Here is a 72,089-nt window from a genome sequence, read left to right as displayed (position 1 = left end):
AAAAACAAACTTCCTCAGCGCCAGATGATCATCAAGAAAAGCTCAAATCTTTATCCATGGATTTCAAACAAAAGATGAAAATCAAAGAGCAAGGCATGGGAGAATACTCTTTTGAACCCATGTGTCTGACCAACTTACCAACATTGCCAAAATTTCATGGGTAACCTTCTGCGTCAACACATCAAGCAACACAGCCCATCACCAAGTTTGATGGCAAATTTATCCAATTGGGCACACTAGCACATGAATCAGAAGAAAAGGACACCCTTAGTTGGGTATACAAGGATGAAGAAGAAGTCAGAGCTGCTACTATGGAAGTAGCTATACCAACACAATAGTATGGGAAGGAATACCTGATCATGCAATGAATGAGGTACAATGGCAAAGGACCTATCAACAAGCGTCAAGAAGGCATCACATAGCCATTGGATCCTCCTTCACAGTTTTCTAGAGACAAAATAGGATTGGGCTGTGAACACACTCTACCCCCAGAGAAGAAACCAAATAAATATCAAAAACCTCAGTGGAAAGGAAAGAAGAAATACAAGGAGGAATCATGGCAAGAGGCACTACATGAATCAGCAAAAACAATAAGGAAGGAACGAGAACACCAGGAAAAAGAGAAACAACAAGAGGAGTTGGCCATTCAAAGAGAAGAAGCATCTTATGCATAAGTACTGTATGCGGGAAAAGTGGGCGAATAAAACTAAATACGTGAAAATTACAAGAAATACCAGTCCACACACACACACAGGACTTCTTGATGCAAGCTATGGAGTAACGTAGTGTTACTCAGCTTCCCAAGGAGGGTCCCATGGTTCTCTATCTCACAATGTCCCTCAAACCAATGTTTTGCTCTCAGATTACTGAGCAAAATGGTTTAGGGATGGCAAATATGAGAACGAGAGAGATTTTTAACTGATTTTAGTATGAGATATGTTGTAAGCTATGTATGATGCTAAAATGCAATAAACTAAATGATAAGATGACAAGATTAGTATGAATACTATCCTAACATGATATATTAGTCTATGATTGAGCTAGATGATAAAGAAAGTATTCTAAACATGCATATTTAGACTAATTTCTATTCTAAAAGAGGCTAAATGATGAGCATAAAAATGATATGAAAGCTTGAAAGAATTTGAGCATAAGTGTGATGCTTCAAATTTGAAAGATGATTGTTTAAAATGGAGGAATCAGAGCTCTATTTATAGCACAAACAAGGCAATGGATGGTCAGGATTGAAAGGTTTAATCAAGGGCCAAGTTTGAAAGTTGGGGATCCATGTGCATAATTTGCACCAATGAAATGGTGACAAGTGTCAACATAGGGTTGGGTTGAGAGAAGAGGTTGGAGGCATTAAAGGCCTGAGAAGACCTCATGGTTATCTAAAGGCTAAGGGTCAAGTCTAAATTAGGATTACCCACTAAATTAGGAGTTAATCCAAGAATAAACCTTTGTGCAAATGATTAAGAGATAATCATGGTCAAAGCATTAATGGCCTGATGAGACCTTTGGGTTGGGTAGAGGTTGAGTCAAAACAAATGTTTTAACCATGTGGGAGGGTTTAAAATAACCATTAATGGTTATTAGAGACTTTGGGGATTAAGTGGTTGAAGGTTGGAAGCCTTCAATGGTTTTCAAAGACTTTAAGGGTTTTGGTGGTTGAAAACCTTCAATGGTTATCCAAGACTTTGGGCCATTTTGAGAAGTGACTTCCCTTTGCTTAGGGATGTGACAAAGTTTAGAGGGGGGTTATGTTAATTAGAATCGATTAGAAGATTCTAGAAGGGATTAGGAAGGGGTTTGGGATTTTGCAAGTGGATGGGGGGGATAATAGGTTTTAATTGAATTAAATGATTTAATTCAATTTGGTTGTAATTAAATAAATTTGATTTATTCAATTTAGGATAACTATTTAATTAAATTTGAATTTAATTAAAAGTGGCTAGGGGATTTAATTGAATAAAATGATTTATTCATTAAATGGTATAGTGAATTTTATTTAAATAAATTGAATAATTTATTTAATAAAATAGAAGAATGTGGATAATTTAATTAAATTAGATTTAATTAAATAGAGAAATGAACATAAAATATTCATTTAGGAATATGGTCATTTTTATACGTCTACATTTTGCCCCTCTTTGAAGTGACATGTGTGCACATGTTATTTCAAAGAAAATGATGCTTTATCATGATTTATGATCTAATGCAATTTTTTTGTTGTTTTTTTGATTTGCCAGTTGTGCCCAAGATTTGATGTGATGCCCCAGATTCGATATTTGATGTGATGCCCCAGATTCAATATTTGATGTGATGCCCCAGATTCGATATTTGATGTGATGCCCCCTCGGGAGATGAATCAATATTTTTTTGGAAAATTTTGGATTTAAATTGATGAAGTTCATATGATGTGTAGGATTTCGTGCGTGTAGAAAGTGTGTAAATTGATTCATCTCCCGATAAATTACAAATGTTTTGGTATAGGGAAGACCGCGACCATATTACAGGCCCAGTTAGCTAACCCTAATTTCATTTTCCTCCTATAAAAGGGGAAAAGGGCTTGATTTAAAGTCATTTGTGCTTGTTGACTTTTGAAGAAAGATAATTTGCTCTGGAGAGAAAATGCCTATTCCCTATCACAGACACCATTTTGAGCGCGTTCGGAGGTACCGGAGACCAGTAGCGTGTGGACCACCAGTAAGTCAACATCTTTGACCCCTTTTGGATTTTTGGTTTTGTCATTTTTAGCTATTTTTTGAATTTTAAAGTTCGGACAAATCGTTTTAGCGCGTCTAAGGCGTATATTAGCGCATACGCAGTGCGAAGTAGCGCATCAAGGTCAAATTTAGGGGTTGCGTCCGAAATTATTTTGCTAGCGCATAGGTCATTTAGGTTAGCGCGTGCACGCAGAATAGCGCAAGTGTTGCGTTTAGTAGCGCGTAGGAGGAATAGGGTAGCGCGTAGGACTAACCTAGCGCATAGGGGTCATAGAAGTTCGCATCGAGCAAGGGGTGTAGCGCGTAGGTATAACCTAGCGCATAGGGCTGAAAGGGTAGCGCCTAGGCAAAGGGGTTTAGCGCGTAGGACTAACCTAGCGCATAGGATGAAAAGGGGAGCGCTTAGGTAGGATAGATTAGCGCGTAGACAGAGTCTAGCGCATGGGTTAGATTGGGTAGTGCAATGGAGGAAAATATTAGCGCGTAGATAGAGTCTAGCGCATAGGACAAATTAGATAGTGCATCGGTATAAAAGAGTAGCGCATAGATAGAATCTAGCGCATAAGGCAGATAGGTTAGCGCATAGGACAAGCAGCCTAGCACGTGGGTTTGTTTTAACGCATTGGAGGTCTGTTTTAGCGCATCCATGAAAAATTTGTAGTTTTGGCCGAGTTTGAAAAATTGCGGTTTTTGTGTGTCTGTCATGTTTTTGATGCATTTATCCAAGATGAGTATTTGTATAACTTGTTTTGATGTGCAATTTTCCAAGTTATGTATAGATATCAAGCTGTTTGTGTTGATCTGAATATGATTATTTGCGTTATCTGTTTTAAGTTCAAATGTGTATGAAAGCCTGAGTTGTTTTACAAGCCGATATGGGTTGGAAACTTGAGTTGTTTTACAAGTTTTGATATGGGTGGGAAACTTGAGTTGTTTTACAAGTTTATGTGATTTTGGTACTTGAGTTGTTTTACAAGTTTTGATATGGTTTTTGAAGAACTTGAGTTGTGTTACAAGTCGATATGAAATGATAGGATTTTGAACTTTGATTGTAGATGAGCAAATTTTTTTTTATGTTTTTGATGTAAGTTTGATTTTGATATCTTTGTGTTGATGTGGAAACTGATATTGGATATGTTTTGTTTGTTGACAGGAGCGATTGGGTATTATGCAGTCGAGGGAGAGATTCCCGAGACCATGGACGTTGATACCACGTCTGTCACAGGCAGACTTGGATATTATTGAGAGATGCGGATTGACCTCTCTTCTGGATATGCCTCGGTTTACTGTGAACTAGGGACTGTTGACAGCATTGGCAGAGAGGTGGCATAGTGATACGAACACCTTTCATTTTGCCACTGGAGAGATGACAGTGACACCAGAGGATTGCTACCGGATTTTGCACATTCCTGTGGTAGGGGCACTGCTACCCTACGAGCAGACAGAGGAGGGCGACATAGAGGCACTGCGCCGTATATTTCATGATGAGAGTGTCTGTGGCTATGAGATCCCTTGGCAGGAGTTTTTGGATCTGGATTATGCACCGCTGCCATCGGTATTGGCAGGATTCATCGGAGGATTCCTTTGTCTTGATCGCAGGTCAAAGGGATTTTCAGTAGGATGGGGGCTGGTCTTGGAGCAGATGGTGACACAGGGTCGGAGATTTGCATGGGGGTCAGCGATGTTGGCCCATCTTTACAAGAGCCTGCATGAGGTAGTATACCTCGGTTATGAGAGTTTATTAGTAGGTGTTACTCTATTACAGGTATGGTGTTGGGAGCACATCCCAGTAGCGAGGCCATTGGCAGACAGAGATAAGCCCGTAGGTGCAGCATACGCCTATGGATACAGAGGCCTAGTTGTCCAGCGTAAGCTGGGCAAACTAGAGCACTGGAGGAGAGTTTTTGATGACATAGATACGGTCATTTGGAGACTGTATATAGGTTGTGAGGTGTGGGCAGAGGATGGGATAGAGATGTCTTTCATTTTCATGACGAGGTATCTTATTGGGAAGACTCCGTTTGTTATTGAGCGGTTTTTGGTCACCCGAGTTTTGCGGCAGTTCGGGAGGCAGCAGGGGATTCCACAGGGAGCGTGCTTGTATGCACGGCGGCAGCAGGATGTGGCCGATTGGGGGCTGACTATTGATAGTGTCGTGGCCGTAGAGGAGTTTACAGGATTAGCTGGACAGGTCTGGGACTATGCCCCAGAGATACAGGATGTTGGGATGACAGAGGAGTTCGCTCATTTGTTTACTACGCGGGCAGTGGCGAGGATCTCCGATCTCAAGGAGATGAGGCCAGCATTTGATTCGGATGGAGAGGAGGGGGGAGATGATGGAGATGACAGAGACGATGGAGATGATGGAGGAGGTAGAGGAGCCAGGGGGAGGCAGGGTGTGCAGCGGGCGATACGGCAGGGTAGGATTGAGAGGGGGAGAGGAGGTTTGGCCATTGGAGCTGGGAGAGAGGGGAGAGTGACAGAGGTTTTGGAAGCAGTGGGGGGTGAGGAGGAGATGGTGAGACCAGCTCAGAGGAGGAGGGTAGATATACTCCCACCTCCAGTACCGAGGACAGGGCGAGTGGGAGGGGTTCCTCCAGCACAGGGACCATTGCGGGTTCGAGTGTCGGGTCATGTAGAGGATGCACAGATCCGGACCCTACAGATTACTGTGCAGCAGCTGCAGGCACAGATTTTGACCTATCAGCGGCAGATTTCGCAATTGACCGTTGAGAGAGATACGGAGATAGAGCGGTGGGGTCGAGCGGAGGAGGCCTTGGCGAGTGTACAGAGAGCAGCGGCGGGTGGTCCATTGAGAGACACCCTGAGAGAGCTGACATGGAGAGTACAGGAGGTTGAGTATTATAGGCGGCATTATGAGGATGCAGTACCCAGAGAGCGACGTGTAGCGAGTTTTGCATAGTCGAGATCGAGTCGATCTCAAACTGCTGGGACACGATCTGAGAGCCGAGGAGTGACAGGGCCAGCGAGACAGGACCCTCCTGCAGATCCGGGGGTGAGTGTATCTGGAGCTAGGTAGGATCCTCCTGGAGATCCAGGGGCAGGTGCATCCGGAGCGAGACCATCTCCATCAGGGGATAGTCACACTTGAGAGACATGGCCTCCATTGTATTTTTGGATTTTTGCATACTTTGTACTGGACATATTTTTGAGACACATTTTGTAGATTTTGATCATTTTTTGAGATATATATATATATATATATATATACGGAGCACCATTTTTGATCGATGTGATGTGTTTATGGATGCATTTTATGTGTGCTACTTCCTTTCATATGATGATGTAATGCTTACATATATGATGTAATGTGTGATGCAGGATGTATGTTTTTATATGCTATGAGATGCATCTTGAAAATGAGATGTATGATTTAATATGCTGTTACATGTAATATGAAATGATGTAATAATGATGTAATAATGATATGGGATAATAGTGTAAAATGATGTGCGACTAATTGTAAAATGATATGCAACTAATTGTAAAATGAAATGCAACTAATTGTAAAAATGAAATGCAACTAATTGTAAAAATGAAATGCAACTAATTGTTTTTGGAGCATCTCTCATTCTGTATTTGCCATCCGATATAACCATTTATTTGCTTTCTTTGTAAATATCATCATGGAGCTTTTATCGATTTTTGGATATGTTGAAAATTTATACAAGCATAATGGTATAATTGAACCATAATGACCTGAGTAAAATTTACATGATATTTGATTTTGCAAGATAGCACAAGCGTCAAGGTATAATTGAACCAGGACGACCTAAGTGCGTATTGCGTAAACATACAAGATTAGATCATTTATATGCGTGAAATGGAATCAGGCCTTCAGTGATATGGATCACGTCTCGAGGCAAATATTCACACAATACAAGTGATCGCCTCCCAGATAGAAGACTAAGAAAAATTTTGGAAATTCCTCATGATCTCTGGCTGTGAAGCTTTTTATGAGATAAAGAGAAGATTCCAATCAAATTAAAAAGTTCAAAATGCAAAATAATCAAGACCTTAATGCGATAATGCAACATTTAGTACTTCAGAAAATCATCCATCCTGGAGTTTCTTGTGTATTTGTTTGTGTTTTGGTTGTTGTGATGTAGTGTAGTTGTGTGTGTTGGATGTCATATGTCTGAGTTTTGCAATAGTTGGCATGTCTTGAATGTTTATAAGTTTGAACAGTTTACTGCCTCTAGATGAGTGTTCTTTTGGATATGATTATGTACAGTGATTTCCAAGCCATGGTGAAATGCGATAGATACAGATGGATAACTTAGGATAGTGACTATGCTAAGTATGTCCTGAATGGATATATGCTAAGTGTCGGGCGATGGCCGATAGTGTGTTGATGGATAAAATGGCATGGATATAGATAAAGGAGCCGTTCTTTCACAAGGGCGCTTGTTTACCAGGTTTTCACCATTTGTTTTTATTGTACTTTGGATTTTTGCTTTTTCTGGATTTATTTATTTATTTTTGGTTTGTTTTTGGCTTTTTCCGTGCACTAGGATACCTTAAGTATAGTACTTCTTCAGATGAATGTTGTTAGTTGGATCATCAAGCACATCTCCTTCAGAATTTGTGAGCTGATAGGCACCTGATCCATAAACTGAAATGATGACATAGGGACCTAACCAGTTAGGTTCAAATTTCCCTTTCTTTTCTCGATCTTGCTTATTTCTTGGATTTTCTTTGAGGACTAGATCACCAACTTTGAAGTTACGAGGAATGACCTTATGATTGTAGCTCCTGCACATGCGTTGCTGATATGCTTTGAGATGAGTATAAGCATGTTGGCATCTTTCATCCAATAGTTCCAGTTCTTGCAGTCGGTTAACTCGATACTCTTCATCGGGGATCAAACCTTTCAAAGAGACTCTAAGAGATGGAATTTCTACCTCCAAGGGTAAAATAGCCTCTGATCCATATACCAATGAATATGGTGTTGCCCCTGTAGGTGTGCGAATGCTGGTCCTGTAGGCCCAAAGTGCTGGATTGAGTCGTACGTGCCAATCTTTGCCTGCATCATTCACTGTTTTCTTGAGAATTTTTAGGATTGTTTTGTTAGATGCTTCTGCTTGACCATTTCCCTGTGGATAGTATGGTGTAGAAAACCGATGTTGGATTTTGAATTTTTCACATAGTTCCTGCACATCTTGGTTTTTGAAAGGTCGCCCATTATCTGTGACGATTGAACTTGGAATACCATATCTGCAGATCAGATAATTGAGGATAAAAGAGGCAATTTGTTTCCCGGTCACTGTGGTCATGGGAACTGCTTCGATCCATTTGGTAAAGTATTCTGTTGCAGTTATAATGAACTTGTGTCCATTTGAAGATGAAGGATGTATTTTGCCAACTAGGTCCAGTCCCCACTGACAAAAGGGCCATGATGTTGTAAAGGGCTGCAGTTCCTGTGCTGGTGCATGTATCAGATTGCCATGGATCTGGCATTTAGGACATTTCTTGGCAAAGTGATATGAATCTTTCTCCATTGTAGGCTAGTAGTATCCCATCCGTAGAAGCTTTTTAGCAAGGGTAGTGCCACTTGAATGTGTGCCACAAATACCTTCGTGAAACTCGTGTAAAGCGGAATCGGAATCATTACGATCAAGGCAACGAAGAAGAGTACCATCTAGACCTCGACGATATAAGGTATCAGCGGTAAGGGTGTAACGGGCAGCTTGTCGGATAAAGTTACGTTTTTGGTTACGGGATTGGTCAATGGGTAAGATATTATGCTTGAGGTAGTCGTATATTGGTCCATATAGCGGAGAATCGGAACCAGTCAAGGCATAGATAACATGGGATTCAGAGTGGTCATAGGCGGGGGAGAACAGTTGCTCTACCAGGAACTCATAACGACTCTGTTGCTCAGGAATTTGTAGTAGCGAAGCGATTGTAGCCATTGCATCGGCTGCTTTGTTGTTCAACCTTGGTATTTGCTCAAAGGTGATGTGCACAAAATACTGTTTGAAGTCATCCACCATTCGTTTGTGAGGTAGTAACTTGTCGTCCTTTGTCTGATAGTTGTTATTAATTTGATTAATGACCAGTTGTGAGTCTCCATAGACTTTTAACTCTGTGATTTTCCATTCGACGGCCATTTTGATGCCGATGACCAGTGCTTCATATTCAGCCACATTATTTGTGCATGGAAACATAAGTCTGTATGATTTTGGCATAGTGTGTCCTTCAGGAGTGATGAACAGAATGCCGGCACCGGAACCATGTTGAGTATAGGATCCGTCAAAGTATAGGGTCCATTGTTTAGTAGAAAGAGCGAGTACATCCCTGTCTGGAAATTCAACCTCCATGGTTTGTTTGCCTGGTAGCGGTGCTTCGGCCAATTGATCTGTAATTGCTTGTCCTTTGATGGCTCGTCTTTCTGTGTATTGGATGTCGAATTCACTGAGAATCATGACCCATTTAGCCAATCGGCCTGTAAGAGCGGCTTTGCTGAGTAGATATTTGAGAGGATCAATTTTTGCAAGTAGCTTTATGGTGTGTGCTAGCATGTAATGTCAGAATTTCTGAGATGCAAAGACTACTGTTAGGCAAGCTTTTTCAATAAATGTATAGTTGAGCTCATAGCCATTCAATGTTCTACTGATGTAGTATATGGCACGTTCCTTTCCTTGTTGATCTTCTTGTGCCAATAGTGCCCCCAATGAAATATCTGTTGTTGAGATATATAGAATAAGTGGCTTTCCGGCAACTGGTGGTACTAGAACTGGTGGATTCATCAAGTACTGTTTAATTTGGTAAAAAGATTCTTCACACTTAGCCTCCAATTTGAAGGGTACATTTTTGTGTAGCAAATGGTTAAATGGTAGACTTTTATCTGCTAGCTGAGCGATGAATCGCTGGATTGATTGAAGTCGTCCCTGTAGAGATCTGAGTTGACTGATATTTCGTGGTGGTGGCATTTCCATGATGGCTTGTACCTTTGCTGGATCAACTTCAATACCTTTAGCTGATACTATGTAGCCTAGTAACTTGCCTGATGTAACCCCGAAGACACACTTCTTAGGGTTGAGTCGGACTTGGAATTTTTGCAATCGATCAAAGATCTTTGTTAGGATGCCGAGATGTTCAGCTCTGGTGAAGGATTTTGCTAGTAAATCATCCACATAGTCTTCCATAAATGTGTGCATCATATCATGGAAGATGGTTGTCATTGCTCTTTGATAAGTGGCCCCTGCATTCTTTAAGCCAAAAGGCATGACATTCCAACAGTACGTCCCCCAAGGACAAGTGAATGCTGTTTTATCTTGATCTTCAGGAGCTATCTTAATTTGGTTATAACCTGAGAAACCATCCATTAGTGAGAGCATTGCATGGCCTATTGTGAGATCTACAATTATGTCGATACTTGGCAGAGGAAAGTCATCTTTTGGACAAGCTTTGTTAACGTCTCTGAAGTCAGTGCATATTCTAATACTACCATCTGGTTTTGACACTGGAACGATATTGGATATCCACTCTGCATAGTCAATGGATCGGATGAATCCGATGTCTAATAATTTTTTTAGTTCAGTTTTGACCATGAGTGCCACCTGTGGATTCATCTTTCGTAGCTTTTGCTTGACTGGCTTAACTCCAGTAGAGATGGACAAGTGATGCATGATTAAGTGTGGATCTACTCCGGGCATATCAGCATATGACCAAGCAAAGTTGATTTGTTGTTCTTTAAAGAAGATGATGAATGCCAATCTTTCTTCCTCTGTTAGAGATTTTGCAAGATGTATATTTCTGGCTGCTTCTGTGGTACCAATGTTGATTGATTGAGTGGGCTCAATCAATATGGGCGATCGCTCATGAAAGTGCTCAGGAAGAGTGTCAAGTCTCCCATCGTTAGGTGCCTTAAAAAGGTTTTCACCCTCCGATGCGTCCTTTATTTTTACTTTTTTATGATCTAGAGCTGCCATTGACTGGTTTTCAGCATTAGATTCATCATTTGATGCATTTTTGCGACTGAGAGACTTGGCACTCCCTGATTGACAGATATCATTATGTCGTTCACTGGTAGAGCCTGTTTCCAGATTTATGGTACATAGGTAATGGACAATAGATGCATCATCTGGGAAAATAGGTATATCACTTGTTTCAGGTTCGTCCCAGTCGATTAGGTCAGGAAAGACAAGTGGTAAGGAATCGTTGGGTGGATCAAGTTTGGCTACCGTAAGTGTTAGGATAGAGTTTTCATCGTGCTGGGTTTTTGGTTTAAAGAAATTTAGGATTGCGTCGAGGTCCTCGATGGTATCATCTTCCACATAGATTTGTTCATAATGTTTCTGTTCACTTTCCGGAGCGTCATAGATATGTTGTGGTCCAAATTCAAGAGGTCTATCCTCTGCATTATGTTCTTCCTGAGAAAGGGATATAGAATCAGTATCATCCAGGATATCAGTAGTAGCATTGGAGCAGGTACCCTATTCATATTCATTGGAATCTGTTTCATAGGCATCATCCCAGATTCTATTTGTGCTGTAAACAGGGGTGTTGTATGGTGAAAACAAATCTTTGATGATGGATACTATTTTGATATTTTGTGTTGATTCTGTATCAGATCCATCCTCTACTTGCTGGATTTGTTCATAGACTGTGCTTCTTCGAGGAGTAATAACGGTATTTGAAGATGTCCTGATTTGTTCTTGAGATATTGGTGTTTGAATATGAGCTACTGCTGCAGATAGGGCCTTCTTATGACTTAGAAGTTTTTCCTGATGTAACTTCTGATCTTGACGTTCCCATGCCTTGCGGATTGTTTCTGCTGATTCAAAAAGTGCTTCCTGCCAGGAGTCTTCTTTGTACTTCTTCTTTTCCTTCCATTGAGGTTTGATAGGTAGGTGAAGCGGCCGCTTTAATAGGAACGTGAGTTTAGAGCCCAATCCTGCTTTGTTTCTGCTAGGTTGTGAAGAAAGATTGATAGGTTCAGTAACTCCCTCTTTGCGTTTGCCAATAGGTCCTTTATCGTCATATCCCATTTGCTTCATGATTAAGTAGCCTTTTCCATACATGTGTGTTGGTAGCACAATGTCCAGAGCAGCTGCTCTATGATTTTCTTCTTCATCTTTGTATAACTAGCTAAGAATATCTTTGTCTTCTGATTCATGTGCTAGAGTACCCAATTGGATGAAAGTACCATCAAATTTAGTGATGGGCTGAGTAGCCAGTTGTGTTGATGTAGTAGGCAAACCATGCGATCTAGGTGAGGTGGGCAATTTTGCCAAACATAAAGGTTCCAAAGAGTATTCTCCCATGCCTTGGTCTTTGATTTGTGTTTTCTGCTTGAAGTCTCCCCATAAGAAGTTGGATTTTGCTGTATATGGATCTGATGTTGAAGATTGCTGCTTTTCTCTATTATGAGGAACCAAACTGTCCTGGGCTGCCCCCATTGCATTGCAATGTTGAAATGGATTATGATCAGCAGATATGGAGATTTCTTGTCCATCATAAAGAAACTTGACACACTGGTGATATGTAGAAGGGACTGCTTGCATTTCATGTATCCAAGGTCGTCATAACAAAATATTGTAGGTTAGATCGATATCTAAGACTTGACAAATAGTATCCTTTTATACTGGGCCCACTTGAATAGGTAATATGACTGTGCCTTTAGAGGACCGTTCCTCATCATCATATGCTTTTATGGTAATCTTTTTGCAAGGATCAATAGATTCTTCTGAGAAGCCTAATGCACGGATAAGCTTTAAAGTACAGATATTAAGGCCGGCTCCTCCATCTATTAGGACTCTCTTGACTCGGTGTTTGCAAACAATGACTTCAATATGGAGAGGGGTATTATGCGGATGACTCAATGAGGTATTGTCATGCTCTGAGAAGGTGAGGTTGTGAGATCCTGTCATATGGGTGACCATGGCTTGAAATCTGTCTGTATTCAGATTTTGAGGTACATTTGTTTCCAATAATGCTTGCTCCAATATGTCTTTGTGTTTGGGTGATAGTTTTAATAATTCCAGGAAAGATATCTGAGCTGGAGTCTTGCGTAGTTGGTTAACCAAGTCATATTGGATTTTAGGTGTGGTAGTTGTAGGTGCAGTATGTCCCTTTAAGACATATTTCTGAGTGCAGGTTGTTACATTGACAGATTCATGATCACGCTGATCTCGGATGGTGATGACATTTACTTGATGATCTTCAGCTGATATGTGATTGATAGTGTTATCGTAAATGTGATTAATACGAGCTCCGCGTGTATCATTTGAAGTTGATGCTCCATCTTTGTTGTAATTTGGGAGAGGATTTTTGAAGGCTTCATGATCATTATTTGTTTTGAGACCATCTACCGTTAAGTCACCTCGATCGATCATGTCCTGGATTATGTGTTTCAATCTCATGCACTCGTTTGTTCTATGACCCTTGTTGCGATAGAAATCACAATAGTGTGAATCATTCCACCAAGGTGGTTTGACTGGGGGTTCATAATTGTTGAGTGGTGGTAAAGAAAGAACCTTGTTTGCCAAAAGTTCTCTGAACGCGGATTCTAGTGATTGTCCCAGTGGTGTGAAGATACGCTTTTGGAAATTGTTTGTATTGTTGCGTGGATTGTTGTTAGGTCCTGGATTCATGTTTTTGCCTTGATTATCGTTGGTGTTGTTGGTGTTGATTTGTCCTTGATCAGTGTTTTGCGCATACGTATTAGCACTGGGAGTAGCATTTTTAGCATTTTTCGTGGTCTGAGGATTTCCAGATAATGCAAGGACTGGTTGTTTCGATTTAGGATCATGTGGTTCATTGTTGCTTTCATTTTTGTTTCGAGTCCAAAATCTAGATTTGTCAAAGTTGGTGTTGTTTTGGTTATTGTAGTTTGATGAATTTGTTCCTTCCTTATAGAATTTGAGTGTTCCCTTTTTGACACAAGCTTCCTCTACTTGAATGCCATTTTCAATCAATTTGGCAAAGGATGGTATGCATTGAAGTTTGAGTCTGTAACTCATTTCGCCATTTAAGTTATCAATGAAAATTTCCATTTTCTCCTTTTCAGAAATATCGCGAGGATATCTAGATACCATGCGTCGCCAGCGCTGAAGGAACAACATGAATGTTTCATTGTTCTTTTGTTTATTGTTGCAAACATCTAGCATGGTTATGGCATGTTGGATGTTGTAAGAATAGTGGGTGATGAATTTGTTAACCAATTCGTCAAATGATCTGACAAGTGGTGTAATCTTGGATAACCATTCCATTGTTTGTCCTCCCAGGCTTCTTGGGAACAACCTCATTAGATAGGTGTCATCATGAGCAAATTCAAGACTCATGGTGCAAAATTCTCGAACATGATCTCGAGGATCACCTTTCCCATCATATTTATCAAATTTGGGAACGTCTGATTTTGGAGGAAAAGGTACCATGTTTAAGCTTCTGTCAAATGGATAAGGACAAATTTCGTTTAAAGAGTACCGCACTGTTGTCCCTTGTTGCATATCCTGTATTTGCCTTTGTAACATTTGCATTTTTTGAGTAAGAGCAATCAAGGGTGCATTGTCTTGCCGAGGAAAAAGTTCTTGCCTAGTATTGGCTCTCAGCTGAAAGGGAGTGGTAAATGGTATATGTTGCTCTGGTGTTTCTAGTTCAGGTATATGCATTTCTGATATGCATTGTTCTGGAATGTGTTGTTCAAAGTTATGTTGTTCAGGTATGTGAGTTTCTTCTTCTCGGTTTTGTTCTTGAGATGCATATTGTCGGGATTCGGTTTGAAAAAGATTTGGGTCGAAATCTTCCGGAAGTTTAACGCCCTTGCTTGTGAGCATCAATAAATATTTTTCCTTGTCATTTTCTATGAGTTTTTCAACAAGTTTTTGGAAGGCGGGATTTACTTGACATTCTCTAAGAAGGGTGTCGGTAATTTCAGGTTTTTCTACGGGTGGAACTTCAAAAGGATTTGATAATCTTTGATTCATACTTGATTCTGCGTGTGCCTCGCTTTGTTTGTCTCGTTGAGAGCGAGTAACAGGCATTTTTAGTAGAAGCTTTCAGTGATGAAAGGAACAAAAGCCTCTTCGATGTGTTGTTCGAGCGTTGGTGGTTCTAGTCGAGATGTGTTATATGTGATGCACTCGTCGGGTAAGAATGCCAGATTGATTTTCCCACCTCGGTTTATCTTTTGATTAAAAGCAGACTTTTGACAGTATGCTCTTGTTTTCAAGGGTTCTCTATCAAATTCGCTAGATTTGTTTTGGATATAACGTTTGACGTGATGAAGAAATACCCGATGAGATTTGAAGAGTTGACGATTGATGTATAAAAACTTGTTTCGCTTGATGAATTTGGAAAAGCTAGGTTGTTGTTTCTTCAACGTGATGTTACGATAGAGGTTCTTTCTTCTTAGAATAAGGGGATTAGTCATGCATGAGTGATCAATGATTTCCTTTGATTTGTTTGGATTTAGTTGATTCTTGTTTTGAAAATTTCAAAGTTTACTTTATCAGAATGAAGGTTTAGATATCCCTTCACGATAAAGTGTGTCAAATGATATGGATAAGAAGTTTCCCGATCTGGAAACTGGATTTTGACAATTTGAAAATTTTTAGACAAGTGTTTGTGAGATAAAATCCGTAAGATGTTAAAGGATTTGATTGATACTAATGATGAAAATGTTCCGGATTATGATAGGAAAGACGTCCTCTATTACTCGATTCGTTTTCGGATTCTGACAACTTTGTTTGACACAAATTTGACTTGAGAAATAGTTTTAATGATTTGTTTTTGTCACTATGGTTTGATAAAAGATGTGTTTTGATGAAAAACTATTTTCAAAATATTTTTGAAATTTTCAAAATTTTCGGTTTTTCAACTCTCTGTTTTTCTATCTTTTCTCACGCGCTAAAGCAGAGGTTTGATGCGCTACCTAATTTTCTTGATGCGCTAAAATGTTTTTCACACGCGCTAGTCTGCCCCCGGTTACGCGCTAAAGTATTGATTCTGGAAAAATTTTGTTCTTGACTGTGAAAGATGTACGCGCTAGACTGGGCTTCAGAAGCGCTGACTGTTTCGGCTAATGCGCTAAAGTAGGATTTCCACGCGCTAAGCTGTTTGTTTCACGTGCTAAGACAGGTTGTTTGAAATTTGCTTGTGATGTTTTCTTGGAAACAACGCGCTACACTGTGCCTCCTACGCGCTATTTGTTTTGGTTAATGCGCTAACTTTGGTTACCTACGCGCTAATGTTTTCCTGATACGCGCTAGAATCTGTTTTGCACGCGCTAAATGATTGTTCTTTGTTTTACTTTGCAGTTGAAACGCTACTGTTTTTGTTGTACGCACTATTTTATACGTTAGATGCGCTAGAATAACTGTTACACGCGCTAAGATGTTGCTCTCACGCGCTAGAATGCTCTGATTTTTCCTTTTTGGTGTTTTTGTGAGGATTTTGATTTTTGTTGAGAGAATTTTTAAGTATGATAGATGATTTTCTGAAATACAAAATGCAAGCACGACACACAAAGTACAATCATTTCGCCTAATCTAACAGAAAGTGTATGTTGTATCGATGATGTGTTCAAATCCCCAATGTTTTAACAGGTTGGATACAAAATAAAACACTTCAGAAAGACTCTTTATTCAAGGGTCATAAGTAACATCATAGCCCACTAGTCTCGATACTCCGTCAGCTCAAATAGCCGTGTCACCCCCTAGAGGGCACCCGTTTTTTTGCCTTTTGCCAGAAGTTAACCCAAAGTGAATTGCTTCACAATTGAGTAGTTATCTTGGGAGATATATGATGAGTAATCTTGGGGGCGGATTCTTCTCCACCCTTGCACTATGATGTTACAAATGTTTGGATACTGACTCAGCTCAAAGTTTCTAATGCTAAGGTTCTTAATAAGGCTTCTCGTTCGGCTGTCAGTGATAAACTCCCTCAGGAGGCTTCCCAACCTTTAGAACAAAGGCTTTACGTATCTCGAGGATACTGGGAGAAGGCTAATCATTGCGCGCAACCGTTGAAAAGGACTTTCATCACTTTCCACATTTGATTATAGTGGGTTGGAATTTTTGGCATCAAAGTCGTTCCCCACTTAGGTCGTTCCCTTCACATCGGCCATAAACGACTTTAAGAGTTGATTGCAACTCCTCGGGAAGGCAGGTCTGCTAAAGGTTTTAACTGCTTGAAATACTGAAAGCGTAAGAGTGGTTTGGCTTTTTGATCACCCAGTTAAGGGGAGAGCATATACCTTCCACTTTCGAGACAAGGCAAATAAGTTTGTTCTTTTTAAACTCCAAGACAATAATTTGCTAACTTCTATTTGGAGATGTTGCTCCAAAAAGCATGGTGTTCTTTTTAATTCTTCATAGCAATAATTGTCTAATCTATGGAAAATAAATCGTCAACAAAGCAAATTCGATTTTGGAGGTCGACAAAAGAAAAACGTTTTTGCTGTAAAAGCAAACTTCCTCGCTTTACCTGCAAGAAATTGTTAAAATCCTGCAAATAAACAGAACGAGAAGATGGTTAGTTTGTTTCGGGGGACTTCCACAAGTCTAAAATTTTGAAATCGGTTACAAAAAATCTTTTTGTTTGTTTTGTCTGTGATGCGCTACAGAACAAACTGTATGCGCTACAATACTCTGCGGATGCGCTATACCTTTTTCTCCCTGCGCTATTCTGTTACTCAGATGCGCTACTCTGTGCGTCGTACGCGCTAATTCTGTGTTTTGATTTTTCCCGCGATCCGTTATGCAGGAAAAATTTGAATTTGATGCGCTAACTGTTTGTTTCAATGCGCTGGAATATGTATGGCAAGCGCTAAAAGGTTAGGCGGATGCGCTAATCTGTTAGGTACATGCACTAATTTGTGTTTCGCCGGCGTCGACACCTACAGGAAAATTTGTCAAATAGTATCATGCGCTAAGGAACAATTTTTACGCACTAAGACAGGAAGCATACGCGCTAAACAGTAGGCTAGAAGCGCTAAACTGTTGGGCGGATGCGCTAAAATATCTTTTTGATGCGCTAATTCTAGTTTCTCGCGTACCTGCAAAAGTCATTAAATTCAAAAAACGATGTGTTATTGGGGGTCGAGCCCCACGGTGGGCGCCAGAAATGTATGCGGGAAAAGTGGGCGAATAAAACTAAATACGTGAAAATTACAAGAAATACCAGTCCACACACACACACAGGACTTCTTGATGCAAGCTATGGAGTAACGTAGTGTTACTCAGCTTCCCAAGGAGGGTCCCATGGTTCTCTATCTCACAATGTCCCTCAAACCAATGTTTTGCTCTCAGATTACTGAGCAAAATGGTTTAGGGATGGCAAATATGAGAACGAGAGAGATTTTTAACTGATTTTAGTATGAGATATGTTGTAAGCTATGTATGATGCTAAAATGCAATAAACTAAATGATAAGATGACAAGATTAGTATGAATACTATCCTAACATGATATATTAGTCTATGATTGAGCTAAATGATAAAGAAAGTATTCTAAACATGCATATTTAGACTAATTTCTATTCTAAAAGAGGCTAAATGATGAGCATAAAAATGATATGAAAGCTTGAAAGAATTTGAGCATAAGTGTGATGCTTCAAATTTGAAAGATGATTGTTTAAAATGGAGGAATCAGAGCTCTATTTATAGCACAAACAAGGCAATGGATGGTCAGGATTGAAAGGTTTAATCAAGGGCCAAGTTTGAAAGTTGGGGATCCATGTGCACAATTTGCACCAATGAAATGGTGACAAGTGTCAACATAGGGTTGGGTTGAGAGAAGAGGTTGGAGGCATTAAAGGCCTGAGAAGACCTCATGGTTATCTAAAGGCTAAGGGTCAAGTCTAAATTAAGATTACCCACTAAATTAGGAGTTAATCCAAGAATAAACCTTTGTGCAAATGATTAAGAGATAATCATGGTCAAAGCATTAATGGCCTGATGAGACCTTTGGGTTGGGTAGAGGTTGAGTCAAAACAAATGTTTTAACCATGTGGGAGGGTTTAAAATAACCATTAATGGTTATTGGAGACTTTGGGGATTAAGTGGTTGAAGGTTGGAAGCCTTCAATGGTTTTCAAAGACTTTAAGGGTTTTGGTGGTTGAAGGTTGAAAACCTTCAATGGTTATCCAAGACTTTGGGCCATTTTGAGAAGTGACCTCCCTTTGCTTAGGGATGTGACAAAGTTTAGAGGGGGGTTATATTAATTAGAATCGATTAGAAGATTCTAAAAGGGATTAGGAAGGGGTTTGGGATTTTGCAAGTGGATGGGGGGGATAATAGGTTTTAATTGAATTAAATGATTTAATTCAATTTGGTTGTAATTAAATAAATTTGATTTATTCAATTTAGGATAACTATTTAATTAAATTTGAATTTAATTAAAAGTGGCTAGGGGTTTTAATTGAATAAAATGATTTATTCATTAAATGGTATAGTGAATTTTATTTAAATAAATTGAATAATTTATTTAATAAAATAGAAGAATGTGGATAATTTAATTAAATTGGATTTAATTAAATAGAGAAATGAACATAAAATATTCATTTAGGAATATGGTCATTTTTATACGTCTACAAGTACATCACGTTCATAAACCTATTCCAAACAAGGCAAAATCACCCCTGAGGAAATCACTACTCCCGAAGGAGAGACAGTATATGAACAAATGCAAAGAGTACAAGTGGGATCTGATACGGAATCAGAGAAAACTATCAGACTGATATCAATCATCAGGGGCCTCTTTTCACCCTACAACATACCTGTCAACATCACTGAAAGACTCTAGGACAACACTTTTGAGACTGATTCTAATGACTATGAATGGGGCAGCTATTCAAATGTTACTGAAGATATTCCTGAGAGTACTATTCATACACCCCTTTCTCAAGAAGGACAAGGCACAAAGTCTAGACTACTTGAATTTGGTCCACAAAATATCTATGAAGCCAAAGAAAATGAGCAGTGACATTACGAGCAAGTATACATGAAAGATGATACCATCGAAGACCTTGACAATATCATTAACTTATTCAATATCCTAGCCAACCTTAACGATACCTCTATCCTAACACTTACGGCAGCCGAACTCGACCCACCCAATGACTCTTTACTGCTCGTCTTTCCTGATCTCATAGACTGGGATGAACCTGAAAAACCATGACATACCTATTTTCCCCAATGATGACTCCATTATCCATTACCTATGTATTGTCAACCCGAAAACACACTCTACCAGTGAACAAAGTAATGACATCTGCAATCAGGAGAGTGCCAAGTCTCTTAGTCGCAAAAATGAAATAAATAAAGGATCTACTACTGAAAACCAGTCAATGGCAGCACTAGATCACAAAAAAGTAAAAATAAAGGACGCATCTAACGGTGAAAACCTTTTTCAGGCACCTAAGGATTGGAGACTTGACACTCTTCCTGAACACTATCAAGAGTGATCACCCATATTGATTGAGCCCACTCAATCTATCAACATTGGTACAAAAGAAGCAGCCAAAAACATACACCTAGCATAATCTTTGGCAGATGAAGAAAAACTAGAGTTTATCAAATTCTTCAAAGAAAAGAAAATCAATTTTTCTTGGTCCTATGCAGATATGCCCGGGATTGATCCACACTTAATCATGCATCACTTATCTATTGCTCCAGGAGCTAAGCCAGTCAAGCAAAAATTGAGAAAGATGAATCTGCATGTAGCACTAATGGTCAAAGCTGAACTAAAGAAACTATTAGACGTCGTATTTATTCGAACTATAGATTATGCTAAATGGATTTCAAACATTGTGCCAATTTCAAAACCAGATGGGAGTATCAGGATATGCACAGATTTTAGGGATGTTAACAAAGCCTATCCAAATGATGACTTTCCTTTGCCTAGCATCAACATAATTGTAGACCTCACAACAGGCCATGCAATGCTATCATTAATGGACGGTTTTTCTAGCTATAATCAAATCAAGATAGCTCCAGAGGATCAAGATAAAACAACGTTCACCTATCCTCGGGGAACATATTGTTGGAATGTCATGCCTTTTGGCTTAAAGAATGTTGGAGCAACTTATCAAAGAGAAATGACGACGATATTTCATGATATGATGCATACCTTCATGGAGAACTATGTGGATGATTTACTAGCTAAGTCATTTACTCGGGCAGAACATTTGGGCATATTAGAGAAAATATTTGAAAGATTGGAGAAATTCCAAGTTAGGCTCAACCCTAAGAAGTGTGTCTTTAGGGTTACATCAGGAAATTTATTAGGCTACATCGTGTCAGCAAAAGGCATTGAAGTAGATCCAGCAAAGGTACAGGCCATCATGGAGATGCCACCTCCTAAGAACATTAGCCAACTCAGATCTCTACAAGGATGGCTCCAGTCAATCAGGTGATTCATCGCCCAACTAGAAGATAAAAGTCTACCATTCAATCATTTGCTACATAAGAATGTACCATTCAAATGGGAAGCCAAATGTGCAGAATCTTTCTATCAAATCAAGCAATATCTAATGAACCCACCAATTCTGGTACCACCAATAGTAGGAAATCCGCTTATTCTCTACATATCAACAACAGACATATCATTGGGGGCACTATTAGCACAAGAAGATCAAGAAGGAAAGGAATGAACTATCTATTACATTAGCAAAACTTTAAATGGATATGAGCTGAATTATACATTCATTGAGAAGGCTTGTTTAGCGATGGTATTTGCCTCTCAAAAGTTCCAACATTACATGCTAGCTCACACAATCAAGCTAGTAGCAAAAATTGATTCTCTCAAGCATTTACTCAGCAAAGCGGCTCTCACGGGAAGACTAGCTAAATGGGTCATGATTCTCAGCGAATTTGATATCCACTACACAGAGCGTTAGCCTATCAAGGGACAGGTAATTGCCGATCAATTAGTTGAAGCACCACTGCCAGATAAACAACCAATGGAGGTTGAATTTCCAGATAGGGATGTCCTTACTATTACCACCAAGCAATGGACTCTATACTTTGATGGTTCCTACACTCAACATGGCTCAGGTGTCGGCATCTTGTTCGTCACTCCTAAAGGACACAGCATACCAAGATCATATTGACTCATGTTTCCATGCACAAATAACATTGTCGAGTATGAGGCACTGGTCACAGGAATCAAAATGGTCGTGGAATGGAGAATCACGGAACTAAAAGTCTATGGAGATTCCCAACTAGTCATAAATCAGATCAACAATGATTATCAGACAAAAGATGACAATTTGCTGCCATACAAACGAATGGTGGATGACTTCAGATAATATTTTATACACATCACCTTCGAGCAAATACCAAGGTTGGACAATAGAGCAGCCGATGCAATGGCTACTATAGCTTCACTACTACAAATTCCAGAGCAATAGAGTCGTTGTGATTTTCTGGTAGAGCAACTGTTTTCCCCAGCCTATGACAATTTCGCATCCCATGTTATCTATGCTTTAACTGGTTCAGAATCTCCTTTATATGAAAAAATATATGAGTATCTTAAAACCAATATCCAACTCATTAACCAATCTCAGAACCATAAACACAACTTTATCCGGCAAGCCGCCTGTTATACCCTAACTATTGATACTCTTTATCGTCGAGGTATAGATGGTACTCTTCTTCATTGCCCTGATCGTAATGAATCTGACTCTGCTTTACACGAGCTTCATGAAGGTATCTATGGCAACCATTCAAGTGGTCCTACTCTTGCTAAAAAACTTTTGAGAATGGGATATTATTGGTCAACGATGGAAAAAGACTCTTATCAATTTGCAAAGAAATGTGCCAAATCCATGGCAATCTTATACATGCACCAACACATGAATTGCACCCATTTACAACATCTTGGCCTTTCTGCCAATGGGGACTTGACTTAGTAGGCAAAATACACCCTTCATCTTCAAATGGACACAAGTTCATTATCACTGCAACAGAGTATTTTACAAAATGGATTGAAGTAGTCCCAATGACCAAAGTAATTGGAAAACAAATTGCCTCTTTTATTCTCAATTATTTGATCTGCAGATACGACATTCCCATTTCTATCATCACAGATAACAGACATCCCTTCAAAAACCAAGATGTGCGAGAACTATGTGAACGATTAAAAATCCAATATCATTTCTCTACACCTTACTACCCACAGGGGAATGGTCAAGCAGAGGCATCAAATAAAACAATATTGAAAATCCTCAAGAAAACAGTAAATGATGCAGGAAAGGATTGGCATGTGCAACTCAATCCAGCACTTTGGGCATACAGGACTAGCATCCAAACACCTACAGGAGCTACGCCATATTCATTGGTGTATGGATCAGAAGCAATTTTACCCCTTGAGGTAGAAATTCCATCACTTAGAGTATCTTTGAAAGGCCTCATTCCAGATGAGGAGTATCGAGTAAACATATTACAAGAACTAGAGCTTCTAGATGAAAAACGACAACATGCCTATAATCACCTCAAAGCATACCAGCAACGCATGTGCAGAAGCTACAACCACAGAGTCATCCCTCAGTATTTTAAAGTCGGTGATCTTGTACTCAAATAAAATCCCATAAATCAACAGGATCGAGAAAAGAAGGGGAAGTTTGAACCTAACTGGTTGGGCCCCTATGTCATCATCTCAGCCTATGGATCAAGCGCCTATCAACTAACAACTTTAGAAGGATATGTGCTTGACGAACCAACCAACAACATCCATATGAAGAAATACTATACTTGAGTGGTCTAATGCATGGAAAAAGTGAAAAACACACACAAAAAAAATTTAAAATCAAAAAATCAAAAAAATAAAATAAAATCAAAAATCAAAAATCAAAAAATCAAAACAACAAAAAAAAGGTGCAATAAAAGAAAATGGTGAAAACTTCAAAATAGACGCTACCTATGAGGGAACAACTCCTCTATCTATCTTTGCTCATATCTTTTATATCCGAAGTCAAAAACCACTGGCCATCGCCCAACACTTTATCAAAATAGCATTATCCAGGACATACTTAGCGTAGTCATTGTCCTTGCTTATTTGGATACCAGTTCATCATATCCCACCATGGCTTGGTAATCACTCTACATATCCATATCGATCGGTATCTATAACTAGGGGCAACATTCTTCTGACTTCAAGAAATTTCAATAAAACAAGCAAACAAAAATCGCAGCATGCCAAGAAAATTATGTCAAGAACAACTCCAGCAGCCAAGAAAACAAAACACTGATCCACTTAACAACTTCAAAAAACACATGATGGATGATTTTCTGAAGTATAATTTGTTTACATCTTGCATGAAGTTTTGACTATTTTTGCACTTGAACTTTTTTTGAATTATTGGATCCCCTAAATTTTCTCAACAATGCATTGAGCTAGAGAAAGTAGTTGGAGACTCCAATATTTTTTTTAGTTTTTTGTCTATGAGGCAATCACTTGTACTGTGCAAAGACTTGTCTCAAGAAGTGATTCAAAACATATCATTGAAGACATTGTTCCACTTTGTGCATACAAATGATTTAATCTTGTCTATTTATATGCAAGCAACACTCAGGTCGTTTTGGTTCAATTATACCTTGACGCTTGTGCCATCTTGCAATATCAAAATTCATGTAAATTTTTATCAGGTCATTATGGTTCAATTATACCATTATGCTTGTATAAATTTTCAACATATCAACCGCTCAATGATGATCAACCCAAAGAAAGCAAAAACATGTGACTATACAGGAATGACAAACGACAGAATGAGGATGATCAACTAGTTGCATATCATTTTACAAATTAGTTGCATATCATATAAATTTGCATTTAGTCACAGCATATCATTATCATACATCTCATTTTTAAGATACATCTCATAGCATATCATTATCATACATCTCATTTTCAAGATACATCTCACAACATATCATTATCATACATCTCATTTTCAAGATACATCTCACAGCATATCATTATCATGCATCTCATTTTCAAGATACATCTCACAACATATCATTATCATACATCTCATTTTCAAGATACATCTCACAAATCACATCATAAATCATAAATCATACAATCATATCAATCAACACCAAATTATATGCATTTATCTAAGCATTGCATCATCATCATAGAACCATTACATCAATGCATAAATCATCATCCAGTAAGTGTTAAAGCATGATTGCAAGAGTTGTTAAAGTGTTTTAAGATACAATTGTCAAAATACAAAGAATCATACAATCATATTTGATAAACATGATTGTAAGAGTTGTTAACGTTTTTAAGATGGTGTTAAAAAAATCAGGAGCTTTTTTAAATGAAGAGGTCCTATGAATTTTAATTTTTTTAAAGTCAAAATGAAAATTTATAGAAAAAATTATAGTGTAATAAAATGATAATAAAAATTAAAACTATTGAAAAACCATTCAAATAGTCATATGGAAGAAACTTTCGACTCTTCCTTTTCAATGTTAATCACCTAAAAATTTAAAACTATTAATATAAGGTTGGTATTTTACTATTAAAAAAATCATTTAAATAATCTTGTAAGTATGTTTTTTCAATTTGATGAAACCACCTTGAATAAAAATAGAAGCTCAATCTATGTCCTCTATAGGTGGTGCAACTATTACTAATGATCCTTATTCTATACAAGCGTCCCTTCATCAATGGATATAGATGGTATTACAGGATATGGTATGCAACAAGAGATGTCTCATTGTTTGGCTGAGGACCTCTTGCAAGCATATGATTTCATGTTATCCCATCTTCAGATCCCTTTACATGAGGTTAGACTTGAGGTGATGAGAGCTTATGGTCATCAGAGATCGAGCCAAAGGGTAAGACATTCTGAGCATTCTCATAACCCTAGCAACACCAATGCAAAACATGACCCACCTAGAGATCACTCAATTGTTATAGAGGTGGATATACATGCTACGAATCCTTTATAGAGTGCTAAGAAAATTCATACATCGAAGGGCTTGGATTGATTTGAGGAGAAAATATAGATGATGGGATACTCTGGTTATATGGACATGCTTTTATTTTTAGACTTCACATCAATTCCCACTCACCTGTATAGTCCACTTCACTCATTAAGATTGCAAATAGTGAGGGACACACTTGTAGACGCATCTATGGTGAATTTAATGGTTGTAGATGATCCCACACCACCTACCACCTAATACCTAGGTACATGTATGCACATGTGCACACATGCACTATATATATATATATATATACACACCTAAAAATTTCTCATCACTAACACGCTAATTATTCGTCTATATTATTTAATTAATCTAATTTTTATTCTTCTAAACTAATTTAATCATCACCTTTCATCATATTTTAATTAAATTCAATTTACCTCCAATCACTTAATCATTCGACCTCCTCTTCTTTATATTAATTAAATAATTTATTTAATTAATTTCGGTTTAATACCTTTAATTAAATGATCTTTGTTATTTAATTAGATTCAATTTTTAATAATTAAATAATTTCTTTAGGTTATTTAATAAATTAATTCATGCTTTTCAAATAGAAAAATTCAAAAAAAATCTATTTCTAATTTCACTTAATTTCAATAAAATGGGCATTTTATTTCATGATTTCAAAAATCCAAATTCAAATGCAATTGAAATTTGAATTTCAAGTTAATTTCCTACAGCATGTGTCAAAATCCTAACTGGCACTAACTTTCAGTCTAACTATCAATCACCTTTTTCTAACTTCCCAATCAATTCAGTCATCTCCTTAGTTAACTCAGTGAACTCATCAATTAGCTTTTTTGAACAGACTCATCTATTCAGTTTACTAATCAATCTATTCAATCAAATGAGTTTAACTCTTAATCAATTTTATTTCAACTAATGTCAACCGTTGATCGATTATGTTCTCAAATACATCTCAACCGTTCAATTCCTTTAGTCAAAATCTATAAATTGAGCTTCATTCCCCCATTCTTGATAACCACTATCTTCGAAATTATTGTGTCACTCTTATGTAGGATTCCCAACACAACACTGAGAGCCAATCAACCATGATAATGGACAAGAATAATGGAAGTCAATTGGAACAACAAAGGGGGTTTAATTAGTTTATAATTCTTGTTTTGTTGATTAGATAATATTTCATTGTCATTGCGGATTAGCTAGTTAGATTCAAGTTTTAATGGTTAACTTGACTAATCTAGCTTTATTATGCCTTATTTTCCCGTAATACTATATACATACACACACACATACATACATATGTATGTATGTACATATATGTGCGTATACGTACATACATACGTGCACACGTACATACATACATACATACGTGCATATATATACACTAAAGTGGTTGCTTGGAAACATGTTATGTATAATTTTCAAAATGCAATGAACAAAGGAACTATGTTACAAGATCCATACCTAATATATATTTATCCAAAATTCCATAGCTTTTTAAACATATGTAAATGAAAGTGTACAAACCCTAGAAGAATGAATCAAAATGACATAAAAAATGTATAATCTATTCTAGCTCAAGAAACTAGTCCTAAATCATATAAAGTTTAGATCAAGACAAGATCAAGTAAGGTGGGAAAAAGATACTATATATAAAGAAACATAAAACCCTAGGAGATATATGTATCAATGAATGTTAAAAGCATGTAGGTAAACCAAACTTGAAAGTAGTATAAGATCAAAAGTAAGTAAAGATTTAGGTTGGGTAATTTAGTTGGGTTCCACAAAATGGAAAGGAAAAATAATAGGGTTCTATAGTTAAGTAGGGAAATTAACATAGTCAAGCATAAATTAACCTAAGGAAAGAATGATGGAATTGAATAGAATGGATCAATTAATTACGCCAAAGGCGTCTCTTATATGAGATGCACGAGCTAATTTTTAAAATCAAGGGTTCATAAATCACTAAAACTAATGCAAGTCGATTCAATCTATTTCGTCTATTGATTTTCTTCTTCTTCCTTATTGGTTGTACATTTTTACATGATCCTTAACGTCAGTTTCGCGAGATGTTTACGTTCTCAAATTTTCCCTTTTATTTGGCATTCAGACAACCTTCATTCATTATTTTATTTTAGAGTTTCCACTTCTTGTAGAAGACAAATCAATTGTGCAAGGTGAAAGTATTTGTAAGAAGACCACTTCTTGTAGAAGACAAATCAATTATGTAAGGTGAAAGTATTTGTAAGAAGACCCCTCCAGTAAAGGCAAATAAAATTAGATTTGTTCACTTTAGGTTTAAACTATGTGTAAAATCTTTTCATTATCAACGTTTGAGATCATATTGTATAACTTATCCCCTTGTAGGATTTGAATTTGTGACCTCTCTTTCAAGAACACAAATTAAATAAAATTTAAACATTTTAAATATTTAATACTTCACAACATAAAACTAAAATTTATTTAAATTAAAAGTTAAAGTAAAGAAACTAAACATAGTGAATCATTTGTGGCTCAAAAGTGGATTTAAAGTTATTTCGTACGTGCTTCAGATGTTTATGTGGTCTTACAATAATTATTCGCAACATTACCATACCTAATTGGTGAAAGAAACTTAATCTGCCACAAAGGAAACTCCCCAAATTCACAAAATTTCCCCAAATAAAATAATATTAATAAAAATTCTGGAAAAGTCCCGTAAGCTTGAAAGATTCTACTTATATCAACTCAACTATTTTTATTTATTTATTTTTGGATGGGCCCACCAACATTTAATGATTAAGAGAAGGCCACTCACCCTTATCACCACCCTTATCTCACAGCTGGAGATAAGCCTCCACCTACATTACAAAATCCACGTCAGCATATTAACGCCATCCGGTCAACTCCGTAATAAATGACACGTGGAAATACATTTTGTTTTGAAGATATTATTCAAGGACCACAACACGTCCATTATCGTATGTGTCAGACTGTTCCGTTGTATTAGTAGCCGTTAAACACGTACAAAAAGCTTCCATTTATAACGAGGTATAAAAATCCTCTACTGAAAAAGTCAAAAGATAGATTATGAGATTCTCTACTTCTCTTTTCTGTTAGTTGACTGACTCTCATTCAGAGGGACGAAAATTTTCTAAACTAAAAATTAAATGGTAATAAATTGGCTGTTATGTCGAGAATGAGAAAATTTGTAAAATGAAACAATAAAAAATCAAATTTATTCCAATTACATCATGAATTTCTTGATAGTGAAGATATGCAATTAGGAAGATATTGATGTTGATAATTTGCCATCATGTCACTCTTGATTTAGGAAGAAGAAAGAGATATTTAACGTGACCCAAGATGCTATTATAGTTTATTTTATTTTATTTTATTGAACTAAAATTGGATTTTCCATGCTTTCTAAATTTTCACCACACTTAAATTTTGATACACTTACTTAACTTTGTTGCTTTAGTCTCGGAAAATTTGTCATCATGCCACTCGTGATTTAGGAAGAAGAAAGAGATATTTAACCTGACCCAAGATGTCATTATAATTTTATTTTATTTTATTGAACGAAATTTGGTCTTTTCACAACACTCCACACGCTTAATAAAAATCAAATAATTAATCTAATTTAATTGACTTGGAATGATGACAATCACTTAAAATTGAATTTGAGTGTTTCTACACTAATTTCTAAGTATATTACAAATACATTATAAATATTTGTCTCCGTTTTTCTTCAACTTTTCAATCATCTAAGAGTTGTAATAATAGAATTATGGTAAAAATTTATGGTATTATATGTGAATTGAACTAATTGAAAGAGGGAAATTTCAAATTCATATTTTTTGTCTCCAAAATTTTATATAATCTAAAAGTGAAGATATGGAGTAAATCAACAAATAGTACAATTATATTTGATAAGCATGATTGTAAGAGTTGTTAAAGAATTTAAGTTATAGTTGTTAAAATACAAAGAATCATACAACCATATTTGACAGGCATGATTGTTAGAGTTGTTAACATTTTTAAGATGGTGTTAAAAAATTTAGGAACTTTTTCAAACTAAAAGATCCTATGAATTTCTATTTTAAGTCAAAATAAAATTTTATAGAAGAAATTGTAGTGTAATTAAATGATAATAAAAATTAAAATATTAAAAAACCATTCAAATAGTCATGGAAAAAACTTTCAACCCTTCCTTTTCAATGTTAAGTCGCCTAAAAATTTAAAACTTAATATAAGATCTTTATTTTATTATTAAAAAATCATCATTTAAATAATCTTGTAACTCTTCAATTTTATGAAACCACCTTGAATAAAAATAGAAGCTCAAACCCCTTTCCTAGATTCACATTGTAAAAATGTCTACCTCTTCTTTTAATCCTTAATTGAACAGTTAAAGATAAATTGATACGATGATTAAATGCTTTAAAAAGTCATTAATCCTCTAAACTCTCTTTTTTTTGAAATGTTCCTATATTAAGATTGATCATCTTATTGAAAAAAATCAAAATTGTAAACACCATCAATTATTTAAAAACTACAAAATATTACATTCTAACATCATAAATTTTTATTTTTTTTAAATCTCAATAACTCCCTTTCCATCCCACCCTACAAATCGCTGTTGAAAATCAAATTACTTAAAAACTTAATACTCCTATTTTAAAGATATTAGTTTTCCACAATCCATATTAGTGATTATGCTCGCTTCTGGTTTTGATTCTGTGTGTTGGTTTTGATTGTGAGTGTTTGTTTACATCAAAGTTTCGGATCACACTGTGATCCATCATCAGGATGAAAACGTTGATGCAAACAAACACACGATCAAAATCAGAAGCGAGCATAATCACTCCTATTTTATTTTTAATACTCTTATTTTCCAAAAATAGAAATCACATAAGGGAGAGGGACCAATAGGTGATAGGGGTACCAATACAGGTTATAGCACATAGATACTTTTAGATTGATAGTTGTGCCCTAAAAATGTCATGTCAATGCTTATCCCCAAAAAAGTACCTCTAAAATTAAAAAACAAAAAGCCAATGATGTGATGCCACATCAGCGCACAAGTAAACATGACATAGTGCTCACCTATGGGTCTTATGACAAAGAGGGACCATTTTGGACACCTTCACAAAAATGCATGCTGAAGTGGCATCATATTTGACCATATAGACTTGAAATTTTGTTTTTGAGTAGGGGACTTGAAAAATAAGCTTTTCTGTAGAATTGAATTTTTTTTTGAAATGTCCACATATGAATTTGAAAAGCGTGAAGTTAAGATGAACATATACCGACTCATCTCCCCTAAAACCCAACACCCCATATTGAAAAGCACACTGCATGGACCGCTTCCTTAATTCCTTACACAAATTCAGCTACTGATCAAATCTGATGACCGTATTTACAGAGAAGAAGATAAAGTATCTTGTAAGTTGGACCCACTCCACTAGGTACATTTTCTACAGAGCACAGAGTTTTGGATGAGAGTTGAGTCCAACCTGTTGACAGCTCAATTCCACGATAAGACGCAATGATATTAATTTCATACACCCCAAGAGAAGTCCAATTCATTCTCAATAACATAAATTACAATCCCAAATTATCCCCAAAACATTTAGAGTTAGCAAGTTTTTAAGTCATATTCTTCCCGAAAAGAAATCCAGGAAACCATGCACAAAAACAGGAGAAATTAGGTGACCAAGGGCCTCATTGTTCTACTCAATTGAGACATAATGTCCAAGTACAGTTATATCGACAAAACAAAATGTCGAAGTTTAAGTACCATCAAGAAAAAAACATCAGGTATGAAGAGAAAGAGAGAGTTTATGGGTAACAAATAGTAGCAATCAATCAGCAGCCGCATTCTCTGTTTAACGTAATGTGTGTAAGCAGTTACCACCATTGATGTACGAGGACTCCATTACTCCGCAGCGAATTAAACAAATCCAAACATTCCCCGTAACTTGTCAATATTTGATCTTTCAAATCTCAATCATTTAAAAAAAATAATAATAATTTTGAAACTAGATTCTAAGCACTAGGGGAAGAGCACCAATACATAACATAGTTCCAATAACCGTCATCTTATTGTCATGTTGACCCCCCAATAGCTGTCATAGTGAAAACACCATTAATAAATTTGTTTTGTACCAATAGCCGATCATTTTTTGTAATTAATTGGCCCATTTGTGCACAACTATTGGAACATTTGTCTCATTTATGTACCACTATTGGAACATTTGTGCACCACTATTGGGACATCTGTCAACAAGTACTAGCGATTTTGAGTTGACGGCTGTAAGGGGCTCCTATCTCGGGGAGACCAGTATGCTTCTGGGGTTGTAAGTCCCTTGTTATTCTCAGCAGGTGGAAGTTGTGGTGACGGACATATGGATATGGCCAAGCTACAGTTGTGTGAGAACTGGACGAAAAACTTATATAGGGGGAAGCAGAGTACCCCGACCGTTCACGAGAGAACGTATCTACATTGTGCTTTACTTTCCCACAGGCAAAGGTTCATGGTGGAGAAATCCAAGGAGGACCAAAACAACATTCCAGCGAGCAAAGGTGTTCAGAGCGATTGCAGAGCAAAGGTGAAGTAGGAGCAGCAGCAGAGTAGCAGAGCGACTTGGAGTCCCCGTTCAAGGAGGGGGCCTGGGTCTTGTACTGGGTAAGTTGTCGCGGGCTCACGAGAGAGTCAATGATGCGCCAGGTTGAGTTCCGAAGGAGACAGGGTCTTTGTGGATTAGGAGTTTACGTGAGAAGCTACAGCCAGGGGCGAGGTGCAGTGGTATTTGTACCGGTGTTTCAAGAGTGGACGTTGATCCAGGGGCGGGAACTTGTAATCGGGTGTTGGGGAAGTACTCGGGGTAGTGACCAACGATATAGTTGGAATTGTTTGTAGACTGGGCCAGGGGCCATTCTTCAGATCAATAAAGCTATCTTATTGCCCCAACATTGTGTTATTGTGTAAGGATTCCGTTGTGCAAGTTTGTACGTGTTGTGCAAGTGTGCGTTTGCAGGTTCTGGAGCTTGGGAGTGCTTACAGGCGTAGTCCGAGTTCTTGGAAGTACTTGGATCTCACAGATAAGTACCTAAAAGATCGTCGGTGCCGCACGGGAAAACCTAGCCTCGTGACAGTTGGTATCAGAGCACAAGGTTTTGATACCCCAAGCTAGCACACTAAAAGGGAGTTCAGTTTACAGCAGTCATGACGAAGTCAAGAGCGGGGGATGCTGACGAGGAGTCAAAGGGAGAGCAGGGCTCGCCCCCTATTCATGTCATTGAGAGGTCCAAGACAAAGGAGCGACTTCTTGAAGTGAGAAACCGTTTGGAGGCTTTGGAAGAGATGGAGCTGTCGGCGCGCGCGGAGGCCGCCGAGGTAAGACTGGACGTTGCTGAAGGTGAGATCAAGGATCTCCAGGTCCTATATGGACATGAATAGCAAGAATGAGTTAGACTCGAAGACGAGTTGAAGAAGGCTCTTCGGGAGATCGAGTTTGTCAAGAGTTGTGTTTCTCAAGCAGGGATTACCAAGGGTGCAAGAGTGACACCACCTAAAAAGTATGAGGGTGATCGAGATGACAAGATCATGGAGAATTTCTTCTTTGACATGGGTAGGTACCTGAAATCCATGAGGGGATTGACGGACGAAGAAAAGGTGGAGACAGCCACAGGATTCCTCACTGGAGCAGCAAAGCTTTGGTGGAGGACAAGACTTCAGGACATGGTGGCTGGTAGGTCGGTAGTCAAGGTAGACACATGGGATGAGTGGCGGGACGCACTCAAGGAGTAGTTCAAGCTAGAGAATGCAGGTTGGACCTCCTTCAAACAGCTTTCAGACTTGAAGCAAACAGGGAAGATTCAAGATTATATCAAAGCTTTCCGGGTCGTTATGTTGGAATTTCCAAATATGGATCAAGATTTCAAGTTGTACCACTTCTTGAAGGGTCTGGCACCGTAGGCTCAGAACGAGCTACAGAAGCTGAAGGTTCCAAATGTCGAGGAGGCCATTTCAGTTGCGGATTGACTGGTTGACTACGAGGATTTGCCGAAGGCACCGGGTGCATCGGGTGGATCCTATCCACCGAAGAAGGACAAGAAGTAGTTCCAACCCAAGGATGATGGAAAGTCTAAGGGAAAGAGGGACTCTTCTAGTAGCAAACAGAGCGGGACAAGGAAGTCCTCATCTAGTAAAGGTTCCAGCAAAGGTTTGAGAGACGCCGAGTCAAAGACTGACAAGAGAGGGCGTGGGTGTTTCATCTGTGGAGGCTCAGATCATTGGGCGAGAGAATGTCTGCAGCGGCAGAGGTTGAACTCTACATAGATGTCAGCAGAACAGGATGGTCAAATTGCAGCGATGGGTGTGATCTAGCGTTTGGGTATAGTCAATGCCACAACCTAGGGCAACGGCTGCCGAACCTGAGAACCACAACAAGTTGTGTTATGTGGAGGCCCAGTTGAGTGGGAAGTACACAGTGGCTATGGTGGATACAGGAGCTACTCACAACTTTATCTCAGCCGGGAGAGTTAGAGATCTAGGGTTGAAGGTGCAAGCGGATGCATGCTCTTTCAAGGCGGTGAATTCCCCATTCAAAAAGATACATGGTATTGTCCGGGACATACCACTGAAAGTCAGCTTGTGACAGGGTCACATGGATCTGACAGTGATCGAAATGGATGATTTCGAGTTGATTTTGGGTCAAGAGTTTTTGAAGATCAGCAAGGTTGCGGTGATACCTCACCTGGACTCGTTGGTGTTTTTAGATCCGAAGCAGACATGCTTGGTGAAGATGACAGAGAGGCGACAGTCTGGGAAGGCTCCGATGATTTCAGCATTGGGAATGAAAAAGGCGGCCAAGAAGCATGGTAAGGAATCGATGTTTTTGGCAGCACTACTTGGAGGTTGGGATGAACTTGAAGATGTGCAGGAGACACCCATTCCACTTGAAGTAGAGGAAGTCATTCTGGAGTTTGAGGACACTATGCCAGTCAAGCTACCCGCTCAACTCCCAGAGAGGAGAACTGTAGATGACAAGATTGAATTGGTACCAGGGGTGAAGCCACCAGCATAGGCTTTGTACAAGTTATCTGGTCCCGAGATGGTAGAACTGAAGAGGTAGTTGGAGGAGCTGCTTGAGGCGAGTTACATCAAGCCATCCCGTTCTCCGTATGGGGCGCCCGTGTTGTTCCAGAAGAAGAAAGATGGAACATTGAGGTTATGTATCGACTTCAGGGCCCTGAACAAGTTGACCATCAAAAATAAGTATCCCCTTCCTCTTATTGCTGATTGTTTCGACCGATTGTCTGGGGCAAAGGTCTTCAGTAAGCTTGATCTTAAGTAGGGCTACTATCAAGTGAGGATTGCAGCGGGAGACGAGGAGAAGGTTGCATGTGTGACCAGGTATGGGTCATACGAGTTCATGGTGATGCCATTTGGGCTATGCAATGCACCCGTAACATTTTGTACACTCATGAACGATGTGTTCCGACCTCTGTTGGATAAGTCTGTGGTGGTGTAACTGGACGATATACTAGTCTACAGTAAGAACATGGAGGAGCACAAGCAACACTTGGCAGAAGTATTTCAGTTGCTCCGGGAGAACAAGCTTTTTGTCAAGAAGGAGAAATGTGCATTTGCTTAGGAAGAGGTGCACTTCTTGGGGCATATCATTGGAAAAGGTTTCATTCATCCAAATCCAGAGAAATTGAGAGCAATCCGGGATTGGGAACCCTTGTAGAATATTCATGAAGTGAGGTCGTTTCTTGGTTTGGCGAATTACTATAGGAGGTTTGTTGAAGGGTTTTCTAGATGTGTTGCAAACTTAACAGAACTTCTAAAGAAGGATCGGAAGTGGAAGTGGTCAGACAAGTGTCAGACGGCCTTTGAGACACTCAAGGAGAGACTCACGTCAGCGCCAGTGTTGGCATTACTTGATTTCAGGAGGCCATTCGAGGTTCAAAGCGATGCTTCAGACTTTGCAGTCGGAGGGGTGTTGATGCAGGATGGACATCCAGTGGCTTATGAGTCAAGAAAGTTGCAGGATAGGGAGAGGAATTACCCTGCCCATGAGAAGGAGATGACCGGGATCATTCATTGTCTTCGAACTTGGAGGCACTATCTCTTGGGAACGCGGTTTGTGGCGAAGACAAACAATGTTTCCTCAACGTACTTTAAGACTCAGGCAAAGCTCACTCCAAAGCAAGCCAGGTGGCAAGAGTTCTTAGCAGGGTTTGATTTTGAGATTCTCTACAACCCAGGAAAGAAGAATGTTGTAGCGGATGCTCTGAGCAGGAAGGGACAGTTAGCTGCTATTGAAGGGGAGCAGGGGGCACGGCCCGAGGCTAGCCGAGTGGAACTATCTAGTGAGGTGTTGGAGTCTATCAAGGAGGGACATCTGATGGATCTTCAAGCAGCTGAGCTGTACAAACAAGCTAAGGAGGGTAGGACTCGGAAGTTCAGCATCAAGGATGGGTTGTTGTTGTTCACCCAGGATCGAGTTTACCTTCCGAAGTGGAAAAATGTGAGGAGGGAAGTTCTCAACGAATGTCATGATAGTCTGTGGGCAGGCCATCCGGGACAGAAGAGAACCCTTGCATTGGTTGAGAGAGGCTTCTACTGGCAGAACATGAGGAAAGATGTGGATGAGTATGTCAGGAGCTGTCTCATATGTCAACAGGATAAGGCGGTAACTAAATCTCCGGGAGGTTTGTTGCAGCCCTTACCCATACCAGTAAGACCGTGGGCGAGTGTGAGTATGGATTTCATCACAGGGTTGCCAGAAGTGGACAGGTACAGTAGTATCATGGTCGTGGTTGACAGGTTCTTGAAGTATGTTGTTTTTGTATCGTGCAAGGCACCGTGCAGAGCCGAGGACATTGTCGGCTACTTCTTCGGGAATGTTGTGAAGTACTGGGGTGTTCCGTTGAGTATCATTAGTGATAGGGATGCCCGCTTTACCAACAATTTCTGGAAGGAGATGTTCAAGCTAATAGGGACAAAGTTGCTCATGTCGACGAGTCATCACCCGAAGACAGATGGACAGACCGAAAGGATTAATGGGGTCCTGGAGGACTATCTGAGGCACTTTGTTTGGTCGGACCAATCCAACTGGCCAAAGTTGTTGGACCCAGCGCAATTTAGCTACAACATGCAGAAGAGTGCATCGAGTCAGTATTCACCTTTTGAATTGGCTACAGGTCAGCAGCCACTGACTCCTCATACTGTTTTGAGTGGATATGTCAGGGATTGTCCGGATGCAAAAGATAGGTTGAAGGAGTGGCAAGATCGAGTGGATCATGCGAGGCATAACTTAGTCAAGGCCGCGGAAAGAATGAAGCATTATGCAGACTCAGGGAGGAGTAATGTGGAGTTCAAAGTTGGTGACAAGGTCTTTCTCAGGATGGACCCAGTTCAATTTAAGACACCCAAGGGGTTGAGTGCATCACTTGGTTGCAGATTTGACGGACCATTCACAATTGCAGGGCGGATTGGGAAAGTTGCATACAAGCTGAAGTTACCGGCGCATCTTAGAGTCCACAATGTTTTCCATGTCAGCCAACTCCATCCGTATCATCATGATAAAGAGGACAACAATAGGAACATACCAACCCAAGGACCAGCATTTGTCAAGGACAGGCCGGGACTAGATGTGGAGGAAGTGATCGCTGTAAAGGAGTGAGGATTTGGAAACAGGAAGTGGAAGGAGTTCTTAGTTCATTGGTAGGGCCAGTCTCGAGAAGAGGCGACTTGGGAGAAGGCTAAGAACCTCTGGAAATATGAAGCCAAGGTTTTGGAGTTCTTGGAGAGGAACTCCAACCTCCCCTTCTAAGTGTAAACAAAGTTGGGGGCCTCTGCAGCATAAGTCTGGGACTGTGTTGCCAGCGTCGAGGACGTCGCCTATTTCAAGTGGGGGAGGATGTAAGGGGCTGCTGTCTCGGGGAGACCAATATGCTTCTGGGGTTGTAAGTCCCTTGTTATTCTCAGCAGGTGGAAGTTGTGGTGACGGACATATGGATATGGCCAAGCTACAGTTGTGTGAGAACTGGACAAAAAACTTATATAGGGGGAAGTAGAGTACCCCGACCGTTCACGAGAGAACATATCTACATTGTGCTTTACTTTCCCATAGGCGAAGGTTCATGGTGGAGAAATCCAAGGAGGACCAAAACAACATTCCAGCGAGCAAAGGTGTTCAGAGCGATTGCAGAGCAGAGGTGAAGTAGGAGCAGGAGCAGAGTAGCAGAGCGACTTGGAGTCCCCGTTCAGGGAGGGGGCTTGGGTCTTGTACTAGGTAAGTCGTCACGGGCTCACAAGAGAGCCAGTGGTGCACCAAGTTGAGTTCCGAAGGAGACAGGGTCTTTGTGGATCAAGAGTTTACGTGAGAAGCTACAGCCAGGGGCGAGGTGCAGTGGTATTTGTACCGGTGTTTCAAGAGTGGACGTTGATCCAGGGGCGGGAACTTGTAATCGGGTGCTGGGGAAGTACTCGGGGTAGTGACCAATGATATAGTTGGAATTGTTTGTAGACCGGGCCAGGGGCCATTCTTCAGATGGGCCATTCTTCAGATCAATAAAGCTATCTTATTGCCACAACATTGTGTTATTGTGTAAGGATTCCATTGTACAAGTTTGTACGTGTTGTGCAAGTGTGTGTGTGCAGGTTCTGGAGCGTGGGAGTGCTTACAGGTGTAGTCCGAGTTCTTGGAAGTGCTTGGATCTCACAGACAAGTACCTAAAAGATTGTCGGTGCCGCATGGGAAAACCTAGCTCCGTGACAATGGCTACTGGAACATCTTTAGTTAGGTATTGGGCGACACTTTGAAATGTGTACTTTTTGACTTTTGTGCGCATAACTGATTTCACAACGTGCATCGTTACTACCCAGAAGCCAGATCAATAGCTATAAGCAGTTAAGTCGCATACGAAGACAACTAAAAAAAAAAATCAAAATCCGATGTATCGTTTAGGATCTGTGGGTGCGCGAAGTTAGCTATGACGGCTACTGGTGCTCTTCCCCTAATACTCTTTTTCTTATTACATCATCAAATTTGAGCATAGACATCTCAAATTACTAGGTTGCTTTTTTGTTGATTTCAAAAAATGTGGCCCCTTTTGACCCACTCGTGGCCCCCCACTTCCATGAACTTATCATAATCAAGGATCGAAAGATTAATCACTATAGAACATTTCTAAGCCCATGCTACTCTTATGTGAATTAGCTCTATAAATAGTCAATGAAAGTATGTGCCAAATCATAAAATAAAGTATAGAGCAACAAAGATGAATCATTCGTTTTAAAACTAAACACCATAAGCTCAATCTAAAGTTGCAATTCAAGAGAGCATCATCTCATCTCCAATGTGTTTATAATTAGCAAATAGAAATCTTTCACATACAAAGAAGGATCCACATAAACATTATAAGCATCATATAATGACTTCCCAATAAAACTTATGGGGCCTATGCATGGAGATGGTGTACAAAAAAGTAGCTAAATGATCAATTTTCTACACAACACACTCGTATTAAGTTTCAAATCAAATAACATGATTGCATTATGGCTTGGCAAATACCAAGCCATAACCAATCACATTTTGTGACTTACAAAATGTGAGCATATTTTGTGAGCTACAAAACATGAGCACATTTTGTGAACGACAAGATGCAAATGCATATTATGAACCACAAAACGTGAACACATTTTGGGGCTCATGAAATTTTGTTGCATTTTGTATCTTATAAAATGATAGAGAGAGAGGGGGGGGGGATGAAGAGAGAGATAGAGAGAGTTAAGGAAAAGAGTAGGGAGGGAGGGAGAGAGGAAGAGAGGAAGAGGTAGGTAGAGAGAGAAGTGAGAGAAAGGGTGAGAGATATATAGGTAGACATAGGTAAGATTTAAATATTAGAGGGAATGAGAGAGTGAGAGGAAGAGTTGGAGAGACAAATATGTGAAAAAAAGGAGAAGTAGCAAGGGAAGGAACGAGGGAGGTAGAGGTAGAGAGAGAGAGAGAGAGAGAGAGAGAGAGAGAGAGAGAGAGAGAGAGAGAGAGAGAGAGAGAGAGAGAGAGAGAGAGAGTGTTAATGGGAGGGAAAGTTAGAGAGAGGGCGGTAATAAAAAGAGTAGAGAGGGGGGGGAGTGGTAGAGAGAAAAGAGAGGACTAGAGAGGGAAGGAGTCAATGTGTGTGTGTGTGTGTGTGTGTGTGGACTGGAGGGGGGGTGATGGATAGAGAGATGGAGAGTTGGGGATAGGGATTAAAGGAGGGGGAGAGAAATATATTAAGAGAGGTAGAGAGGTAGAGAGGATTAGAGAGATAGGGAGAGATAGGAGAGAGGGTGTGGGTAAGAGTGAGAGAGAGGGTGGGTCAAAAGGAAGAAGGTAGAGATAGAGAGAGAGATGGGGGGTAAGAAAAATAGTAGGGAGGGAGGGAGAGGTAGAGATAAAGAGATATTAGGCGAGAGTTAGGTAGAGAGAGGTGAGAAAAAGAGTAGAGAGGGAAGGAGACAGGGAGGGAGAGGTAGAGAGAGAGGGAGGTGGGTTGGGTGGGGTGGAGTCAAGTGGGGTGGATAAGAGGTAGAGAGAGATCAAGAGGGTGGGTTAGAGGGAGGGACAGAGAGGTAGAGAGAGAGGTGAGCAAAAGAGTAGAGAAGGAAGGAGCGGGGGAGGGATAGGTAGGGAGTGAGAGATAGAGAAAGTGTGTCAATGGCAGGGAAAGTTAAAGAGAGAGGGAGGTAATAAAAAGAGTAGAGAGGGGAGGGAGGGAGAGATAGAAAACGGTAGGTATAGAGAGTGGTGATAGAAAAATGGAGTACGTAATATATAGGTAGAAAGAGGAAATAAAAGAGCAGGGAGGGAAGGATGGAGGGAGGGAGAGAGGGAGAGTAGAGTTGGAGAGAAAGAGAGGAGTAGAGAGAGAAGGAATCAATAAGAGAGAGAGGATTGGAAGGGGGGAGATGGATAGATGAGATGGAGAGTTGGGGGTAGGGATTAAAGAAGAGGGAGAGAAATATATTAAGAGAGGTAGAGAAAGTTAGAGGGGTAGGGAGACGTAGGAGAGAGGTTGTGGGTGTGTGTGTGTGAGAGAGAGAGAGAGAGAGAGAGAGAGAGAGAGAGAGAGAGAGAGAGAGAGAGAGAGAGAGAGAGAGAGAGAGAGAGAGAGAGAGAGAGAGAGAGAGAGAGAGAGAGAGAGAGAGAGAGAGGGCGGAGGGGTAGGTCAAAGGGAGGAAGGTAGAGGTAGAGAGAGAGGCGAAAAAAGAGTAGAGAGAGAGAGGTGAGAAAAAGAGTAGAGAGTGAAGGATGAAGGGTATGTGCATGGAAATGGGGGACCAAAAAGTGGTCTTAAGTGGCTATTTTTTTACAAAATCAAAAACGTTTGATCTTGCATGAGAAATTGTGTGAACCAACAAGGTTTATGACAATCCATTTTTCCATGATGGGGTCATGAACACCAAGAGAGTTTCAAGGGTCCAAGCTTCGAACTCAAGTTGAGGCAATTTGGGATGGCTATCCCAATTGTAGTCAACATTATATTCCACCATGTTAAAATTTCCCCAAGGACCCAATCCATAATAGGCAAATGTGTGTGTATCCATTCCCACAAGGAATCTCTTTTGGATGAAGAGTTGGGGGCATGAAGGGAGCAAAAACCAACAAGATTACCTTAGACAAGGGTGGTAGCCCACACACAATAGTTATATGGATCAAATCCAAAGGCAATAATTGATTTAGCTAGTCATGGGGCAAGACCCAATACAACACCTCCAAAGTCCTCAAAGTGGTTAGTATGAAAAAATTGGGCCTCTTTCTAAATAATAGTAAGCGAGGCATCAAGATGAGTTTGATTAACTTTAAGTTCTTAAAGCACTAAAACATTTGTTTGACTTTTTTATAACAAATTGTTTGAATGGCCTCCCCTAGAATTTTCCAGCTCTCGGGTGAAGCCTTTGCCTCTTCACCCATCCCTTCCTCCTCTATGACCATTATGAAACTTGGCCCTTCCACATTTTCTTCGCCCGCTATTTTCACTATCAAAGAGAAGGAAACCCATATACTCTAAAGGCAAAAACAAATCCTCGGGTAAAAGGAAGAAAATTATCCTTGACAATTCTAGTTCTGAAGAACTTGAGGAAGAGGACCTCAACATCGGGACTGAAGGAAGGAGACGGTCGCATAGGATTGCCTCTTAAGAGGCGAGTGGAAAAAGAAGATTAAAAACAGATTGCTATTGAATCTGAAGAAGATATTGAGGAACATGAGGGTGGGAATTTAAATTTGCCTGATGAGGAGGATTTGGAGATTGGGGAGGCTGGGGTTGGTGAGAAGACTGATATTAACCCTCCTTTGGATTCTTAGGATGTGATGAGGGAGAAAGTAGACCCTGCTATTTAGTTGGACAAGGCGGCTCTGGGTGAAATGTTGCAGAAGGTGGACCCTGTTAATGTGTTGGGTTCGGTTATTGGGGATGAGGTGGACGAGGAGAGAGAAGGAGACGAATTGGGTAGTTTTGTGGAAAAGAAAGACAGGGGAAGGAAAGGGACTGGTAAAAAGAAAGGGACTGGTAAAAAGAAAGGGACAAGGAAAGAGTAAAAAAGGGGTTGCCAAACGACTAAAGATGTGCAACAAACTACGAAGGTGGAGGAGAATGTTGAGTTAAGTGGCCACCTGAGAGATGAGGAGCTACATGCCCTAAAATGTGAGGTTCATGAACTAAAAAATAAGTTAGAAGGCCATGGGATGAGCGGTAAATTGCAGGCTTTGAGGATGAAGATTAAGGAAATAAAAAATAGATGGGATGCATGGGACAATCAATTGGCAAGCATTAACAAATTCTGCATTAGAGTGATGCATAGTTCAACAACCACCCTCTATTTGTTGCAGGACAAGGCCATGGAGAGCGAGGATGAAGACAAGCATTCATGTAGGGAGATCTTCAAGTTCCTCATAAATGACTGGGACAATAACCTTGCATATGCAGCTCTTCACAAGTCTGGTCCCTAGGCTTAGGTTTTTAATGGTTACTCTAGACTTATGAGGTGTTTTCCTTGCTGCTACTACTTTTTTCTTTTGTTATCTGGACTCTCTAGTTCGGTTTTGATTATCTTTTTGTTGTGAATGTGCTACCGATAGCCTGTGGGTTGTGTTAAGGGTCAACACCTTTGTTCTCACTGCTTTTAATATCAAAAACAAATTGTTTGACCTGATATTTATAAAATGAGATTGTCAAGCCCCTCACATTCCAACATTATATGTGGCAGTTTATTGGGAATCAAGAATTTTCTCATTGGCAAGGAGAGTATTAATCTAATAAGATGAAAGTAAGGCACGCGGATCTAGAAAATCGTTGATGGGGGTCCTCTCTCTAGATGATGATCTAGATCGTGATTTCAAAGGGCTTTGACAAGGATGTTCTCATAGGGTTGTCTAGCCGTGAGGATGAACTCACATGGCTAGGTGGTGGGGCTTTCAAGTGTGAAGGGGGCTGAGAAGGCTCAATAGAGTGTTGGGTAATAGAGAGGGAAGAGGTGGTTGACTCTTTCCTCTTTTGGGGGAGTTTATTCTCAAATAGGACTTCTTTGAAGGAAGCATCATTTTGAATGAAGAGAGAAGGTGAATGGACTTCAGGATTAATGGGGTTCTTGAAAAGGGAGGCTTTCAAAGAGGGAGAGGGATTAAGGGGAGGATTCTTTTGAGGCTAAACCACTATGGAGCTTGGGAGTGGGATTCTGAAGCAACTTAGACATGCGACACTCGAGGTTTGCGATGAGGGAAGTCTATAATGAGATGAACTTCCTTTGAATAATAGAAGCAAGCATTAGGCTTGTTAGGATATGTGATTTGTTGAGTGAACACAAACCTAGACCTAAAAGCTTGATGCAGTCAAGAAGTAGTTGGGTTAAGTCAATTTCATATTAGACTCTTGGGTGAACTTTTAGGATAGCCAATTTGTCGTATTTAGGTTTGCACCAGATGACTCTCCTTGATTGTGCAACAACATTGTTAAGAAAGAGGCAAAAGCCTAGATTACGAAAACTCCACCCACATAGGATATTTAGATTTAGAAATCCCTTCTAGATGGAAATCAAAGTCCCAAGCCTCTAGACAACAAATCTAGTCACAAATTATCTAGGAGCCATAATGAAGAGCTACTCTTGCATGATTTAAGTTTATAAAGGTATATGCAACATATCCTTAGCTTAAACCCCTAAAAGATTCTACTAACCAACCCTTTTGTTCCTAGTTTGAGTAGGTCAATTTGAAAAAGTCTTGCTCTGTGGGTATGCCTTTCAAGAAAACTAGTATGATAGATCTTACTTTGTAATCTTCTATAATGTATATTATGTCATCCTGTAAATTCAAATGCAATAGGTTTACCTCTAGAAATGTCAAGAGGTTGAATAGGTTGATTATTGTTTGTTTTAGGTCGAGGGTTTGATGGCTGAGACCCAACAACATAAACATCCAAAGCAGTAGTATCAGATTGCTAGACCACAACATTGAGACATGCATTACCCATGTGGGTAGTCTCTTTTATCCCCTTTTGTTGTAGTTGGAAAACTTGATATTTAATCACATCCAAACGTTTCTTGAAGCTTACTTATTCAAAACATAAAAAGAGAATTTTTTTGATGAATAGAGCTTACCATTAATAATTTAAAAATAAACTATTCACAAAAAAGGTCTTTTGAGGATAAAAAATCACTCCACGAGAGTCACTCGGCCCGACCCTAGAAAACCAGCTAAATCAGAAAACATAAGTCATGCGAGCCAAGCCCGTAAAACGAGCTACAAAGGGAAAAAAGCCATTAAGTGGCGAAAGTAGTGCTCGCAGAAGGTGGCGGATCACAATCATCCTGCAAACCCCATACATCAACGGGGTCAGGAGCAGGTTTGAGCACACCCCAACCATCGTCAACAGTAACTTCCTCTTCAATTTCAGTGTCCTTCTTGGTTGGGGAGATAGCAAGAGAGAGTCGGGGGAACCCTTTGGAGGAGTTGGGCCACCCAGAATCCACACCAGAAGTCGGCTAGCCGGAACCACCACGAGGTGCAAAAGTGTCTCTACTCGCAGGACACCCAGTAGAGGAGAAGCAGAGCAGTGGCGCAAAAAATCTCTTCCTCCACAGACTGACAACAGAAGACTTGAAATGAGTGAAAAATGAGATCAAAATAAAACTTAAACATTCCATATATTTAATACCTCACAACATAAAACTAAAGTTTATTTAAATTGAAGATATTGAAAAGAGACTAAACAAAATGAATCATTTATGGCTCAAAAGTGGATAAATTTTATTCTGCTCATACGCGCTTCATATGAGAATGGGGTCTTACAATAATCATTCCTAACATTACCATAATTGGTGAAGGAAACTTAATCTGCGCCAGGGTGCCACAAAGGAAACTCCCAAAATTCACACAAATTTCCACAAATGAAAAATAAAATAAAAGTCTGGAAAATATCCCGTCTTTTCTTCGTCCACACGCCAAGCCACAGCTGCACCCAAAAACAAGCTGGAAATATTCTACTTGTATCAACTTTATTTTTATTTATTTATTTTTGAATGGGCCCACTAACATCGAATTATTTCGTTGTGAATAGGCCCACCAACCTTTAATTAAAAGTGGGCCAGTCACTCAATCAGGCCTTTATCCCACAGCTGGAGATAAGCCTTCACCTACATTACAAATTCCACGTCACCACATAATAACAGGATTCCTTGGCTTTTCTATTAACGCCACCTACTCAACTTCGTAATAAATGACACGTGGAAATACATTTTGTTTTATAGCTTAAGCCTTAATTCGACATTATTCAAGGACCACAAAAGCTGCATCCAGTGCCACCGTGTCAGACTTGTAGCCGTTAAACACGTACAAAAAACTTTACCATTTACAACTAACGTCAAAGACGGATTATGAGATTCCCTAGTCCTAGTCTTCTACAACGAACGTTACAAGGCCTTCAATTCTCTTTTCTGTTACTTGACTGACTCATTCATATAGGCCGAAATTTTTTAAATTAAAAATGAAATGGTAATAATTTGGCGATTATGTCAAGAATGAGAAAATGGTAAAATGAAAAAATATAAAATCAAATTTATTCCGATTACATCACGAATTTCTTGATATTGAAGATATGTCATTTAAAAAAAATTGATTGGGCGGTTTGGTTGTTAGTCTTCACATGGCTTTGACCGCACCTCCCTCCACGCAAACAAAACTGTCGCTTTTATGGGAAAGGAAAATGGTACGTGTTATTAAATTTTCACTACACCTAAATTTTGATACGCTTACTTAATTTTGTTGCTTTAGTCTCGGAAAATTTGACACCATGTCACTCGTGATTTAGGAAGAAGAAATAGATATTTAACGTGACCCAAGATGCCACTATAATTTTATTTTATTTTATTGAACTAAAACTGGTTTTTCCACGCATTCTAAATTATATTTAACGTGGCCCAAGATATATTTTTTTTAAAATGAAATTTTAGCTTTCTATTTTTCATAAAATTATAATTTTTTAAAATTATTTTAAATAAATATCTAAATATATATTTAGGTTGAGAGGTGTTTTATAATCTTAGTCTATTAGAAGAAAGAGTCTATGTACATTTAAAAAAAATAAGAATAGAAAGTTTTTCATTCCAATTCTAAAGTGAATAGAGAATCACTTAAAATTGAATTTGACTACACTAATCCCCAAGCCTTACAAATGAATTCTTTTAATTTGTTGTAAACATTTGTCTCCATTTTTCTCTATACAGGTAGGTAGTATGTGTTTCAATCATTTAAGAGTTGTAATAATAGAATTGTGGTCAAAGATGATGGCATTATATGTAGGTTGAACTAATAGAAAGAGAGAAATTTGAAATTCACATTTTTTCATTTCCAAAATTTCATAATATTTGAAAGACAGAAATTTCAAACTCGTAGTTTATCATCTCTTCAAAATTCATAGAATCTAAAAGTGAAAATATGAAGTTAGCCAAAGAATCATACAATTATATTAGATAAGCATGATTGTAAGAGTTATTAAAATGTTTCAAGATACAATTGTTAAAATATAAAGAATCATACAATATGATTGTAAAGAGTGGTTAAAGTTTTTAAAATGGTATTAAAATACTTCAAATTTTTTTAAACTAAGAGGTCCTAAAATTTCAAATTTTTTTGAAGTCAAAATGAAATTTTATATAAAAAATTATAGTATAATTAAATAATAATAAAAATTGAAACTCTTAAAAAACCATTCAAATGGTCATATGGTCATATGAAAGAAACTTTCAACCCTTCCTTTTCAATGTTAATCACCTAAACATTTAAAACCATTAACTTACAATTAAAAAATTTATTAAATAATCTTGTAACTCTATTTTTTCATATTTATGAAACTGTCGATAATAGAAGTCATCCAGTTTATGGAAATCGTTCAAAAGTAGATAACTCAAAATTTGCGGTAGTAGTGGACAAATGCCCCAGTAGTAGATCACCACTACTTGCCTATTTTGTGCACCATTACTGGGACATTTGTGCAAAATTATCCACTATTGGTACATGTGATATTCATTAATGAACTTTCCATTATCAATTTGTTGGACTCCTTTGCAATCTAGTACTGAGATTGGGTTGACAAAAAAATATCCACTATTGAAACTATGTCCACTACTGATACCTTCCCCTACTATTTTCAGAAATAGAAATCCAGACCATAAAAAACAGTCCACACTGCATGGGACCGCTTGCTTAATTTCTCATACAGATTCAGATTCAACGCTCAGCCGCCAACGATCAAGTCTGGTGACCGTATTAAGTATACTTCAACTGCCTCTCTCAGAGAAGAAGAAGATATTAATTTCCTATACAGCACACAGTTTTGGATGAGAGTTGAGTCCAGCCTGTTGACAGCTCAATTCCAGGATAAGACAAAATGATATTAATTTCATACAGCCCAAGAGAAGTCCAATTCTTTTTCAGTAAAATCCTTAATTAGAGTTATAGTTAGCAGTTATTTAACTCATATTATTCCGGAAAAGAAATCCAGAAAACCATGCACAAAAACAGGAGAAATTCCACGATGATATACTAAAATAGCTAAGTAAGCAAGAGCGACATTTTCTTCTACTTTTAATTGAGACATTATGTCCAAGTACAATTGCTATCGACCAACAAAATGTCGACGTTTAGGTACCATCAAGAAAAAACATCAGGCCTAGGTATGAAGAGAAAGAGAGAGTTTATGCGTAACAAATAGTAGCAATCAATCAGCAGCCACATTCTCTGTTTGACGTACTGTGTGTAAGCAGTCACCACCATTGATGTACGAGGACTCCATTACTCCGGAGCGAATTAAACAAATCCAAACATTCCCCATAAGTTCTCTGATATTTGGGGCTCCTTTCAGGGCAACATTTCTGCCATCGATTATAATGGCACTCGAGAAACAGCTCGTCAATCAAGCAAATAGCCCCTGTTTCCATCAGCCTCGGCACCAGATCGAACTCGGTGCCTTCCACGTCCATCTTCATTACAACAAAATCATCTGCAGAAACTGTGTTTTTCAGCCATTCCGCAAAATCGAAACCCTGGACTGTTTTAACACTTCTGTTGCCTGCAATTTTGGTATCGTTGGTGCTGCTGGGCTGGATTCTGCCCATTCCTTTAGCTTCAATGGTGCTGCCAGCATCCCTGTTGATCTCAAAGCTCAGGCTCTCGTTTCTGACCCAGGCTGCATAGGGCAGAAGCTTAACCCCCTTTCTCTTCTGATAATCGCCATAGAAGGACTCATCTGCTTCAATTGCGTACACATTGAAAGTCTTGTTTTGCTTTGGATACCTTTTCTTGAACCAGCTGCCGATACTGGACCCATATGACCGTGCACCAACATCAACATAATGGTAATTCCTTCTGCTTCCAATATCTGTAACCGTCGGAAGATACTTTATGTTCTTTAAATTTGTTTTGAGCGTAATCCAGGGCTTCAATGGTTCCGTCTCAATCAGCGGCTCTGCCTGCTCCATTACAGTCTTTTTCCATCCCCTCACAGAACATTTTCCCCTTTCCACAAACTCAACAGTATTTACATTTTTCTTAAGCACAATCTCAGCATTTCCCTCCCACTTTGCAGAACGAACAATACCAAAATTGCTAAAAAATGAAAGAATGAAAGAATCGATACTATACATCTCGTGCATGCGGAGAACCGCGATGCCTCCTGGTTTCAGAATGCGAGAGATTTCCTCGGCGAATTTCGCAGAGCTGTCAAAGACATCAGAATACACAAAATCAAAGGTAAAATCCTCAAAAGGCTGGTTGTGAAAATCGCCCTCCATTACAAGGGGCAGAGAGGGCACGGTATCGATTCCCACCGCGTCAGAAACCCCAATTTCTCTCAAAGCAAGCACCTGTTGCCCTTCCTTTGCTCCGACACACAGAGCCTTGTCCTCAGATTTAAGCAGACCTTCCTCCATGAAACCCTGAAAGAAGACAGAAAACTCATCTACCTTTTGTCTCCATTCCTTTGTCGTCCACAGCCTCTGCAGCTCTGGATTCACCGTCTTATTCAGCTGCATCTGAATATAAACTTCATGAGATTTGAACGCCTGACGAGGCATTTTCGAGGGCTTTTTTCCAGAACCCAGAGGATTCAAATCCAGAAAACAATAGCTCTGCCCCTCATCGCAGGCCCCTTCTTCCACCATCACATAAACAAATCTCAGCACCGTAAATGCCATTGCAAAAAGCAGAACCCGAATCAGCAAACTCCTCCTGTGACCCTTATTATTCTCCTTGCCCTCCATCTCACTGCAAATTTTATTGTACCCCTTTCTCAGGCCCAATCCCTCCACCTTCTATACAAATTATTGAATCTTTTCAAAAAGAATAAAGAAGCAAACGAATAAATCTTGAATCTGCTCAAACACAAATAAACTGTTCTGTTCGTGTTTGTTATCGGGAGCAAAATCTTGCAGCGGTATGGTTTCCACCCATCAAAGCCACATGCCCAATCTTTGAAACCTTCATCCACAATCGCTGTTGCAGAGTAAACAGAGCCATTTTTTTTCCCTCAATATCTTCACCCCTTGAGATTCCTCATCTAATCTTTCCCATACCAGAGCGCTCAGAAATTACAGAGAAAAACACCAATCTCCGGAACAAAAAAAACCAGGCGTGGTGTTTTTAGTCGTCGGCTTTGTCCTGTTTTATTGCGTGACCGGTTTATCCGTGGGGCACAAACACTTTTATTACCAGAAATAAACGGCGTCACTTTCGGGATTAACTGACCGCGTTGCTTGGACGCGGATTAGGTAATTAATCGTGTCATGTCATCTCCCGCTAGTTGACGAGAGGACGAGAATTTTCGCTTTTTGTTACGCGTGACCAACAGTAATTAGACGCGTGCGTATGGCCCACCACTAGGTGGCATCTACAACTACTTGCCCTAACTTTATATTATCAGTTTAATGTTTTGCTATATTTCTTGTCATTTCCATCGTGTTTTCAGATTGGCTCAACTTAATTTTCATGTGTTGTTTTTTCCCCTTTTTTTCCCCCTTAGTAGTCATCGTTTAATGAATTTAGGGACTATTAATTTAAAATAAATTTTCATTTCATGTCCATGCACTAATCATGTGAGTGTAACTAGATTTTTAAGAATAAGTAGGGGAAGGGTAGAGTAGTCGACATAGTTCCAATAGTGGACACCTTTTTGTCAACCCAACCCCTGCGTAGTAGATGGTAAAGGAGCCCAAAAAATGTACCAATAGTGCACCAGTAGTGAACATCACATGTACCAATAGTGGATAATGTAGACACCTAAAAATGTCTCATTGATCATGTACTAATTATTCCTCTAATTGATTAAATAATTTTTTAATTATTTAATTAAGTTAATTAATCCTATTCTTCTAGTTTCATATTTCCTCATCATCTTACTAATTATTTTATTTTCTAATTCTATCATCATTTAATCATTTTAACCATTTTCTAAATATTAATTAAATATTTATTATTTAATTAATTATGATTAATTCTCCAATTTAAATAATCTTTATTATTTAAATAAATTAATTCTCAATTTCTATCTCAATCCTATTGTCATCTAATCATTAACCCTTTTCTAAATATTAATTAATTAAATATTTAATTAATTATGATTTTATCCTTTAAATTAAATAATCTTTATTATTTAATTAAAGTCAATTTCTAGCATAATTAAATAGTTTCTTTAAATTATTTAATTAACTAATTAAGTCTTCAATTCCAAATCCCCAAATTCTAATTTCATTTAATTTCACATTCTTCTAATTTCTTCTAAATTCAAATACATGTGCATGATTTCAAAAATCAAATTGAAAATCAAAGTCAAGTTCTAAATATATCCAAATGCTAAATTGAATTAAAATAAATTCAATTATTTGAATAAATCTCATGCAAAGATTAAATTGAAAATCTAAGTTAAAATGCAAGCACATGCTAAATTAATTAATTCAATTATCTCTTCAATCTCTGTTTCCATCTTTTAGTTAGTTTTTTTCTAAAATAAGCTTTCTTTGTCATCCTCTTTATTTCCTCCAATCATTCTTTTTCTTCCCTCAGTTAGCTTTTTTTCAATCAGTTGACTCAATTAATCTATTCAATCTATTTTGTTTCACCTCCAAGTCAGCAATTCAACTTTCAATCAGCATGTGAGCTCACCTGAGTTCCACCTCTTGATCATTCAGTTCCACCTTTCAATCAATCTTCTCCAAAAATCTATAAATTGAGCATTCAATCCTCACAATTCCTCTAGATCACGAACTTCGAATCTTTGTGTCACTTGCAGGTTGCCAGCGCAATATCTGAGAGCCATCATACCATAGAGAAGAGAAGAGCAATGGAAGTTATACGCAGTCACGGAATAGGGAGTCTTTAATTGATTCCATTTATAGTTCCTATTTTGCTTGATTGTGTTATTTCATTGTCTGTTTGTTAGAATTCTTTGATTAGATAGGGATTCGTGATTTTCCCTTTGTTTCTAATTGATATTTTATAAGATGAATTTTGCATGCTACATTTTGGTGAACCCTACGTGAACAACAACTAATTTACCTTCTCTGTTTTTTGTGTAATTTTTGCACGTCGTACAATTTTTTATATTTTTTTACAAATTTTGCACGGATTTCAAGAATAGATTTGTCATCACGCAATCGCATAGATAGCGTTATGCATTCGACCATACAGAGTCACACAATCACCCTTTATAGATCATGCATTCGTAGGGAAAATTGATGTTTGATTGTTTCTATTCTCATATCCTTTATGTTCTCTGATATGTTTAATTCTGTCTAAAATTGAGTAAATCTAGAAACAGATTATTTTGCATGATTTTATTATAATAGTTTATGGCACGAAAGGTACAATTTAGGATCTCGGGAGCTAGAAGGACAAAGGAACAAAGAAGACAGACCAAACACTATCAAAGGGTTCTCCAAGCAGAAAAGCAGATACAAGATTGGGAAGATCAACTAGCCTTTGATAGATATAACAACTTAGTTCTCTCATATCAAGTTAAATATGATCTAATTAATATTGAATAAATGATGAGAGATTTAGCTAGGGCCTCACAATTGGTTTTGCAAGTTTCTGATCGGGTTTAGCTTATTTTTTTAATTTTTTTTGTGTTATTTGCCTGTCTGTCACACAATCGTCTTGTTTGGATTACACAATTGATCTGTTATTGTTACAAATATGAGATGTCAGAATTACGCATTCGCTATGTTATGTTCATGCATTGGCTCTGTCAATGTCACGCAATCGCGCAGGTATTGCCACGCATTCGTTTCTATCAATTTTTGATTCTCTGTCTTCTGTTGATTTGATTTTACTGCTAATCATTTGTTTGCAACCTGTGGCGAATTTACAGAAAGGATCGAATTAGTATTAGATCAATTGCACTCATAATCTCACACTTCATCTTTTGGTGCTTAAAATCAACAACAGTTAAAATGGACATGCATGCATAATTTCACACTTCGTCTTTTGGTGCTTAAAATTAACATTGGCTAAAATTGACATGCATGACTTTGATTTGGGCTTAAAATCAACAATGGTTAAAATTGACATGCATGCCTTCATATTTCAATTTGGTGTTTAAAATGGACATGCACATGCGTATTCAACACCTCAATTTGGGCTATAAAATGAACGTGAATCAGACTGCATTAGATTAAATCATATTTTATTTTCTTAAGGTAAAATTTTTTTATCATGTTTGGGGTGGACCTACTGTTGCATTAACTAACTTTCCACCTGCCTTCGAGGTCTTGGGAGAAAGAAAGGAGGTGACAACAACATCCAATTTTATTTTATTCCACTCAGTGAGGGGTATCTTTGACTGGGGATTTCATCACCCCACATAGGTACTTCGAATTGGGATGCGTTGGGGATATCATCTCTCCCACCGTACTCTCGAGAGGGTTTTTCGAGCCGCTATATAAACATACTGGTCAGGTAGCTAGAGTGTTGAGTGAATTCAACGTATGTGGGGGCCTTCCCTGCACCGATAAGCTCAACTAAAGTCTTAAGTGGCTTGCTCTGAGAATCCGTCGTTGGATCGGGACCCCTCGAAACCTTATACTATGAACCAATTTAGTAGCACAAAATCCTACATTTAGTGATTCCAGGAGTGCGGATCGTACCCCATAGATACCCCTCAAGTACCTTACATTATGAGACAGAAATCTCTCGGTGATAAGATCTTCGGATCTTCGAGGTAAGAGAGACTGGTATGCCCGCGAAGTGTGTGCCGTGGAGTGGAGCCAGTGCTGCCAGACTCTCTATCTGTCCGTCTTGTTTCGGTATTTTGTTGCGGAGGCCTCATTGAATGGTGTCCACTTTCCAGCCTAAGATTGTATTCTGTGCTTTTTTATGTATCGTTGTATCAAACCAGTATTGAGCCAGTTCTTTGGGCTATTTCAGGCCCTATCCTGCATATCTCTGAATTCTCTAAGATTGTTTAAAAAACAAGTTCAGTCAACTATATTTACCTCCAAACAATTGTTCTCAGACTTGAAAAAACCACGAAATTTGTCCTACACATAGAATTACTGAAAACAAAGTCCATTTTTGAAACCCCAAAAATCAAATTTTTACACACTTGTGACCCTAGGAAGTCCTTGCATAGTCCTCATTTACATCCTTACTATCGTCCTATTCATTTGCATAGTTCTCATTTACATCCCAAGTCCTTGCATAGTCCTTACATAGTCCTCATTTACATCCCAAGTCCTTGCATAGTCCTTGCATAGTCTTCATTATCATTCTAAGTCCTTGCATAGTCCTCATGTACGTCCTTATTATAGTCCTCATTATCATCCTAAGTCCTTACATAGTCCTCATTATCGTCCTAAGTCCTTGCATAGTCCTTATATTGTCCTCATTATCATCCTCATATACGTCCTTGTCTAGACCTCATATACGTCTGTCTTAGTTCATCATCATTTGCATAATCATCCTAGAAAGTCATACCCAAACGTCCAAAACACAATCAAAGGACCAGTCAAACTCAACCTCAACTCAAACAAGTTGGTCAAGTTCAATCAAACATTGTCACATTCAGAGAAATGGAGAAAATATCTTACATGTTGTGATCCTAGGTCCAAACCAAACAAGCAAACATCATGGATTGGAATTATACATTTTGTAGAGAAGGTGGAAGATTCATCCCTTCCATTCCTATTCCATCACCATTCATAGAAACCTTAGCTCAACAAATAAAAACTTTGCAACAACAAGTGACTGACATGACTAGTCCTAACAACCATATGGGTTGGTTAGAAAAAATAGTGACAAAAGTGATGGCCACGAGGGAATCAGTATCAGGCCAACCTTCTTCTTCTGGTGAGACCATTCAAACATGACAACCTTCATTCTTCAACAAAATCGTTCCCACCTCAGTTCAACCAACATTAGAGTCATGTAAAACTTCTTTTTCTTTCAACCCACTATATCAATCATACCAATCATATCAACCCAAAAATCAAACCTCTTTTAACCAAAATCAAACCCATTAAACCAAAGTCTAAATCAAAGTTCACATCAATTCAACATTCAAACATCTTTCAACCAAAATCACACCCCTTTCAACCAAAGTCCAAATCAAAATTCACATCAATCCAACATTCAAACCTCTTTCAACCAAAATCACACCCCTTTCAACCAAAGTCCAAATCAAAATTCATTCAACCAAAATCAAACCCCTTTCACCCAAAATCATACTCCTTTTAACCAAAATCAAATCCCTTTCAACCAAATCCCAAATCAACCATATCTATCCACCATTTCATCATCCCTTGAAGTCACACAAGAGCAGTCCACACCATCTCTATCTAATAACACAACCTCCCAATCGCTATCGATCGTACAAATCCAATATAATTCAAGTCATGATTCAGAGGATCTCATTCAAAATCCTTCTTCATCAGGCCAAAATGTTGAAACATTCCAACAATCTCCCATGCATTTCCAAACTCCTTCCCCGTGTCAAGAGGATGATTCAAAATCAGAAGAAATGAGTCCTGAAACAAATAAAGATCAAGAACAACCACTTCCATCCTACCCAATTTTTTATCAAGATCCCCTGACCTAGAATCCTATGATGATCCCCTCACTCTTTTCTATTCCGTTCATAATCAAACCCTTCCATTTCAACAACAAAGTGTCATTTCAAATCGCATCCAACATCCACCTCCTAAACAAGATCAGGACATCTCTTTCATCCTTCATAATAATACTTTTCCAAGACAAGATCAAAGCATACCTTTACCTTCATGTCCTAAACAAGATCCCATTATTTCTCCAAATCCTGATCAAGATCTCTCCATCCCTTCATCTCCATGTCATAATCCTCCATGTTCCTCACAAGATTCCCTCTCAAATGAACTTACCATTTCTCCTAGTTGCCCTCATGATCCCAATCCCTCTACACAAGTTGTTCATGAACCCCTTATCAATGAAATCACCAATCCAGATCATACTACACATAGCAACTTGTCAGTAATTGTATGTGTGCCATCATCAAACGCTAAGGTAGTGACAAAAACAAGCGTAACACCAACTAATGAGATCGACACCTGGTTGGTTTCATCATCCTCTTCAAGTGCATCAATAGAAACACGCATAACACCCGCTCATGTCACAACTTCAGAACTAGAATCTATTTTCCTCATACACACACACTTGAAAGACTGGGGGCAAGAGAATCTATCACAAATGGATTGGTTTGAAAATGATAAGGCTATATCTGAATTCATGGGTTCTAGAGTTGAATTTCCCTCTGATGATCCACAAAATCCAAAAATTAAGGAAATCAACATTGGAGATGCTAAACGTGTACACTTAGCTAAGTCCTTATATCCTATTGGAAAAGACATCTTTATCCGACTCTTTAATCAAAGACCAATGAACTACTTACACAAAACTCCTTGACCCTACGAACAACATGCAACTTAAATGATATTATACCTAAGGGCTGGGTTAGTTTAGGTTTTACTTTTCACATTGCATATCATATTATTCAAAGCACTGCATTACATATAATTTCTTTCCAAGCACATCATATTTAGAAGTCGCATTCACAAAGTTTCTGCATTTTCATATAGTAGCATCAATAAAACAAGGCAACTGTCCAAGTTTGTCATTTGTTTGCATCTAAGAGAAACAAGGGTCATCTCCTTTCTTAGATATTCGGACATGAAGTCTTTGGGATCCTAAGGTCATTCATTTTCAACATCACCCTGTGACAACGCTTTACTTATGGTTGGGTAGTGATTTCACTATTTGAGACTTGTTAACCCAAAATCTATCAATTGCTATATCTCAAACATAATAAATCTCTAATTCATTCTAGACACCTAGTTGATCATATGACTAGTGAAAAATCTAAAATCCTACTTCAGCGTCACTGTAATTGTCACACCCAAGTAGGTTTCATTACTTACAAGTCAAGGCAAGAAAAAAAAAAGAGAGCTATGCCAAATTCATCTCAAGGCAAAAGAGCAATGATATATAACTGAAATATTACGCATGCAAGTGTGACAAAATAATTTTGACTATGGGAACATGCGAGTAACTCCATCAAGGCTATGAATGCCTATTGGCAATGGAGCAATATTTGAGAAATTATAGTCTATAACCTCGTAGGAGCTCTAAAAGCTTGCTGACAACGAGGCTCTATTCAGGATGCTTTTGAAGTTAGTATAATCCATGTAGCTATTCATATAGGATGCTAAGGATCTTTAGTGAACACAAGAGCAGGAATTAACTCATTTGCACACACATGGGCAAAAGAAGATCAAAGTTTCAAGAATTAATGGGGAATTTTTCCGCGTCTCCATTTGTGAATCCTAGTCACTAAGTGTGTTGAGTTGAATGTTCCAAAGGGCCTTAGGGATTGATTGTCCGCTTATCTATGAAATGTTTTGCACCTCCATTTCAATTGGTGTATTGAAAATGCTAAAACAAACACAGTCAACCTTGTTCGAATAGGAAATGCATCTTCATCATGCATATTGCATTAACATAGGTCATGTCGAAAATTCATTGTCTCCACATGCATTCTGCAGATCATCATGTCATACAAGTTTGCACATTGGGGGCATAACTGAAAAAATCTAAAAACATTCATATAAAGTCCTAAAAAAATCATATAAAGTCTTGAAAAAAAATCCTAAAAAATCAAATAAAGTCTTGAAAAAATCATAAAAATCATATAACGTCTTTCAACAAAATCCAAAAACAATGAAAAACATAAAATCCAAAAACATTGAAAAACTCGAAATCCAAAAACATCGAAAAACTTAAAATCCAAAAAATAGTGAAAACCATAAAATCCAAAAACATCCATATAATGTCCTGAAAAAAAACCCAAAACATCCATATAATGTCCAGAAAAATCAACCAAAAAACATTTGCAAAATATCCTGAAAAAATCAATCAAAAACATTCAAATATCGATCCACATAATCCAAAAACATCGAAAAAGCTCTTGGAAAAGAACTAAAAATTGAAAATCAACCAAAAAACTTGCAATAAAATGTCTTGCGAGAAACAAATACCCTAGCAGATATCCAACAAACACTTCGCACGAAGTTAACAAAGGATACGACTATCCAGTCAAACATCTGCAATCAACTAATCAAACTATCTTATCAATCGTATCTGTATATGGTGAAAATGGATACAACAATAATAACGATATTGAAAGGCTAAATGAATTCAACCACAAAACCCTAGTCTAACAACAACAAAGATCCACCATAACATATGAAGATTACCTAAGACAATGCAAATCAAATGAAATCACAAAGATTATACCATCACATGTCCAATAGGGTTTGGATCTCCATTCTTCCTATCTCCATTGATCTTGCTTGATATATTTGCTCTCAGATTTTATGTGCACAAGAGCTCAACAAAGAACGAAATGTGGTTGCAAGTAGGATAACATATGCCAAGTAGTCAATTGATCAAGTAGTTAGGGTTCGATAATGAAGGAAGCATCTCCTTATATAAAAGACACTATATGAAATGGAGGGATAAGATTGAGAGGTGTAAAAGGAGGTCGGCTATGATTAAAGGGTAGGTAAAAGAAATAATAAAATAATGAAAGGGGTAGGTAGTGTAGGAATTAAGAGATGAATGACATGTGTCATGGGTAGAAAAGGTTAATGAATTAATTAATTAAATAAAGATTTATTTAATTAATAGAAGAAGTGGGATCAATTAAATAAATAAGATATTTATTTAATTTAGGAAAAGGATAATTTAAATAAATAAATGTATTTATTTAAATGAGAAATAAGGCTAGAAGAGGATAAATGAATTAATTAAATAAATAAAGATTTATTTAATTAATAGAAGAATTAGGATAAAGTAATTAAATAAATTAAAATATTTATTTAATTAGACATGACAATTTTAGGTGTCTACATTTTGCCCCTCTTTGAGACAATGCGGCTTGTCGTGTTGTTTCAAAGAAGATAAGATGAACTGATACAGAGTTGCCCCAAGATGGGAATGATATGCCCCCTCGAGAGATTGGATGAAAATGTCTGAAAAGATTGCAGACAATCTCTCGATAAGAAAGATGAGATAGAATGGATTGATCGGATAAAGTGACAAAGTCACGGGATAATGAAGGTTGACTTGGGAGACGAGGGCTAGGGTAGTCTATAAGATAGACCACGAAGGAAATACATCCTCATTGTCATCTACACCTCCAAGAGAGCAGAGTGCAGAGCGAGAATAGAGCAGCAGCAGTCAGCAATGATGGTCTTTGTTCACAGATTCGATCGCATTCGCTGATTCTAGAGGCTAGCAGAGGTAGGAGAGCCGGTAAGTATCACAAAACCTCCTTGTACTTTGTTGCATTTATTGTTGTCATTAATGCATGCTAGATAGGGCAATAAATGCGCTCTAGGTTAGTGTCCAAAAAAATGTCAAAAAACGTCCAGGCGCGTCTGCGTTGGTGCCAGGCGCGTCTATGCTCGTGAGGCGCGTTTGTGTTTGTGCCAGGCACGTCTATGTTGAAAAACACGTCTATGAAAAATGTGGTCGCGTCTGTGATGTGTAGGCGCGTCTATGCCAAAAAGGCATGTCTGTGTCGCCCAGGCGCGTTTGTGCAGAGCATAGGCATGTCTGTGTGTTTCAGGCGTGTCTGTGTAAAACAGGCGCGTTTATGCAGTCCTCAAGTGCGTTTATGTTAGGAAAGTGCGTTTGTGTCCAAAAAAAATGTGAATTTAGGTCTTCTAGGTCAAATTGGTAGTTCTGTGATGAACATACGCTGTCGATTGGATAAGCTGCTGAGAGGATACACTCAAGCAGGTCCTCTAGGGAAGACTAGGATTGCAAATAGGGCTAGGATTGACAATTCTGTGATAGAACATACGTTGCCAATAAGGAAACTACTCAAGAGGATTCACTCAAGCATAGGCCCTAGGATAAGATAGATCAAGGCACTTTGTGATGAACAGTGAGTACCAAGATATAGTACTTTGTGATGAACATGGGGTACTAAAATATGAGCAGCACTTTGTGATGAACAGTGAGTGCAAATGTGAGCAGCACTTTGTGATGAACAGGGAGTGCAAAACACGTAGTACTTTGTGATGAACAGGGAGTACCACTAGGATAGAAGCAACACTTTGTGATGAATAGTGAGTGTCACTAGGACCGAGATGATTGATTTGTGTGACTGCAGGAGTATTTGCCTATGCTAGAGTCATGAGAGAGATTCCCATCGACTCAGAGGTTGCAACCTGAGTTGACAGTCGAGGACCGAGCTGCGATTGAGGCTATGGGATTGAGACATATTCTGTATGTGCCTGAGTTTCGGGCAAACATGGGATTGCTGACTGCACTGGCGGAGAGGTGGCACTCTACGACTTGCACTTTTCATTTGCCAATGGGGGAGATGACAGTCACCCTGGAGGATGTATATAGGATTCTACGGATATCGATTGATGGGGAGCTGATTCCTTATGATCGAGACGGAGACAGGGATGCCTTGAGATGAGTGTTCCAGGATCCGGCATTGGAGATGAGGGCTGGACATGTTGCTTGGGATACCATGGCAGCAACAGGGTTAGCGCTACCAGCGGTACTGGGAGGAGTGATTAGTGGGTTCCTCTATCTGGATAGGGCGACACGAGGATTGGCTGCGGGATCGGGGAGGAGGAGGAGAGGAGGAGGATGAGACAACTAGGCTCAGGAGACAGAGGGGACATGAGAGATGATCATGGGGCGGGTCCTTCTAAGGCTCAAACTCTGTCAAGGCCAACCGGCTCCGAGGGAGGGAGTTCATCGTAGCCGTAGAGGGCTCCCTATGTATCAATTTTGTACCATTTTGTATGATGATGTAGACACCTTTGGGTGATTGTAGCCATATGATTTTGACATCATTGTATTATGACACTTTATATATATATAACATGATTCATCTTTGCGGCAGCTATATGCATTTGTACCTATGTGATGAGATGTTTCATGATGTATGTTTCTATGTGATGAGATGTTTCATGATGTATGTTTCTATGTGATGGTTATGATATGGATGCAAATATGTACATGATGAAATGTAATATTTTTTTTGTTCTTTTATGTTTTTAAAATGTTATGCCAATGCAAATGTGAATGTATGAAATGCAAATGAATATGATAATGCCAAGAACTATTTACATGATGAAAATGTAAAATTGCTAACATGTGTTGGGTGCAGGATGTGATGCAATTGTGAAATCTATATGTATGTATGAAATGCTTATATGTGGTAATGTAGGTGCAACTACATGAAATGCAAATATTTTTGGTGTGTCATTATACTCAATCATGTGATAGCAGGCTACGTGGACTCGAGAAGGACGATGGAAGTCAATCAAGAAAGGGGAATGAAAGATAGAAGATATGAAAGTGAAAGAGCTTCTTGTGCGTTATCATCATTGAGCTTTATTATGGCAAGTAGGTTATGACAATCGAGGCATATGTTTGACCCAGAAAGTCATTGTACATATTTGCATGGAGATAAGATAGTCACAAACAAAGAATGCCCCAATTCACACTAGACTCACAGTGTCCTCATATCCTTGGACAAGTCATAGCATTACTAAGAGACAATCCACAGACAACAAATACAAATAGGTGACGATACCCCATCCTCGCCTTTCTAGTCAAAGACATCCTGGAGATAGAATCTCTAGTCAGAGACATCCTGGAAAAGCTAAAAGACATGTCACCAAAAGATAAAATCAAAAGAAAACCAAGACTTGACACCAACATCCACTGTAGTCCTCAAATTTAGTGTCTCTTGTCACTTGTATAAGTCTTATTTGATTGTGGTCACAATGTTTACTTTCACAGAAAGGATAGATAGCACTGAACCATATGTTGTCTGAGTCTGTTGAAAGATTTGATTTGTTGAAGCCCATTGTTACTGCTGTGTCTCCTCTGAAACTGATTGAATCCATGAAACTGATACTTTATTGTGGAGAAGATGAAACTTTATTGCGGATTTGTGATGCAAATGTTGCTTTATTGCAGATTGTGCGCGGATAGACTGAAAGAAGCTAGAAGAAATTGTACTCCTTGAAACATGTGATGTTCTCAGTTCCACACCCATCACTAGACGTAGGATTTGCCTTAGCCACAGATAGGATCTGATTTATTATGGATGGAAAGGGAGGTGAAAAGGGAGGTTTATTATGAATGGTGAACTAATCTTGGGTAGATCAATAACAAGCCATGATGGGAATGTGTAAGTTTATTATGGATGAATTGGTCATGAGTGTGTGCAAAGTGAAGTGATGAAAGAGAATCCTGAAGGAGGGAGGAGCAATGTCTCTACACATGGCGCTGGTGACCCAATTTTCACCATGGTACTTGCCCAGGGTGCCACCGAAGTGGTTTTCACCATTGGACGAAATTATTTCTCTTAACTTTTTTCGATTTTTCAATGTTTTTTGTGTCACAAGGCGCTTGTTTGCCAGGTTTTCACTAAGTAACGATTTTTTTTGTTTTATAATTTTTTTTTTGTATTTTTGAATTTTTATTTTTTTTTGAATTTTTTGAATTAGGATATTCCAAAGAGCTATGTGTAGAACCTACGAAGGTGCATGCTGTTGATAGGATCCTCCAAAGGTTCACCTTCTATAGTTGAGAGCTGATATGCCCCAGATCCATATGCTGTTGTAATGATGTAAGGACCAAGCCAATTTGGTTCGAACTTGCCCTTCTTCTCTCCGTCTTGCAGATTTTTGGGATTTTCTCTGAGAACTAAGTCACCAACCTCAAATGTGTGAGGCTTTACCTTATGATTGTAACTGCAATGTTCCTTGACTGAATGATGTGTAGCTCGAGTGACTATCTTCCTTGATAAAGGAACTGAGATAGAATTACTAGTGTGTGGACTACACATGCCCGTATGCGTGTCACCTGAAGAAGTTTGGGCATCCCTGATAACAAAGTCCCTCAAGGAAGTTCCATTAAAGGTCCATGATGTATCATCAAAAGGGAATGGATGTGTGGAACAAGTAGATGAGTGATAAAGGCTTATGATTGTGAAAAGAAGTGAAAGTAGGATAGCATGATGGAGACTTAGGATCAACAAGTATTCTTTGTGACTTGAAATTTTAGAACTTTTGCCCCCAGTTAATTTGATATTAGGGGAGATCAACTCTTGTTCTTTTTGCTTCATAGGATTTTTATCCTTGACTTTGATTTTTGCAGAGTCCAGTAGCTTTTGATTTTGATTTGGACTAAAGGACTTTTCTTTATTATTGACTTTTAGATTTTTCTGTTCATAGCTTGATTTGTGATCCCCAATGAGTAAGGGCTTTTGTAATTCTTGTTGATCCAAGTCTAGGGGAGGAGTGGAAATGGAATGAGTGGATGATATGGTAAGGCTATGTGAGCTCTCAAGAGAGTTGGTGATACGCTCAATAGATTCTTCGCTGGAACCACTCTTAGGACTATTGATATCAAGAGTTAATTGCACCATTGGAGGAGATTTGCATTCAGACTCAGTAGCCACAACACTAGGTGGTTCACACCCAATTCCTTGTAAATTGTTTATAGATTGTTCTTGTCGACTGAATGTCTTAGGATATAGTGGGAGTTGATCAACATGAAAGATATACTCACCACATCCCATGTCTTTAATCTTGAATTTTTCTTTTAGCTCTGTTTGTTTTGACGTAGAAGCTTTTAATGATTCTGGATCCACATATGCTGAAGATGGAATAGCTTCTCGATTGGCTGGAATTGTTATTTCTGATCTAGGTCGCAGATTATTGCAATATATAAATGGATTTGGATTCGCTTTGACGGTCACTTCAACTCCATTGTGTGGAAACTTGATACATCAATGATATGTAGAAGGGATTGCGCTCATCTCATGAATCCATGGACGTCCCAAGAGTATGTTGTATGTGAGATCTAGATCTAGGACTTGACAAACCACATCCTTTGTAACTAGCCCAACTCTGAGAGGTAAGGTGATTGTGCCTTTGGATGAATGCTCTTCATCATCACATGCTTTGATAGTAATTTTGTTTGTAGAATTCACAGCTTTGTTGGAATATCCCAATTGTTTAATAGTGCTCAATGTACAAATGTTTAGACCTACTCCTCCATCTATCAGGACTCATTTGATTCTATGTTTGTATATGAAGGCTTCAATGTGTAATGGTGCATTATGTGGATGACTTACGGAGGCGTTATCAACTTCTGTGAAAGTAAGGGAGTGTGGAATGGAAAGGTATCCTACCATGGCTTGAAACTAGTCCACGTTCAGATCAGTAGGAACGACAGTGTCTCTCAAAATTTTGTCAAGAATAGCTTTATGTGCGGGGGATATGCGTAAGAGTTCAAGGATGGAGATAAGCGCAGGTGTCTTCCTTAACTGTTCTACAAGGTCATACTCAGGTTTGGTTGATGAGGAAGGAGTGTTTTTAGCTGGAGCACCTTGCAAAGTAAATTTACCTCGACGGGTTGTAACATGACATTCAGAGGTAGGTTCGGAAGAAGATCCAACACCTTTTAGGACAATCTTGGGTCTCTGGGTAGAATTCTCATGGTTTTTGTCCTTGATGATAATGGTAGAGACGTAATTGTCCATTGAAATGTGATTGATAGTTGAATCATAGTTATAGGTTGCTCTGGTATAGTTGGTTTGGTCATCTGTGGCTTTAGCTTTTCCCTTGTCATGCTTTGGGAATGGTTCCTTAAACATTTCATGTTCTTGATTGGATGAGTGTCCCTCAATCTCAATGTCACCTCTATCAATAAGATCTTGTATGATGTTCTTCAGTCGATGACAATTTCCTGTTTTATGACCCTTGCTCTTATGAAATTCACAATACTCATCATCATTCCACCAATTTGGTTTAACCTTTGGCTCATATGGAGGTAGATCTGGAATTGTTATTATTTTGTTTGCCACTAGTTTCTTGAAAACTGACTCAAGTGGTTCTCCCAATGGAGTGTACTTCCTTCGTGACTTAGAAGTTGTTTGAGTATTCACCTGATTTGATCTGGAAAAAACGAATTTGGGTCGCACTGTATTGGCATCAACAACACCATCATTGGCTGTGTTCTTGTTTTTATTCCAAAATATTGGCTTGTCTTTTCCTTTAAAGTCATGTTTGTTTTCCTTGAATATCTTAATGACTCCTTGTTCAATTAGGACCTTCTCTATTGCTAAGCCTTTTTCAATGACGTCCTTGAAGGTGGACAAACAAGCTTTTCTTAAGTCATAACCAATGTCTTTGTTAACATTTTGGGTGAACATCTCCACCATTTGTTTTTGTGGAATTTCACAGGAGCATCTGCTAGCTAGATTCCTCCATCTTTGTAAAAATGATGAAAAAGATTCTCCATCCCTTTGCTTGGTGTTGCACAAAGTAGTGACTGATATGTCTGTCTCTATGTTGTAGGAGAAATGTTGGATAAATGCCTCTGCTAGGTCACCCCATGACTTAATGCCAGGTGGAAGTTGGGAGAACCATTCCATAGCTTGATCACCTAAGCTTTGTGGGAATAATCTCATCAAATATGTCTCTTCTGCTGCTACCTCAATGCAGGCTATGAAAAACTGTCTTATGTGTGCCTTAGGATCCCCTTTGCCTCTATACTTATCAAATTTAGGCATCACAAAGTGTGTAGGAAAAGGAGGCATTGGAATGCTCTTGTCAAATGGATAAGGACATATGTCTCTCATTGTGTATGTTGGCTTCAGTGTATTTATGTCCTCCATTTTCTTTTGTAAGTCCCTGATTTGTTGCTCCAAATTGTTCTTAGATGGAGATTGACTTCTTGGACCATACCCCATGCTTGAGGCACCAATTGGAGGAGGAGCATGCTGCATATATGGATGATATTGATCATACACATGTTCATATGAAGGAGGTCTATAGTGATGCTGCATATATGGACCACTTGGTATAGATTCATGTTGAGGAACGAAATATCTATTTTGTCCATGTATACCATACTCTACAGGCATGTCATGTTCTAATGTGTTGCCCCCAAATTTGACACGGGGTTTCCTTGTGTCCAAATTTTGAGCATGCCTTTGAATATCCAATTGCTTTGGTGGTTGATCCTTAGCATTGATATGTGATTGAGCATATTTCTCTGCATAAGACTTCCATAATGTTCTGCGAAGGTGAGTATCATATGGTTGACCATGTGCATGTGGGACCTCTAGTTTTTGAAACAAAGATGATGGTGATTCAGGCACCATATGTGGTCCTCTATTGCCTCCACTATTAGGTCTTCTTTGATCCATGTTGGAGTGAGGTTGTTGCAAAGGTCGATTTTCCATTATTTGAGACATGTCAAAATCATGAGGTATCTTGGCTCCACTTTGTGCCATCATTTGTAAGAAGTATTGTCTATCCCTCCTCATTATTTCCTCAACCAATCAATTGAAATGGGGATCCATAATGGATTCTTCCACATCTGCTGAATGTACTAAAAAGTTGTCCATATCATCATTGTGTGTATCATTGTTGTTTGTAGTGTCCATGTTCTCAACATTTGGAATGTTTCTATAGGCATCCATGTCAGGTAATGTAGTATGATCAGAATTGAAAAAGATATCATTGTCATACTCATAAGAACTCATGTTTGCGGACTCTTGAGCCTCTTTAGTTTCTCTCCTAGATTTTTGAAGACGGGTTTCAACCATGAACTAGGTATTGACCGAGATGTGTGAGACTAGATGAAAAATGGAAAAAGTATGGAAGATCAAGGGTTGGATGGAATGTAAATGAATCTGAAGTGTACTTGCAATGTCTAAGGTGTAAGACCAAGTATGTATGTAGTAGAGTAGGTGTGACTTCCAAAGAGAGGATAGTTTCTCTTGATGAGGTAAGTTGACCTTGACTCTAAGTAAGACCAAATGAGACCCAAAGGTGATAGACCTTGATGAGGGACCACTTAGCAAAATGTTGTTGTATGTAGTGTGTTGACAAAGTATGATGAGGACAAGCAAGTGACCTTTTGACTCAAGTTTAGACAAATGTAAATTTAATGCAAGATGTAAAGCAATGATGGACTTTGTAAGACCCAAAGACAAGTTGAATGCTAGATGAAAATCTGGAGAAATAACCTAGGAAGCTCAAGAATTCCAAAACTGATTGCTCTTGTTTGCTGGACTATAAAATTTTTCCAATTTGTGAAGTTGTTGGTTGTGACCAAATCTGAATGTTTGACTATTTTTCGTGACAAGAGGACACAATGTTGATGAGGACTCAATGTTTGCAAGTGTTTAGACTGACAATGACTCCAAGAAAAGTTTGTTGTTTGATGTAAAATTGTTTTGCATACACTTGAAGAGACAAAAGACACAATGTTTTGTTGTTTGGTCTTGAATGTTTGAATGTTTAATATAAGTCAAGCACAATTCTTATGGCTGGCCAAGACAATAGTTGTTGATCCCACATGGGGTTTTACCCCCGAGGCTACGCTATTCAGAGCGGATACTTAGATGCTTGACCTCACTGGCTCCACCCTCGACACTCACTTCTCGGGTCAGCCAAGCATCAGTCCCCACGAAAACTCCCTGTGTAGAACTTTGTATCTCTACTAAGAACTGTATGTGTGTGGGCAGCTACCAGAGGTCTGACCTCCTGCCCTAACAACTAGAAGGATTTGGGCTTCTAAAACAAAAAGGTGCTAGTAAGGGCATCCGCTCGTGTGGCCATACATGCGGCACTTTCAGCTCTGTAAATATAGAAGGCTCCCAGTCGGTAGGGGTTACGCCCTACAACTGATCAAATAAATTTGATCAAACGGGTTTATGGGGAGACATAGTGTCGGTATGAACTAATCAGCACACGTTATCCATAGTTTTCACCATGAATACAGTTGTTTATAGTGGTCCGGAAGAGGTGGGTTTTCCTCGCTACCACTTGGGTCGTTCTCTTCTCACTAGTAGTCCTAATGACCACATGGGAAGACAGGCCCTCTAAAGATTAAACAAAAAGAGCCTATTGCTCAAGACACAAAAGACAATGATTCAATTTTAGTGCACCAATTGAAGTGTTTGCTAGTCTATGAAAACAAGGCATACAATAAAAATCCAAAAACCCTTGCCAAGGACCTACAACAAAGATTTATTAGTAGTTTGAATTGTTTGAAATAATCACCCCTTCCTGCAAGCACACAAGTTAGGTAAATTTTAGATCCAAAAGACTTTGTGACAATAGGGGCCTTCAACCAAACGATTTTGCTTTCAAGACAAGCTGCACCAATTTCCTTAGCTAGATCTGAAAATGTTAGCTCAAAATAAACCAGATCCGAAACCTTAAATGCAAAACCTAAAACTAAATCAATAACTCAAAATTGGAAATCGGTGCACACAGACACGACTTAGAGACGCAGACGCGGTTCTGTGAGACACAGACGCAGTTACAAAACCCAGACACGACCTCTGGATACAGACGCATCTAAAAACACCGTAGACGTGACTTATGAACACAAACGCGGTTTCCAAAATCTGCAAAATAAAATGTTGTCGATAACACAGACACGATTCCAGATGTCGTAGACGCGCCAGAAAATAAAAAACGTGATCCGAAAGTACACAAATGCAAAAATATCAAAATGTTGACAAAAATGTCAGATCTGCAACTTCAAAACACAAAATCTACAACAAAGATGTGAAATGCAAAAAGGGACAGGAGTCCCACCGGGCATGCAAAAATGTATATGGTGAAAATGGATACAACAATAATAACGATATTGAAAGGCTAAATGAATTCAACCACAAAACCCTAGCCTAACAACAACAAAGATCCACCATAACATATGAAGCTTACCTAAGACAATGCAAATCAAATGAAATCACAAAGATTATACCATCACATGTCCAATAGGGTTTGGATCTTCATTCTTCCTATCTCCATTGATCTTGTTTGATATATTTGCTCTTAGATTTTATGTGCACAAGAGCTCAACAAAGAACGGAATTTGGTTGCAAGTAGGATTGCATATGCCAAGTAGTCAATTGATCAAGTAGTTAGGGTTCGATAATGAAGGAAGCATCTCCTTATATAGAAGACACTATATGAAATGGAGGGATAAGATTGAGAGGTGTAAAAGGAGGTCGGCTATGATTAAAGGGTAGGTAAAAGAAATAGTAAAATAATGAAAGGGGTAGGTAGTGTAGGAATTAAGAGATGAATGACATGTGTCATGGGTAGAAAAGGTTAATGAATTAATTAATTAAATAAAGATTTATTTAATTAATAGAAGAAGTGGGATCAATTAAATAAATAAGATATTTATTTAATTTAGGAAAAGGATAATTTAAATAAATAAATGTATTTATTTAAATGAGAAATAAGGCTAGAAGAGGATAAATGAATTAATTAATTAAATAAAGATTTATTTAATTAATAGAAGAATTAGGATAAAGTAATTAAATAAATTAAAATATTTATTTAATTAGACATGACTTTTTAAGGTGTCTACAGTATCATATCCATATCAAAGTGATCATTATCTTGTCTTAAACAAAAGAGGATACACTCGAAATCAGATAGGTCAATCTTAAATGGGGTCCACAACTTTCTGAGATCAAACATTATCAACTATCACATCAAGCAACTGAGAACGAAGGCACAAGGTTAGTATAGCTGCTGAATTTTGTCTAGTTCAGTCTTTATCTTTTATCATTTGGTGACAGATTATATTCCTATGCTACTCAAGGATGTCCACAAGTGACTAGAGGAGCCATGATGGGCATTATCTTTTTCTTTGTTTGCTACTTGTTTGCTACGTGTTTGTTTCTTCAATGAGATATCTTTACATCTTGGTTCCTTATACCATGATGTGCTAAGCTTCTGTAGACAGTTAAAATTAATTATTTTAATTATTTTTAATTCCTCACATAATTAATTAATTATGTTAATTAAAATTCTTCTCAATATTAATTAAATATAATTAATATTGTCACTATAGCATATGATTGATTTATTTAATAAATCAATCCCTTTCTTTATTCTTCTAAAAAGTCAAATCCTCACAAATCTTCCTCTTAGCTAATTAATTTCAATTAATTAGTTAACCTACATGATTCCTACAAATCATCTTCTTAATTCATCATTAACCTAATAAATTCTTCTAGAAACTCCCTAAACTCACTTAACATTATTCTTCTAATTTTTTATTCCCTCCACTCATTCTCTCTCCTAGTCAAATTCTCCTACAAATATAAATCCCGCCTAACATTTCCTCTAATTCCCCTCCTAATGAGTCGTTAATGGCTAATCATCAAGATTAGCCACAAAGTCAACTCTTTGTCCTTTCATCCAGCCACTAGCTTTAAATGCTCTTTCTCTAGATGAATGTAAGATTTTCGAAATCTCACATTCCTCTAGGCATTTCCCTCTCCCAAGGAAATTTTAATTCCTTTTTATTCTTCTAATCCCCATAATATCTGTTTTTGGAGAATTTTTAATTCCTCCAATGCATCTTGTAGAGTGTGGAGATACGAAATGCCTTTAAGGCATATTTCTTGGTCTCCACACCCTCTCTTGGACCTTGTGTGACCTCACAAGTAAATCTTAGCCCTTCATCTCAAATTCATCCTAGCCATCTGTTTCTCTCTCCTCTTCCTATAAAATAGGGTTCCATCCCTTCATTCAAAACATCTTGAAATCCAGTAAGCTTATGCTACCCTTTTGAGCCTAGGAAATCATCTTGGCAACTTGATCATCTCATCCTTATCATTTGTGCACAATATTGGAGAGCCATCCACATCTAGCAATCAAAGGAGCACATCAAGTGGAGCATTATCAAGGGGCGCCTTCACTTCATCAAGCTCAATCCGAAGGAGAAGGTAAAATAGCAAGGTGAAATGGTCTTTTTATGATATTTTAGCATTCTGCATGTTTATTTCATTATGTTTTGATCAGTTTACCTTTCAAATCTATTTTTTCCTCTTCATTTTGGCATGACCGGTGGGACTCACGTCCCTGAGAACTAATGTTTTTTTTTTTTTAGGTTTTTGTGAGTTGTGAGACGTAGGTTCCAGAATAGCGCGATTGCAATATATATATATATATATATATATATATATATATATATATATATATATATATATGTAGCGTCCTAAAATTGCGACACTTGCAATTTCAACCGCATTTGGGTCTTCACGATGGCAACGCAACACTGAACCTGAATGGAGACCCCGAAACTTGTTCACAACATCAAAAAACTGCATTTTTCCAGCACCCTGGCCTGATCCTCCTTGCACCCTGCTGTCCCGGGAGGTGGGACCAGAGCGCCCAGCGCCCTGCTCCCCCAGGACCATGGTGCCCAGCGCCCTGGTCCCTGGCCCTATTTTGGGCCCGGTCTCCTATGGGACTTCGGGCCTTTTTGTTTGCAATTTGGAAAATAACATTTCCTGGTCGGCCTAAGGTCGGGAAAATCAGTCTTTTAACCCTAATTGGCAAGTATAAAAACTACATTTCCTCTCCCATTTGGGGAGGAAGGACATATGTGTACAAGACGTGGAAACGATACTAAAACATTCAAGCATTCAAGCATTCAAACATTCCTTCAAGCAATTGATCATTCTAAGTCTCCATTCAAGGCTAAGTGTTGCATTCAAGACAAGGATTCAACCATTGAAGAGGAGATCACATGCTACAACATACAACATACAACAAACAACAACATCTATACCTTCGCATATAAGGATACAAACATCCTTACAACAAGGTACTAGTACTTGTTTTACATTACAGTCATTTACATTTACAGCATTTCTCATTTCTTGGTTAATTCCAAAACCGGGGTTTGACCTAAGGGCAAACCCCTAATCCCTAACCCCCCAATCATCTTCGCTTTTCTGTGTGTAGGTTGCAGGTACGCGGCTGAAATTGAAGATCTGGAATCCTTGTGCAGAGATGAACAGATCCCCCTTCATTTCGCGGATTTTTCGGAGGACCGTGTGCACGCCGGGCGCCATCGTCCCGTCAACTTTTGCTCAAATTTGCAGGACAGCGCCGTGTCGACATTTTATTGCTAATTCCAGGTCCGCAGCTTCATATCATATCCCTATCTCTGTTTATAAGCGAATCTTTCTCACTTTCTATGTATTCTTAGCTTAATCATTCTATCTACATTCTTTACAAAAGAGGGTAGCCTTGCTATCACAACCCTTGAAACTCATATAGAATCCAATCTTGCATTGCATGGGATTGGATCTTGTGGGTTTCAACCCCTCTTTTGAATGTAAAGTCTCTCCTAAGTGAAAACCATCAACCCTAGTGACTCTCCCTTCTCTCTCCTTGGAGTTGGAAGAGGGGAGAGCAACTAGGGTTCGATTTTTCCGCTTTACATTTTGGTGAACCCGACGTGAACATCCTTTCTGATTATTCAT

At 38.6% G+C, this 72,089-nt stretch overlaps 1 protein-coding gene across 1 annotated transcript; it reads right to left on the bottom strand.

Moving 5' to 3' along the window:
• Window positions 1-47,756: 47,756 nt before the first annotated feature.
• On the bottom strand, window positions 47,757-49,892 carry LOC131028721 (uncharacterized). The gene has a single exon (XM_057959059.2). The coding sequence runs from the start codon at window positions 49,459-49,461 to the stop codon at window positions 47,968-47,970; it is 1,494 nt and encodes a 497-aa protein (XP_057815042.1). The 5' UTR covers window positions 49,462-49,892; the 3' UTR covers window positions 47,757-47,967.
• Window positions 49,893-72,089: the final 22,197 nt, after the last annotated feature.

Source organism: Cryptomeria japonica, chromosome 7 (assembly GCF_030272615.1).
Source record: "Cryptomeria japonica chromosome 7, Sugi_1.0, whole genome shotgun sequence".
Classification (NCBI taxonomy): Eukaryota; Viridiplantae; Streptophyta; class Pinopsida; order Cupressales; family Cupressaceae; genus Cryptomeria; species Cryptomeria japonica.
The sequence above is the reverse complement of the archived record's forward strand: the minus strand, read 5'-3'. Positions and strand labels throughout refer to the sequence as shown.

Coding starts and splice junctions, on each gene's coding strand:
- LOC131028721 (XM_057959059.2), bottom strand. CDS start 49,461: ATGGAGGGCAAGGAGAATAATAAGGGTCACAGGAGGAGTTTGCTGATT.